We start from the raw sequence: 72,089 nt of genomic DNA on the forward strand, positions 1-72,089 counted from the left end.
TCCCCTAAACTTTTGCTTGCTCTGAGTTCATATTGTCAAGAGGCAAAGACAAAACAAATGTAGGGAATTTGACCAGGGAAAATGAGAGCAAAGGAAAATAATCAAAACAGAGAATAATTGGGATATAAAGAAAGGAAGGAAAAGAGCATGGTTATAAATAGAAACCCAAAAATTATCTCATCAAGAAAAGAAGTACAGATAGTCCTTATTTAGCAACCACAACTGGGACTGGCAATTCAGTTGTTAAGCAAAGTAGTTGGTAAGTGAAACATCACTCTTTTACAATCTTACTTCAGCTTTCCTTTGTTTTACAGACCTGTGAAGGTCGTAAATGCAAGGATTTGTTGTAAAGTTACTTTTTCATCACTGTCGTAACTGCAAATGGTCACTAAATGAGGCAATCGCTAAAGTAACTGCCTGTATCAGGAGTCTGAGAAGGTATATCCACACTGAAAATCACAAACAGTAACACAGTAAAATTGATTTAGCAGACCTCAGTGCAACAGACTTTGGATGCAATGGATGTGATTCTTACTGCTTTTCGGTCATTTTACATCATTGGAGTATTGTGCTATTATGCCAACAGCACAAATTCCAGCTTGCACAATGATGACTTACTATCCAATTTAATGGACAATCAGAAATAGCAGATTCCCCCTCCCCTAATTGATCCATTAAATTGCAGTTTCACCATATAGTAATAAGACCCAGGGAGGGACCGTGCTCCCCTTCACTGAACCTATTCCAGCAGAGGCTAGACTGCCACATGTCTGGGATGCTCGAATTCGGATTCTTGCACTGAGCAGGAAGTTGGTCTTGTTGGCCTAAATGGCCCTTCCCAGTTCTGATTCTGTGAATAATGATGGCCAGGAGATGTGATGAAGAAGAAGGGCCAAGTTCATACACTGATTGAAATAACCAGCCACACATTTCACTGCAATTTTTTATAAACTGAAATACTGTGTCCCGTGTGGTACTGCTCCACCACAAGCCACTCCAGCAGGGGGATGTCTTTTAGGAAGTCAGTTTAGCCTATGACAGAGCACTGGGGACTCATGGCATTTATAGTATGTAATATTTATTAACACACTGAGTATGAAAGAGCTAGCTAGCAAGCACCCACTTTTAGTGCTTTATATGGCCAGTGCCAGGCTGTGGGTGATGGGCAATGCCCAGCTTTGTCCTTGAGCACAGTGCATCTGAGACACTTCGGCAGCCAGCCTATGAGTGGAAAGGCTGGTTTCCCACAACCATATTCATCAACCTGAGCAGCTGGTTTGCTTCTCCTCACAAGGTTTCTTTTAGCAGAACTTGTGTTTTTGTTTCTCTTCTTCCCCAATCAAAATATCTCTTCCCCATCCTGTCCTAAACATGAAGTATTTTCAGTTGCTACCAACTGAATGATAAAGGATTGATTATGCATTTTCATGGCATTCGTACAAGAGAACCTCACATTTTAAGCTTCCGTAGGCTTAGAAATGCTTTTGGTAGAACTTAATAAAAAAAAAATGATTTGGAATTTCATCATTGTATGGTACAAATTGCTAATTTGTATGGGGATGAGGACTCACAAATTTCATAATAAAGTGAACAATGATAATCATTTTATCACATTTACTGAGAAAACATGGCCACTGGCCACCAGCTTTCAAACGCCATTGGTGCTAATTTGATTTGTTGTGAGCCACCCAGAGTCATTGAGAGTTGGGCAGCCTACATGTTTAATAAATCATCATCATCATCATCATCATCATCATCATCATCATATCATCTTGTGGCTCCTTACTACAATGGCTGGCAACCTCTCTGTGCCCAGAGACTGCACTTTACTTTAGGGACATTGGAGGGGGCGGGGTGTGTGTGTGTGGCTGGCAATGCCATTACATCACTGAAATTTTTAGAATGCAGAAATTTTGTGGAGGTTCAGCATCGAACAGGTGCATTAAGCTTGTAATGGATTAACACCCCTATCTGCATTGCTATTTGGAACAAAAACAAAGAAAATGTGTTGCCAAAAATAGGTCTTTTGCCAGTGAATTTTGGCATCGGACCTTGGGAAGCTTTGAGGACTCAGGGGCACATGTGGCCCACAGTCCACAGATTGCCCTCCTCTTTGTCTTAAAGTCTGACAGATGTCATATGGCGGATGCTTTTGAAAGATCATGGAGGAGAACAGCCTTTAGTTTTTAAGGCTACACTTCTAATGGCTATAGACAAGAGAGGCTGATTTGTGAAATCAGCTGAGGAATACATAGACTCGGACAAGGTTGTTAGTATGTCTGGGTTTCCCTGTCTAGAACAGATCGTACTGATATCCGGATTCAGGCAAAATATTCCCCAGTATTTCTGTCTGAATAATAATGAAGCATCTGGATTTTGCAGAAAATACCCTGAAATGTTACTTGTCGTGAAGAACCTCAAATCTGATTTCTGGCTTCCAGTTCCTGTTTAACTGAAACGGCAGGGAAGAGTTAAATTCATGAACACAATTTAACAGACTGAAAATTGGAACTTTTTTTCCCCTCCTTCCGGAATCATCTTTCCCCCCTCCTTAACCAATCTCCTCCTCAACCAGAAAAGCGCCGTTTGTGGCTAAAGAATCCAGATGTTGCTCAGCTTCCCAGATGTGATGGTCTTTCCATTCCAGATGGGGCCAAGCATGCCTCTTAGAATGAAGCAAAAGGAGGTGGGGGATGAGTAGGACTATTTTTAAAAGCCCTCTTGGCTTATTTATAATTTGTACCCAATGTGTCTGAGTCTCGCAGCAGGACAACTGAAAAGAAGGAGGAACGACCCATTTGCCAAAGATCTAAGATATTTCAGCCACCCCGCTGGAAAAGCTGCGTTGCAGAGTGACTTAGGAGAAAGTCATTATCTATATTCTTAACTCTCCACCACAGGAAAAAAAAAGAGTTATTTATTTTCCTGTCCAGGATTTCGTGATAGCTCCTGGCAGACAAAGGTGATACACTGCTTATTTTCAAGACTTAGTGATGCTTCTCTATTTCTAGTTCTATTTTTCTTCTGCTTCTCCAGTTCTATTTTACCGCCTGGGTGACTCGTTTGCCCCTTGGCATGGAGGGGCCAGGGAGATTCAGTTTTTCCATGGTAATATTTCTGGAAGCATAAAACAAGGGTTTGATACCCAAACACCCAACTACTCTAGATAAGTCTGCTTGGCACTCTGAGTTTTTCAACCTCTGAGTCACAAGGAAGGCAGAATTGTTTTGCATTTTCTATATACTATATTCTACCACCACTACTATTATGTGGATTCCAGTCACCTGGTTTCTCTTCAATTTACAGTCTTTAAAACTTTACTATATATGTTATCCATAAAAATACTAGAGGGTCTGAACTGGAAAGGTTTAGAGTCCTTACCACGTCTCCAAACACACCTAGAGGATTGATGAAAAATAGAGTAACCCACTAACTAGAAAAATAAAACCCCAAGCTGGCCTGTTCTTTTATAGTTTCCATTGCAGAAATCAGCCAGAAAAACTTCTGAGGTTCTATCACTTGTTAATGTCTGAAGGCCAGCTTAAGCCATTAAATAGGAATATTATTGGAAATGGAAAAAGCAACATAAATTCAAGCCCAAAATGTTCTTAATCAAATATTGCAAACTTTGAAATATTCCTGGGTTGAAAATAAAAGGATTCTTGTCTGTTTGTAATACTCTTATCCCCTCACTAAAGACCCCTGCCAAACACCTGTCTCTTCTTTCATTAGCACTGATGTTGAACAATTTTTGTTTCCCTTCCATTTTTTCCTGATCTTGAGGTGACTTCCACAGTAGAGCCATTTACAGCTATTGAGGTATTGCTTTAGTAATCCGTTAAAATGGAATTAAGAGAGTGATTCCACAAGGTATTATGTCAAGGGCAATATTTTTAACTGCTCCAATGGCCAAATTTCTGCTGTTTTTTTTTCTTCAGCAAAGTTAAATACATTTAGTTAGAAGCTTTCTCTCTGTGAATTCTGCTCCCATTTGCTTCTTTAGCATGGGCGATGCATTGATTCTTAATTATTTAGTTCTTCCTCTGTATGAACCAAGGGTTTCCTCTCATTTAAAGCCCCCATTTGTTTATTGATTGATTGATTGATTGATGCAAAAGAAGAGGAAAGTAAAACAGTAATTAAACTTTCTAGCAGAATCAAATAATTAGGAAAAAGGCATCACTAACACCATCATGTTGAATCTGAACCAATTTGAGGCAGAAGCTGTGAGACAGAAGCTTGTAATAAAAGAAAAAAATAGTTTCGAATAGCACTAATACTGCGTTCTCTGTCGATTTTGAAGAGATTGGAAGTGCAGCTCCCTTTTGTGAGAATAAAATCAGAACAATCAATTCAAAAAGAACAGATTGATCATTATTGATTATGCGCCATCAAGTTGTTTTTGACTTGTAGCAACCACCTAGTTAGATTTTCTCCATGACAATCTGTCCTTTACCTGGTATGTCACATCTCCCAACAGTGCACCCGTTGCCACTGTAGCTGAATCCATCCACCTTGTTGTCGGTGGTCCTTCTCTTCCCTTCCCTTCCCACCTTTCCCAACATTAGAGCCTTCTCTACAGAGCTACAGTGTCAGGCTCTGCCTGCGATCCAGTAAAGACACAGATGCTAGCGTAGGCTTAGGTTCTGGCTTTATTGAGGAACAGAGTGCATGCCTTTAAAAAGCTGAGAGTGAGGGGAGCGCGCCGGAACGGGATTTAAATAGCCTGCGCCGGTCAGTGCTCCACCCCACCTTATTCCAGGTGCGTCCCACGAGCCCCACCGGTTTCGTCCCTGTCAGGTGAGAGGTCGTTCAGCCCTCCTGTGCCCCGGGCGTCACCTCGATCGCCTTCCTGAACGGTAATGATTCATTGCCGGGCGATCAGGCTCTTAATCCTTTGACAGCTCGGGCGCACCTCTCCTGTTGTTAGTCAATTGCTTGTTGGCAACTTTGTATCGCTGTCTTCCGCGCTGCTGGTCTCGGTTGTTACTTAGTTTCCTGCACCTGTTGCTTTCCTTTGTGTTTCATAGTTGCCTTTACCTTAATCCGCCAGGGACCCATTTCCCTGTATTGTCATGCAAGCCGTTGCGATGTCACAAGCATCGCAACGGTGATCATGACATACTGCCCCCTTTAGGAAATCGCCGGGGGTTTGGAGGGATAGGCGGTATGGAAGTTGCGGATCAGGTCGGAAGCCTGGATGTCACAGGCAGTGACCCACTCAGGGTGTGGGAAGTGTTTCCATTTGACTAGGTACTGGAGGGAGCCCCGCAGCTTGCAGGAGTCTAGTACCTCCTTGACCTCGAAGTGTTGCTGTCCGTCTATCATCACTGGTGGGGTGTGTGTGTGTGTGTGGGTGCCACCGGGAGGGGTCACTTGCCGGCTTAAGTAAGCTGCAGTGGAACACCGGGTGCAGCCGCTTTAAATTATGGGGCAGGTCCAAGCGCACCGTGATTGGGTTCATGATTTGTGTCACCTGGAATGGCCCAATAAATTTGGGGGCCAGTTTCTTAGATGGTTGCGGTGATTTGATGAATCTGGTGGATAGGTAGACCAGGTCCCCTACCCAAAACGTTGGTTGTTGGCGCCGGTGTTTGTCTGCTTGCAGTTTGTATGTGGTTTGCGCCTCTTTAAGCACGTCCTTGATGACCGGCCAGGAATCTGCGAGTTTCGCACCCCAATCACAGGCAGCCACTGCTGGCGACGGGGGCTGGGGTAGCTCAGGGATGGGGACGAACTCCCGACCTGACACCACCCCAAAGGGGGTTTGTCCCATGCTTTGATGTATTGCGTTGTTGTATGCGACCTCTGCAAACGGGAGTAGGTCCACCCAGTCATCCTGGTGGTAGTTAATATAGGAGCGGAGAAATTGCTCCAGTGTGGCATTGAGGATCTCTGTAGATCCGTCCATCTGGGGATGCCAGGAGGTTGACAGGGCTTGCTGGGTGCCTATCAGTTTCAAAAAAGCCTGCCAAAACCTCGAGGTAAATTGTGTGCCCCTATCGGTCACCAAGCGGGAGGGGCACCCGTGGAGGTGGTACACGTGTACCAGGAAAAGTTTCACCAGCTGTTGTGCTGACGGGATCGAGGCGCAGGGGATGAAATGGGCTTGTTTTGAGAAGTAGTCTTTGACTACCCAAATGACCATTTTCTTTTGGCTAGGCGGTAAGTCCACAATGAAATCCATTGAGATTTCATCCCAAGGGTGGGAGGGTTCAGCCATGGGTTGCAGCAGCCCCTGGGGTTTACCAGCCGGTCGCTTGGCCATCGCACACACCGGGCAGGATGGCACATACATTTTGACATCCTTCCTCATTGAGGGCCACCAAAACTGTCACCGAGTTAGGTGTAGGGTTTTTAGGAACCCGAAGTGACCAGCCTGTTTGCTGTCATGCGATCTGCTAAGGATCGTCGGTCTTTGTGAGTCAGGAACGTATAACCTTCCCTCCGCCCATGCGAGGTCCTGTTCCATGGTTACTTTGGTAGGGTTGGCGAGGAGCCAGGGGTCAGATTTTATTGCAGTTATAAAATCTGCCCGTAGCCCACCTGGCATCTGTGGTTGCCTGCGCCTTGGGCCGGGTTGCGCCGGAGTCGTTTGCAGGGGGGGCAGGCTGTCCCCAAGCGCGTCCCCGGGTGACAGCTGCCAGACCCAGCTGGGAGTCAGAGAGCACAGTCCCGACGATGTCGGAGATAGGCTCCACATCCTGGGGTAGTCGGGAGAGTGCGTCTGCCAGGAAATTCTTTTTTCCTGGGATAAACTTCAGCTGGAATTTGAACCGGCTGAAGAACTGAGCCCAGTGTATCTGTTTGGGACTGAGGCGCCGGGGCATACGGAGCACCTCGAGATTGCGGTGGTCTGTCCAGACCTCAAACGGGCAAGTCGCCCCTTCCAAAAGGTGACGCCAAGCCTCCAGTGCTGCTTTAACTGCAAAGGCTTCCTTTTCCCACACGTCCCAGCGCCTCTCTGTCTCTGAAAATTTCCTAGAGAGATAGGCGCATGGCTTCAGGATTCCAGTAGAATCCTTTTGCAGTAGGATGGCCCCAATTGAGAAGTCAGAGGCATCCGCCTGCACCACAAAAGGCCGTTCAGGGTCCGGGTGGGACAGGATTGGCTCCGCTGTGAACAGTGCTTTTAGCCTGTCAAAAGCGGTTTGACAGTTGGGAGTCCAATTAAGCATGGCCCCTGGGTTTTTGACCTTGCGCGTCTCCCCGATGCCTTTGGTCTTTAGTAAATCGGTTAAGGGCAGGGCAATTTCCGCGAACCCCCTCGCGAAGGACCTATAGAAGTTCGTGAACCCAAGGAAGCTTTGAAGCTGGCGCCTGGTGCGTGGGCGCTCCCAGCTCAAAACTGCCTGAACCTTTGCAGGGTCCATCTCTATGCCCTTGTCAGAGATTCTGTATCCTAAGTAGTCCAAGCGCGACTTGTGGAATTCACACTTGGAGAGCTTAGTGTAGAGTTTGGCTTTCTGGAGCTTAGTGAGAACTTGTCTCACTAATCTCTCGTATTCCCTCTGAGTCCTTGTGTAGATTAGGACATCGTCTAGGTAAACTAGTATGCCCTTGAACAGATGTTCATGCAGCACCTCGTTGATGAGTTGCATGAAGACCCCCGGGGCCCCCGGAAGACTGAAAGGCAGTACCTTGTACTGGAAGGAGCCCAAGGGACAGTTGAACGCCATTTTCCACTTGTCCCCCTCCCTGATGCGAATTCGGTAGTACGCTTCGTGGAGGTCGAGTTTGGAAAACACCCTTCCCTTTGACAGGTGTGCCAGCATGTCTTTTACGAGGGGAAGGGGGTATTTGTTTGATAGGGAGGCGGAATTTAATCCGCGGTAATCTGTGCATAGTCTCAGGGTGCCATCCTTCTTTTCTCGGAATAGGACGGGTGCGCCAACCAGCCAGTTTGCTGGTTCGATGAAGCCCCTGGAGAGGTTTTTGTCCAAAAATTCTCGCAGCGCCACCAATTCCCTCTGGGTCATGGGGTAGATTTTGGGCTTGGGCAATGGGACATCCGGGAGCAGTTCGATTGCACAGTCCGTCTTGCGATGGGGGGGTAATCAGTCTGCCTCCTCTTCCCCGAAGACGTTGGCGAAGTCCGAGTATTGCTCTGGCAGTCCTTCGGGGGGGGGGCATGGGTTTGGTCGATGATCTCTGCCCTCCCCACAGTCAGAGCAGAGGATTTCTCCTTTGTTGGTGCTTGGTAGACCCCGTCCTCGAACGTTATGGAGCGGGTCCTCCAATTTATGCAGGGGTTGTGGCGTGCTAGCCAGGGGATCCCCAGCACCACTATGGGCTTCCCTACTGGGGTTACCACAAAGTCTATGGACTCCCTGTGGGTGCCCATTTTCAGGGTGACCTTTCTTGTACCCTGGATGGCTGGTCCCCCCACCGCTGTAGAGCCGTCGAGTTGTTGGAACACCAGCGGTTTAGGGAGGGGGGAGCAGGGCAGTTTTAGTGCGGTGACAATGTCTGGGTGGATTAGGTTTCTGGAGCACCCAGAGTCCACCAGAGCTTCGACCGCGATGGCTCTAGAGCCGTAAGTCAGTTCGATTTTCCCTGCCAGGATGGAGCAATCTTCACTCACCCTGGGGTTGTCGCGCCCCTCCTTTACCACCTGCCCGGCGGCGCTGCTTAGGGCAGGTGGGAGGCGTTTCCTGCCAGCTGCTCCTGGGCGTCAACCACGTCCCCTGCGAGGCAGGCGTCCTCTTCCTCGTCTGGGGTCGCTAGCGCTCCTGTCAGCCATCTGGGAGGGTTGGGCGGCTTGTGCGGCGCCTTCAGTGTTGGTCTGGGCGGGCGATCCGTCATCCTGTCCTTGAAGTATTCAGCTGCCCGGAGGCCCATCTTCTCACACCTGGCACATTCCCCGCGGGCAAACCGCCGTTGTCACTCTGCATCCCAGGTTGGGCCCGACTGTGGGACTGGTCCTCTCCTGCTGGGAGGGGTTCTGTCATTCGTGGTTGCTAGCATGAAGGTGCGCTGGGCGTGCTCAGCCTTTCCGGCCAGACAAATCCACCCGTGTAGGGAGTCTGGGTCATCCCTATAGAGTGCCCATTGTAGCACCTCTCGGTTGAGGCCATCCTTGAACATGTCGATCAAGGTGGCCTCAGACCATTCCGGGATTTTACCCGCTAGGACCTTGAACTCGAGAGCGTAGTCTGCCACCGCTTTTTTCCCTTGGCAAAGACCTTTTAGGGTACTCTTGGCCCTTTCCTTTGCCAGGGGGTCTTCGAAGTAATGTTTGAGCGTGGCTAGGAAGTTGTGAAAGGTGGCCAGGGCTGGGGCTCCGGACTCCGACATCTGGACGTACCAGTCCGCAGCCCTGCCTTTGAGTTTCGTGGCCACTGCCAAGATTTTGGACGCTTCCGTCTCGAAGCAATGTCCATACTGGGCCATGTAGTTCCTGGCGTTCGTCAGGAAGAATGACAGGTTCGTGGGGTCTCCGTCAAATTTCACGGGGATGTCCTTGGCGAATCCCCCAACTTGCGAGACCCCCACCTGTGGGCTGTTAGAGATGACCCCCACCGGGCTGGGACCACGAAGCCCTGCGAAAGAGTCCTGTGCTTGGCCCCTTCCTCTTGTGGTTGTCGATGGGGTGGGTAGGGTGCCCCGATCCCCTCTTGCCCCCTGTGCAGCAGCAGTCTTTGTGAGCTCACTCACCACCAATGCCATGGACTGGAGCATGTGTTCCAGGGCTCGTACCTTGGCTTCCAGGGCGCTGACCCTGTCCGGTATGACAGGGTCGTCCGTCATTGGTGCTGCCGGTTGCTGCCCGATCGACAGTCCTGCGACTCCTTGCTCGGGCGTTTGGGGGTAGTGGAGTCTCCAGGTGGTGTAGGATGTCCCCGTCCGGGTTCCTGCTCTGCCGTCCCACGTGAAGAGTTATTGGCCCCCAACTTTGTCTTCTGTCGGGGCTCTCCAGTCCGGGCTGGAGCTCCAGGTCTGGAACTGGGGTGCGGTGTGGGCAGGGAGGGAGCCCGTGTCCCATCTCGGGTGCGCTGACTCTAGCAGCTGTCGGGTCGTTTCCCCCTCTTGCGTTGCATCCTTCGCGCCTCCGGTGTGAAGCGCCGACTCCATGGCCGTCCCCGGTTCCGTCATCGCCGGTGTTTTCTCCCGCAGAAAATTTTTTTTCCCGGTGGAGACTGGCGAGGTTCATCATTGAGACTCTCAGCTTTATGTCAGGCTATGCCTGCGATCCAGTAAAGACACAGACGCTAGCGTAGGCTTAGGTTCTGGCTTTATTGAGGAACAGAGTGCATGCCTTTAAAAAGCTGAGAGTGAGGGGAGCGCACCGGAACGGGATTTAAATAGCCCGCGCCAGTCAGCACTCCACCCCACCTTATTCCAGGTGCGTCCCACGAGTCCCACCGGTTTCGTCCCTGTCAGGTGAGAGGTCGTTCAGCCCTCCTGTGCCCCGGGTGTCACCTCGATCGCCTTCCTGAACGGTAATGATCCATTGCCGGGCGATCAGGCTCTTAATCCTTTGACAGCTCGGGCGCACCTCTCCTGTTGTTAGTCAATTGCTTGTTGGCAACTTTGTATCACTGTCTTCCGTGCCGCCGGTCTCGGTTGTTACTTAGTTTCCTGCACCTGTTGCTTTCTTTTGTGTTTCATAGTTGCCTTTGCCTTAATCCGCCAGGGACCCATTTCCCTAGCTGGGTTTTGGTTGTGAGGCTAATAAGGAGTTTATCTAGGTGTTGGCTTTATCTAGGTATTGTGTAGGGTCATGGAAAGTCTACATCCCAAAAACCAAGTTCAGAGAACTCCAATGATGCAACATACCAATCTTGAGCTTGACATATGTGATTTTCTTCCCCAACCCGTCTGGAAACATCCTTGAGTCACAGTTTCCTGTGTTTGAAGTTTTGATCAGACAATAGCAGAGCAACTCTGGTTGAACCTGCTTGAGGAGGACAACCTAGCATACTTCTTCAACCTAATTGTTGAATAAGTATGATCTCTTGTTTTCTTAATTTATTTTAAAAGTGGAATGGAGGGAGGGAGAAGAGCAACTGGACTGGGATTGCAGTTGTGAGGGAGAAGGTTTTAAACTTTTTCCCCAAGTACTCTTTTCAGAATCTAAACTGTATCTCTCTTATGTGCTCTTTGCTTTCTTTGGGAAAGCACATGTGCAGTTTAGTGGCTAAGAAACACTGTAAATCATAGAACAGAATCCTTGGTTTACATCACTCTGCTCTGAATTCACTAAACTGGATTTTTTCTATCTCAACCCCACATTTGCAATATGGAGATCATAATGATGCTTATATATTTTATAACAGAAGTTTTCTATTTTACTAGCCTGTTACGAGGATTATTGACATAATATATGTGAAGTACTTTGACTACTCTAAAGCAGGGTAGTCAACCCAACCCAACCTCTGGCTACTAATTTGCACAATCTACCAGGCTCCCCTTCCATTTACTTTTGTGTTTAGAATATTTTAATTACAAAAAGCTTAAATGGAAAACTGACATGTTTTAAAGCAGAGGGCAGCCTCTAAGATCATCTTCCTTTATATGCACATGTTTGTGTTTATCAGGAATTCTTAGAAAATAAAAATAAAAATGGAGGGTGGCTGCAGCCCAGTACGTTGTTTGGAGAGTATTCTCTGTCCTACCAAGAAGACAAAACAAAGCCCAGTACTTTGTTTGGAGAGTATTCTCTGTCCCACCAAGAAGACAAAAAATAAATTGGGGTGGTAGAGGCCATCCCATCATTTTCATTTGTAACCAGAAGCCTATTGGTAGACAGTGCAGCTCCTGAAACACGGGTGTTATTTGTGAGTAGCAGCTCTCACCCACTAACCCTTGGGTGTTGTGTTTTGCACCAGTTGCAGTTCTGAGTACTCTTTAGAGGCCTCCTCCTCCAGGAAGGGCCAAAACTGTTACACCACCCAAAGTTAGGCAAAGGCTCCTCTAGCCAGCGCCTCTACCCACCTATCTACTTATAGCCAAAAACCGCTTTCAGGGCAAGTTGCCACCCCATCCAGAGTAATCACTGGAGCAGTTGGAGTGCCAGATGGTTTCTGGACAAGTAGTAACTCAGTCTTGCTGGCATTCAACTTCAACCTGTGTGTAAGGTCAGAACTTCCACGACCTCCACTACATTGCCTGGGGTGGCAATGTATATCTGAGTATGACCAGTGAATGGTGAGTAACAGGATATACAGAGAGAGAGAAACCTTGTGGTCCCACACACTGGAGTGACTGATGCATAGGTCTCTCCATCCCATTTCCATCAGCTAGAACTGCCGGCTTAGAAAGGAGTGGAACCACTGCAAAGTAGTGCCTTCAACTACTGCTAAGCATCGTCTAGTATTAGAAATACTTAAATTGTAGATTCACTCATGAGGGAGTTAAAGTGATGGGTAAGCAAGCTGGCAACCCCCACCCCAACCCCAACCCCACGGAGACAGCATGGATACAACCAAGTGATAAAGTGGGCATGGCATGACACTTGTTTACAGAACAGTGTACTACCACATCACTTTTGCTAATGATTTTTGTAAGATATTCTTTTCACTGATGTTCCATCAGGCATGCTTTGTTTTATCCATTTCTCCTAAAACGTTTCATCCATCTGAATCTAAAATGGAAGTGATCCATACAGAGTCCCGGGGCTACTTGTGGCTCTTTTCCTGGCCTCTGAAGCCCCTTCAAGAATGCTGCTATATCTCAGCACACCATTATGGAGGATTGCACTCATGGTTCCTCACCACATGAAGGCAGGAGGGACATAAAAATTGAATAGGTTTAACACAATCTTGATAAAGACAAATAACTAGGAACTCCCTCACCCCAAATCCCAGTTCTGCCTATTTGTGTGGCACAACTTCACCCATTTTACATCACGGCTTCCTATTAGGATTCTGGCCCACCAATCACAAATAGCGTTATATGTGGGTCTGGCCGTACAATACAACCTTAAAACAATGACATAAGGTGGGCAGGAGCAGATGGATTGCCATCTGAAGAGCCATGTTTCTCTTAAAATTGTTTTACAAAGTAAAAGAAGAAAAAAATGGTTGTTTGATTGATTAGACGTATATCCAGCTTTTCAATCTGGAACTCAAGATGGCATCCATATGCATGTGTGTGTGTGTGTGTGTGCGCGCGTGCACAGGTGTGTGGGTATATGTACTGTATATACACAAAAACACATATTTTTATATACATGAATGTATACATGATCCTGAGGAGGAATCACACATCACAATGCTCATTCATTCCTAATCATTCAAACTGAATGTATGAACCCACCACAGAATCTGTGCAGCTGAGAGTCTCACAGGCATTTTTGTTCCTTAATTCAAGAGTTGATCTCTTGACTGAAGTTACCAGTTTGCATCTGTCATAGTTGGCCAGTTTGGGGATTCTAGCAAAAAATAAAATAAAAAATAAAAATAGACCTGCAGTCCTGAAGTATGTCCCTTTCTTTTTAGAGTTGGCATTCTCTTAGTTGGGGAGGGGGGGGGGGGTAGATATGTAATTTTTTTTTTTTTACAGACTGAGAGCCACAGTAGGCAGAAAGTTACAGTACTGCAAAGTGGGCAAGCCAGTTCTGACATACGTGAAGCGGAAGCTTTATGGTTCTGAGGGATTTTGTTTTAATTGTATGAAGCTTATTTAAGGAGAAGAGAAGTTTCCCAGCTTCAACGGCAGATGAACACACCCTGGTTTTAATCAATCATGTAGCTTAAATACAACTGTGTTGTTGAAGGTTTCTCTGGCTACAAAAAGGGGGTCCAGGGAGTGCTGCCTTTCCCAGCCCAGCTGTAGAGAACGCTGGACCGAAGAGAGACTGAGGCTGGATCTTCCACACAGATCTCCCTGTGGGTTGGCAGAATGACCAGCAGAGGTCAGTGTTGGGAGGCCCCGCCTGGGCATAAAGGCTGCTCGAGTCAGGGTTGTGAGCAATGTCCCAATCCACATGTCGGACTTGAGGGAGAAAGAATAGAGTCGCGACTCCTCTAGCCATGAAAAGAAATGTGGCACAGTTTGCTTTGGGAGTGAACCCTTGAGACCACCCAACTGCCTCCAGCACCATCCACACAGGCAGCAATGAACAGACACCCTTATTATTAAGAGAAGAGTGAGATTTTTTACCATTCACTTTTAAACACCACTGTCATTTGCTGAAACAGAATAATACACAGAATCTTGCCACTGTCGAGGACTAGGTTTGGACTCATGTGCACATCTCTGGCTACCGCTTTTGCACCTTGTTTGGTGGCTTTTTTTCCCCCTGAGGCATCTGGATGGCCTGGTGGTGGAAGCAGAAAAGTGATTCCCCTGGAATTTGGACCAGCCTGGCTATTCTTTTATCATCTCATCCAAGAATGTTGATCAATGGAGTGCAATTGCCAATAAGTGCAAGCCGTCCCTGAAGTTCAGGCCAGATTCTAACGCATCCTGTTTCCGTGGGGAAGGCCGTCCTGAGCCACCTAACGGTACACACTGGTTACCAAAACAGCCGTGTTCCAATAAAGCTTTTCAGTTCAATTGTCAAGGGTTGCATGGTGTTTGTGCGTGGCTATGTGCTAGCCTTCGGGCAACAAGGAAATGTTTTGGCTGTCAGATTAGAAATGTTTACACAGCTGTAGCTAACTCTGATGGAGGTTCTCCCAGGAAAACATGTTTTCTTAAAACCGCCTGTTAGAGTTGAGCCTTAATGGCAATATTAGCACATGGGCAGGTATATTCCACTTGCTCTGGCAAAATGTGAGGATTGGTGCTAGGCCTGTTAGCCACTCTCACTGAAGAATACATTGTCTTGTTATTTGTTTATTAGATTGACATCTCACCTTTCATGTAGGTGCTCAAGCCGGTGTACATAGTGTTCCCTCCTTCTTTGTGTCCCTGCAGTAGCAACCCTGTGAGGTTGGTTGGGCTGAGAGTGTAAGATGAACTTCTCTGGATGAAGGTGGACTAGAACTTGGGTATCCTCAGTCCTAGTCCAACACTTTAACCACTGGACCACATTGGCTCTTTAGTTTTCTCTCTGTAGTTTGAGTCTCAAAACCCACAGCTGTCTTGGTTGAAGGAGGAATCAGCCCTGCAGCCACTGTTTTTGGCTTTCCTCAGGCATGAAATGACCTGAGCAGCTTCCCTAGATCTGATGGGTTTGCTGCTGAGATTAATGTTTGGGCCATACCTCAAAATTCTTGAGCTGCTTCCCTCCAAGGTAGCTGCTGTTGACATTCAGACTGAGCTAAGCATGACAGGTACCAGTGAGGCAAGACTGCTCCATGGTTGCAGCAGCATGAAAAGCTTCAAATAAAGCCCTGGCTCTAGCAGTGAGATGGATGGAGACCTTATAGGTCAGATACTTTTCCTAAGATTTGAATGCCAAACTGAAAAAAAGAAAAACGATTCCTCAAAGGCAAGCCTTCCCCACCCATGGACCAAAGGCACATCCTTTTTCTGGCCTCCATAACCTACTCCTATTTGGTGAGCTGGAACAGGAGGTACTTGCTCTCTCATGCTCTCACACTCAGGGGAATGCACATGGCTCAGACCGTTGTCTTTGCTTAGCCTCAGCAGCCAAGTCCAATTACTCAATAGCCCTGAATTTGGCAGGCTCCTTCACCTCTCCTTCCGAGCTTTAGGGCAGGTCTGTGATAATGATCTTTCACGACTGTTTAAAGTTTAGACAGGAGGATGCCTTATGTGCCATTTGAAAGCATGCAACCTGCTTTTTACTGTATGAGCTAGGCTCCTTGAAAGAACTATTTGACACTGTTGAAAACTGTAGATTAGATGTAGCATTGCTTTTCACCTGACCCGGACTCAGAGATTGGCTCTATGTTTGGTCCCTGTTCCTCTCCTTTGCCATCCATCTTCAACTCTGTCAAGTTGCCTGTCTTGTGCAGCACTACAAAGAACATCTTGTTCTTTCTATGCAGCCTCTAGGCTAATTCATGCTTCTGTCCTCCAGTGTTTTGACTACTACAGCCATCTCCTCTGGGGCCAAGTCATGTCCTTGTTCCGCTTTGCAGCTGAAAGTGGGGGGGAAAGGATATGGATACTGCAGAGATCCTCAGAGTAATTGAAAGTGCCAGTAACCTGCCTCAGCTACTCAAGATACAAACATTAGGCCCAAAGCTTTTTGTTTTCAGCACCACGGATGAATGGACAGGTCCCTGCCTGGACCTTCCACCTGCTAAGGTGCATAAAGGTATAACTGTATCAGCTGTTGTTTCTCTTTGGAATATATTGCAGTGAATGCCTAAAATGGCAGTTGTGGGTTATCCCAAGTTCTATTTCTGAATGGAGCCTCCCCATAGCTTTTAAATTAAAATGTGTATTGGCATCCCTGGAACTATTTTTTACCTGTATTAATAATAAGCAAACTACAGTCCCTGATCATGTAACTATCTGTCTCTCCAACCAGCCAAATCTGGGATTTGCCTTTCCATGAGCTATAAGTTTACTTATGCAAAGTTCAATAAAACCTTCTTGCTATAAGCTGTGAATGAGCCATAATAACATGGCTTTGTTTATATGTTCTGACTATGTCACCATTCCTTGAAGAGACTGGCTTCTTAACCTAATGGACCAAATCATAACAAAGTCAAGCATTTGGAGGCTTACAGATGAACTCAAGCTGGAACTGAGATGCAGCTTTTTAATAATGCAGTAATATTGGAACAGATCAGCAAGGGATGTGGTAAATTATCTAATACTTGGAGACTTTAACTGAAGACTGGCTGAGTTCTCCAAGGATATGTTGTCATTCAGCTGCAAATAATTGGACTTAGAGCAAAGGCTGCCAGACAGAATTCCATGACCTGTGTTGAGAGGTCAAATTAGGCATCAAGTGTTCATAATTGCAGCCACCTCAACAAGTGTGCCAAACAAATCTATGCCAAATGTATGCACAGTTAAATACTAATGCAAGGTAATCCAGAATCAGGCATTTGAATTTTGGACTGCTTTGTATAATACAGCAAATACATTAAACTCAGTTTAATTGATAAAAATATATACTTTATTCTTCTCTAGAATGACGCAAAAAAGATTCAGAAACCAGTCTAGGAGCAAGAACCTTGGTTCAGGCCTAAAGGAATATGAAACAAGCAATAATAAATATTTTATTTACACACATCTGCAAAATTATTAGCAATCCCAACCACATCTTCAGTGCATATTACTTCCAGGGGTTCTCTGAGTGAGTGGATGAGAGCAAAATGAAAGGAGGGGGAAAAAGTTAGAACTGTTGAAAAAATATCAATATTTTCCAGAAGCATATTTTCTTGGCAAACTCTTCAAAAGTCAAAAGGCACACACATCTTTGTATGCATGTTCCCCCCCACACAGAGGCACACAAACTGTGAGGATAGTTGTAAACACATGGAGCAACATGTAATTAAAAGGGAGCTGTCTGTCTTCTTTGGAACTTGGCCAGTGCTTGTCTTTGAGATATCTAACCACCTACTGCCACTTTGCTAGATACAGATGCAGCACCCAGGGACAGACCCTAGCACAACCTTCCTCAGCTTGGCTATTCTTTCAATATGTGCACTGAACCTCAGAATTGTCTGTAGCGCCTTTGCTGGCACTGGTCCACACATTTAGAGGGCACCTAGGTTGGGAAAGGAACCCAAGGGTCTTTAGTACTAAACCCCATGGAAAATAATTAGCCAAGATCATTTGCTATTTATGTCCCATCTACAGAAATGAAAGCTGGACATAAGTACATCAGCAGACATTCACTTTGATGGGATTATGCATTGGAGAACCTACAGCTCAACTGTGCTTCCCCATTCATTTGGAGACCACAGCTCCTGAGGTGCTCTAATGATGTGGTTTGGGTTGCATTTCTCCTGGCACTACATTAAAAGTAGTTGGGGGGAAAAGTGGTCCTTCGAGCTTCTAATTATCATATGCAGGAACTTACACACCTGAAAATCAGTTCAGAGATGCTTGTGTGAGGTCTGTAAAATGAAAGGTGTCAAACACACAGGGAAAACACCTCCTGTGACTTGAGCATGTGGCTAGGACGAGGGAAAGCCATTCTGCCTGAAGTCAGGGGCAGTCCCCCACACCCCATTCCAGTCATCCAGCAGGTCCAGGAACAAAAAAGGAAACTAAAGATTTCAACCAATCGGAATACAGCTAATAGCCTGGAAGCTACAAACCCTAGGGTTGAAGTTTTCAGATCTAGTTTAAATTAAGCTCTACATGACAACCTCAGCAAGCAAAAACACAAAAGGAGCTCCTTGGAGACTTGGGCCTGGCAAATACATGCATAACCATTTCAATTCTCATGAATGTCTGCAGCCATTCCAGCCAGGGTTGAATCTCCCAAGACAGGGACAAGGGAGGCATTTGCAACAGCAAAGATGTCTCCTTTCTGGGCCAACAAAGGGTGCTGTGCTCCTGTGGGGAAAAAGGGAGAAGAGTGTCCGGTTGTGTGTGCGCACACATGGGAGGTGGGTGCCTTGCAGCCTGGGCCTTTTTGTTAGGTCCTCCTCTCCGATCCGGGCATTTCTGTTGGCTCGGCAGAACGTGTCCTTTGCCTCCCTCTCCCTTGCTCACAAACACTCATGCAGCACTTGCATGTTGGTGCAGTTCAAGCAGCTGACATGACAGCACCAGTGGAAGGTGCAGTTGCACCTCTCCGTGACTCGCTGTGTCCGGGTGCGGTAGCCCCTCCCACAGCACAGCAGTTCGCAGCCGTCCAGGGCAGGGGAGGTGCTGTTGCAGAAGCGGCCAGCCGTGCCGGCTGCACCTGTCTTGCCACTGTAAGTGCAGAAGTTGGGTGACTTCTCAAAATAGACCAGGTCATGAGGGGAAGGCGGCTTGTGGGCTGGGTTCTCCGGCTCCAGATGGTGCAGCTCCATACGGGAGGCTCGGTTGCTGCCTTTGTTGCCATAGATGACACGGGAAGCGCCGTCAAACCGATCCTTGAGGAAGTCCCCCACGGTCCGAAAGGTGGGCAGACGCATCCAGCAGGTCTTCACTGTGCAAGAGCCTGACATCCCATGGCACTTGCATTCCTGGCGCATTTCTGTGAAAACGGTCTGAAAAAAGAAGACAGGAACGTATATCAGGAGCAATACAGTTTTCAGCACTCTAGGAAGTCCCCCCCCCCCCAAACCAAATGCTCGGTTCCTTAGTTGAGGTACCTGTCGTGGCTATGGTGAAAATAGGAAGCCCCAGGCTCCAACACGGCCCTTGCCACAAACTCACGAGGTAGCTTCAGGCAAGCCAATCTTCCTTGCCCTCAGTTTTTCCACTGAGCAAAGAGAACTGATCTGTTATAAAAGCTGTGAGGATTACTGGTGTCAGGACTGGAGAATTAAGGCCTTCCAGAATCTGCTGAACTGCAACTCCCAGAGCCTTCATCTATGGCCATGTTGGCTAAGGCTGCTGGGAACTAGTTCTGCAATGTCTGGGCAGCCGTAGAAGCTCTCCATGGTTGAAGTGCTTTGAACCATCTAACGCAGGCTTCCTCACTCTGACATCTTTCAAAGCTTTGAAGACTCCAATTCCCAGAATTCCTAGCCTTAGTTATGTTGTCTAGAAACTCTGGGAATTGGAGGGAACACGTTTGGAAGGTAAGTCAAAATGTGACAATGACAGTGACAACAACAACAGTACAGTGGTAATGATGGTGGTTGAGAAAGCTATGTCCTAGTTTTCCTGCTTCCTGGAGTGATCAGGAGTGGCTGGGTGCCATGGCATCTCTGCTGTTCCCTGTGCACCTTCCCTCCCTTTGTTGTTCTGCTAGGAAATCTCTCTTCCGAGGTCCATCTCTCTCCCCTTTGCTTCCAAATGGGACCAGTCCCCCTGACTCACACACCATGGGCCCCCTCCCGCTCAGAAAATGTGGACGTGTTTCTCCGAGCCTGCAGTCTTCCTTTCCAAAGGGGTTTTTATTGCAATTAAAAGAACTGGAACCATTTCCTTCCAGATGTTTAGGAGCCCACATGTCAGCCTAGCTTGCGGTTCTGGGCTTGGCTAGCATGCATAAGGCTGGCCTGATTAAGGGAGGCTTGCCCCACTTTTGGAGGGGACATTCCATTACCACAGCCCACCCCACTCATGTTGCTACCACTATCCTCATAACCTACGCCCTGCAAAAGCAAACAGGCATCCACTTCCCAATCCAAGTTCACATCTAAGGGAGAAGGAATACACTGTGTGCAGCCAAGCAACATACGTAAGCAGGTATATTCTCATGCTCCAAATCTCTTGTTTCAATCTGTTCATCAACGTAAAGGCCTTTACCGTGAAGTCAGGCAAGTCTGGCCATCACTAAGGGCAGCAGATAGGGCAGATTTTGGCCAATCCACTGGGATGTTTTCCTAAATAACTCTGCTAAGAGGCTGAACATGAGGGCACCCTAGTGGGATGCTATGCAGCTCCTGCCTTGTGCCAAGGCAGAAATGCCCCACTGCATTATGTCCATGTTAATTAGTGGAAAAGAAGTGGTGGGGTCTTTTATATTTCTTGCAAACTAGACTTGTTTGCATCTATTACACAAGGCTGCAGGGCAACTTTTATACCAACTTCTGAGGAAAGATGAGCAGCTGTGGAACTCCCTGTTTAAAATGATGTGCTTCTTTGAGATCTTGCTATGCTGGAAATCCTCCCAAGAGAGGTGGACTACAATTTGACTATAGTCCTTAAATGGCCAGGATAGGAGGATCTGTATATCCTCGGGAGATGTTCATATTCTAATAATGGAATCCAAGATGCCAGAGCACAGATGTTCAATGATTATGCAGATATTATAATCATATAGAAATAATGGATATATCAGAAACCTAGTGGAACATGAGAATTGGCAGGATTGTCTTTGGAACAAATCACTACGGCCAGGATGGGAAGCCTGCAGTCTTCCTGATGTTGCTGAGCCATAATTCCCACTCCGTGCCCCAGCAAGGAGGGCTAAAAATGAATGAGGCTGAGATTTATAGGTCAGCAACAACTGGAAGGCTTCTATAGTCAGAAGTGTCTTCCAGGTGAGAGGCTACAGAAGAAAGACTGTGCAGAAGTGGATACTGCTCTATAGCCAAACGAACACAGAAGCCAGTAAACATCTTAAAAATAAGGGTGGGGCAGACGCCACCTTCCGGATGTCCTTGAACTGCAATCCTCCACATCCTTAATCACTGGTCTGGGGAGGATGGGAGCTGTACTCCAAACACATCTAGTAAGCACAAGATTCCTAGCCCTGGCTTGGACATGTATTCCTTTTAAAGCTGAAAACAATCCCAGAAGTCAGATTATCACCCCCATTTGATCAAAACTCAGTACAACTATTTGCAGCTAATACTTTGCATCTTCCAAGGCAAAGGGAAGCTGCAGTGCATTTTCAGTGAGAGACTCGTGGATCTCCTTGGCTACTCCCCCAAATATGTGGATCGGAAATACGCTCCAGTTTGGGATTCCACATCTGCTATTTTACTTGAAAATTAATGTGACTAATTAAGTATGACTGTGGAAAGGAAGCAAAGAAACATTATGTTCATTAGGACTGTGCACACTTCAAAATGAGGCAGAGAAAATGCTTGCGCCAACACAGCCCCTCTTTCATTAAAGCAGTCCACTTCTTTCTGGCTTCTGCAGCTGCTTTAGGAGTATCTTTAATTAATGGATCATCATCATCTTCTTCTTCTTCTTCTTCTTCTTCTTCTTCTTCATCATCATCATCATCATCATCATCATCATCCTTTCTTCAGGCTGGTGGAAAAGCCTGAAAAAGTCAGTCTCTTTTAATGGATAGCAGAGGTCCTGTGTTTAAGTGAGGTTCAAAACACTTCTTCCAAACGACTCTGAAGTGTGCACTGCTGTGTGCAGAATCAATAAAAAAAAGAAAAATCCATGGCTATGGATTATTAGGAAGGGGCCTGAAAATACGTTCTGGTTATGCCACATCAAAAAAGGATATCAAAGAATTAGAAAAGATGTAGCAGCAGACAACCAAAATAATCAAGAGATTAATTATTTTCTTAAATGGAGAATCTAAAACATTTGGGCCTTGGAAAAAAGCAACTGCATGAAGATCAGCTAGGAAAGGATATGATAGAAATGTATACAATTATGAATTGACAATTTTTTCCTCTCTCTCTGTTGTGATACAAGAATGGTGAAGCAGAGTGGCAGTATGTTCAAGACAGATACAGTATCTTCATGTGGTACATGATTAAATCATGGGATTTGCTATCATGGGATTTGGTCAATGGCTATGGAAAGGAAGCCTTTAAAAGGGGCTTGGATAAAATCATGGAAGGGGAGACTTCAATCAGTTTCAGTGAAATGGAACCACTCGGTCCAAGGATAATGTGTCCTTATTTTCATGCCCAGTTTGAAAGCTGTTTTTGGATTCATCTGGAAAGTCACTGCAGGAAACAGCCTGGTTTAGCCAAGCAATTCTTTTAGTCTTACAGTATTTAGGTATGACAACAGCTTGAGTTGAGTTTACCTGAAATGAATTCATCCCCGGATGCAGAGATGGATTCTTCCACTAGCTCATGCTTGTTCATAAATCATGTGAAAGGCTGGAAGTGATTGCAAGGATAATCTAGTCTAACATGAATTGTCATACAAGAACTGGCAGTCCCTTGTTTCCCTCTGTCTTATTTGTTGGGCCACAGTAAAGCAACTGAGGGTTTCTTGCAACATGCCTGCACTCATCCAGCATTGTCATACAATAACAAGGTCCTGGAACACATTGTTTAGATTGTACAATGCAACTCCATGACATGAGATAATGTCTTGGAGTACTAAACCCAATTTCATCCAGGAGAACAACATAGAGTTATATGCGCATAAGCTCAATCACACATCTGCATAAATGCATAATGATCTGAATGGGACTTTTTTTTTTGCATGCTAACATTAATAAAACATTAATTATTTTGGAAGAATTTGATGACTGGTTTTCCTGGGAATGTATCAACATAATTCAAATCATAACTGATCAGCTCTTCAAAAAACAATGTGTGCATACATGTGCTGGTATGGACAGAGTGAATCACAGTCTGAACTTACGTTGAAAACATTCATGAGACTTACTAGAGAAGTCAAATGTGGTGGGAGTTAGTTCCTGCTGACATCACCATGTCCAACATGGTGATGATGTGAAAGCTATTCTCAAGTCTCAGTGCATCCAGATCTACATAAAGCCCCATACCCTGTGGTGGTCCCCATTCTCCCTACCAGACGTCCAGCCTCGTTGTTGTGTAAATTCATCAGGAAGCGCAGGTCTCTCCCCTTCTCGTTGGAGTCCACAAATTCTCGCCCAAAGACCCGGCCAAAGTCCACATTGTCACTGCAGCCACCCCAGTGCCAATCGGGACCTCCTGGGCCCCGCCGTCGATAGTCACAAGTGCACGATTCGATGGAGCCTTCAGAGCAAGAGCGGGCCACTGAGTGGGTGACCCCAGCACTGGTGATGGCAAAAATGAAGGCGGTTTCTCTGCAACCTGGAGGCAGAAGAAGGACCATACCATTTATCAGTGTACAGCACTGACCACAGCTCAGTAGTCCCCAATGAATCCAGAATAAGGACCGCCTCATATGCTTGGAGGCCAACACTGTCATTCCTGACACAATGCAGCAGCAGCAGCAGCATTCCTTAAAGCTTTATTCCCCACACACACAAAAAAGTGGTGTTATTATCAACTTCAAGAAATAATCATGGTGGTAGTAACCGTAGCAATAAAAGTAAGGTGAAGTTTCTAGGCTACTTCGAGCAGCTGTACATTGCTCTGAACAAGCATTGGAGCTGGAGAGGAGGCACTTAATATGGGAGGATTTGTAAGTGAACTGAATTAAGAGACCCCTTTTCGGGAGTGATGGAAATTTGAAATGTAAAATAAATGAATAAAATAAAAAATAATATGCTAGGAGCATTTAAAGGTGACGGACTGTGCAGAGATGCAAGGAACTGGGCCAGATGGTTTGGTGATATGTTAAAGAATTGTGCTACTTCAAGAGATCAGTATGAGTTGGAGGCAGATGTTCAACTCCCCTCAACCATCAAGTAGGGGAACGAGTCTTCCATCTCTCAGTTTCACAGAATGAATGGGCTTGAACCTTCTTTTTCTCACCCTCTATCACCTACAGCAGCAAAGTTAAGTTGAAGTACTTACACAAAGGCCATAGGTACAATAAATATCAGCAGGGCTAAGGTCTGCTTTGGTATGATCGTGAGCATCCTATAAGGCTAGCACTTCTCTGCAGAAAAAAGGAACCCCACCAGCAGTGCAGACATGCATAGACATGCTTTGGGCAACGTGTCTCATGCTGCGTCCAAAACAATCAGGTGCTTGTGTCACCCAACAGTATATACGTGGGGGGTATTTGCATTTTTTTTTTACATAAAAGGTACATTCTCATAGGGATCATTACAACCATAATAATACTTCTGCCTTTGCCAGTTTGAGCCCAGCAGGGTTTAGAAAGAGGCAGTTCTTTCCCTCCTCATCCAACAGCCTCAAAAGTAAAAACAAAAGGATTACTCTGCCTGTAGGATTACACTCAGCTACTTTTGCACATGAATGCAAGGATTAATAACTTTGAAAGCATGTTTGAAAATGATACCTTCCCCATCTTAGAAGAGGCATTTCCTCTTGAATGGAAAAGAACCCCTCTTCCATGAGAGCCCCTTGCATGCTGTTTGTAAACATTTTGGCACTGATTTACTTTATTTATATACCACCCTTTCTCCTGAAGAGACTTTTTAAAAATTAAGAGTATCTTAAAGAAGGTTTTTCCCCATGCTGCCTGACTGAACACATATTTTTTACTTGAGGAATCTGAAAGATTAAGGGACTACATGCTGCATCCCATAAAAAAGGAGTCCATTAATAATAATTTTGTTTGCTAGATTTAAGATTAATAATTCGCCTTTCCTTGTTCTGTTGGGAAGGGAGAGAACTGGAGGGCTGGAAAAGGCATATTCAAGCAACGTTGTTTTAGTTTGTGGAAAAGGAATGCTGCAGTTCTCCATGGAGTGGGGTGGGGTGGGCTGGGGTGGAGAGAATAATAATTGCTTACTATAAAATCTAAAATAATATATGAAGTCTGATGGACGAATCCCAGCTGTGAATGCTTGGAATGGATGCTGGGCTGGGTTTAGATATCAGTCACAGAAACAGACTTCCATATTCCATTCACCTGGCTTCTCTGGACAAGGCCGATACACCAGTCACTATTCCATCACTCAGCTGGGTAAAGATGAGAACCAGTGTGGGGCATTGACTGGTAAGTCAAACTAAGGCCGGAGAAATTCAGGTTCAAACTCAGCCAACCAGGAAGCAGATTGGAAGGGAATGGAAAGAGAGGTGGACTAGCTAATATTTTTTAACCAAAATAAAACCCAAATGGACAAACATTCAGTAGCAAAAGTTAAACGGAAGAATGTTACATGCACATGTATATATCTTGAGATTAATGTGTACTTAATCATGAGGGACAGCAGTGAGTTATTCCTGAGAAATGGGTGTACATAGCAGGATCCTAATTCTTCATAGACAGCCAGGTTAGGGTAGGGGTTAAGGCATGAGGCTAGAAACTGGGAGACCGTGAGTTCTAGTCCCGCCTGAGGCACAAAGCCAGCTGGTGACTTTGGGCCAGTCGCTCTCCCTCAGCCCTAGGAAGAACACAATGGCAAACCACTTCTGAAAAGCCCTGCCAGGAAAACTGCAGGGATTATGCTAAGCAGTCGCCAGGAGTCAAAAAAAAAAAAAAAAAAGCTGTCTTGAAGGGACAAAAAAAAGAAAAAAAAATCTTCATAGCTTTAGAATGGAGGTGAGGTACCTGTGGCCTCCAGAAGACATTTGCAGCTCTAAGAGCCCTTCTAAGCAGGGCTGCAACTAGAGGGGGGCAACCGGGGCATGTGCCCCGGGCGCCGCACTGGGGGGGTGTGCCAAAATGAGTGCTGTGGGGGGGGCGCCAAAATGGGCGCGGAATCCATGTTTGCCCCGGGTGACACAGACCCTAGTTGCAGGGCTTCTAAGTCTCTCAGAGCATGTCTGGAATGGGGGTTGGGGGGGTCAATTGTTTTGGCAGGGATTGGAGGAGAAGAAGCCTCAACTCCCTTCCAAAAAACAGGTTGAAAATGTGGCCCCTGTGGCATCCTAACTGTGGCCCTCAGAGGTATATCTTTTAAAGTTGGCCTCTAGCCAGAAAGAAGTTGCCCATCTTATCATAGGTTTTCATATTCCTGCCTTCCCATTTCCTGTACATAAGGAAATTCTGGGTCAGTGGCTACAAGTCCCCCTTTTGGATAAAGGGAATTGTGGAGTCTGTTTATTGCCTGGAACATGAAAAAGCACAGTTACAGTAGGATCAATTCCTCCATCAATCGAGAACAGAGATCCTCAATTTTATCAGGCCCTGATATGATATATTTAGAATTGGGAAATAATGGGACTCTCCTAAAAGGGGTCCATGTAATGGACATGAGCAGTCAGAAAACAATTATTTTCCAGCCATGTCGGTTCCAGAACACGGAATCATTTATTTTAATTCACAACTTTAAAAGGAAATTAAAAAATGGTGGGGAGGATTAAACACCAAGACCCTGAGGTACCACACTGGAGTCTCCAGCCTTGGAGGCTCTCTGGGCCCCTTCCAGCTACTGTCTCTAACCTGACCAGTCCAAATGGCAACTTCTTCAGCCCCCTAACCCAGGTAATATATTTATTTTATTTCTATTTATTTTATTTTCTATCCCGCCTTTATTATTTTTATAAATACGTCAAGGCGGCGAACATACCTAATACTCCTCCCTCCTATTTTCCCCACAACAACAACCCTGTGAGGTGGGTTGGGCTGAGAGAGTGACTGGCCCAAGGTCGCCCAACTGGCTTTCATGCCTAAGGTGGGACTAGAACTCCCAGGCTCCTGGTTTCTAGCCCAGCAGCCTGTAACCAGCCATAAATAGTGCAAATGAAGACAGACCTTTCAGCCATCAGAACTCACTTTATTGCAAACTGATCAGACATACTCTTTAGCAAACAGTTAAGTTAGCCAAAGGATTTCCCACTACATAATAATATATTCATGGTGACCTACACACAATGTAAGAAGACTGTAATTTATTAAGATTTTATTAATAGCCACTGGTGTCCAGTTGTTGTCACTCCACTGGAGGAATGCTTGTTGATTGGTCACAGATTTTCACAGCAGAACAGGGAGGGAGGGGATTCCCAGCCATTCTTCCTCCTATACCCCCTCCCATTCTGTTCCCTTCCAATGTGTCCTTCTGGGACACATTGGAAGGGAACATGGAGGGCTCCCAGGAAAAAGGAAAGGACTGAAAATCATTTCCATCCCATTCCATCGGTGGAAGCTTCCACTGTCTAAGGAATATTCTATTCACTTATTTATTTGTTAGATTTATGTCCCTTCTTTTTGTTCAGGAGCTCAACATGGTGCTTCCTCCTCCCATTTTTCCCTATAACAACAACCTGGTGAGGTCACCTGGGCTGAGAGAGAATGACTGACCCAAAGTTACCCAGTGGGCTTCCACGGCTGAGGGCCAACTTGAACCTGCATCTCCCCAGTCCTAACAGAGCACCTTAACCATCACACCCCTCTGGTTCTGTAGTGGAATGGCACCAACAGAGCTCAAGCATTCTTAATTGCCTCCCTACTGACTGTCAAGCCAATGCACTTTGCTCCTTTCTGATTTTATTGTTATTTTACTTTGTATGTGTGCTGTTTTTTTTTTTTTACTGTGGGACTGAATCATCTGTTTTATAGTGACAATTTCTAGGATATTATTACTATCATCGTTATTTCTGATCTATGCTATTAGCAGCTCTCAGCTGCTAGGCCCAAAGTGAGATGTCATTATAAGTAACATCATCATCACGGCTGTGCAATGATCCAGATCTGAAAGAATAAAAAAGATGATTCAGAGTGTGCGTGGGTGCTCAGGTTGCACCTGCTGGCAACTCCTTTAAAAAGTTGTGTTTTCTTCTGGTGGCAGCCGTGCGTTCCCAAGAAAAGCTGTGTTTGACTTAATGTGCTGTAGAGTGCATATCCACACATGCTCCAAATCACCTTTCAATCTTCAAATCCAGATCACTGCCCAGCCTCTGTCTGCTTAAGCTGTTCAAATCCCACTGAAAGCCATCAGATTTAACCAGCCCAGATGTGTGCTAGACTGCAATGACATGAAGTTTCTATTCCAAAACAGCAAGTCCAATATTGTTCTTAATAAATGCTGAAGTTGTACAAATGCACTTCAGCCACATCCTAGTAAATGCCACACAGTTTGCTTTAACAGAAGGGGCCAGCAGGGGCACCATGAAATATCCTGAGACAACATTTTGCTTCTGAAAAAAGGGAGCGAAACAAAGACCGTGGCCTGATCTTTTACTACCTGGCTGTGCTCAGCTTCTCTAGTGCTCTTGGCTATTCCCAGAATTGACTGTCATAAGGCTCCAGTGTCATGTGACCTTTGATCATTCTACAGGGGTTACATCCTGAAGGTGAAGGGCTACAGTGGATGGGCACATCTGCTATGGTGGACATCCATCCATTAAAATCTTGCAGAGGGGCAAAATTAAAGAGAAGGAAAATTAAGAAAATGGTTCTGATTGGAGGAGAAAGAGCCCTCAAAGACCTGGAGCCTGAGGAGGGAGGAGGATTTGTTCCTTCCTTTCATGCTCCCCTTTTCAGTGGCAGCAGCGGAGAAACCCTGTGAGATGCATGTAGCACTCCTTACATGTGGCAGCAACAGACAGCGGATAATGCACTGCTTCGAGCAGCTCCTACAAGGGAAGGAAGTGGCAGTGGGACCAGCCGTTCCAGGTTGAGACACAGTGAACTGGCTGATCCAAGTGGCAGGTCAGGAGGACAGTGGGTGTGGGGTTTCTGTTGGGCCAGCTCTGCCCTTCGAAGCATCTGCTTCACGTAGGTAAACAGGAGGGCTGGCCCTGGTTCCCATCAGGGAGGAAAAACGGGCAGCAGAGGGACCTTTGTGCTCTTTGCAGAAGTGTGTTGTTCTTGGCTGATGTACTCACTTTTGCAGCACTCCCCATTAAAAACCGGGGAGCCAAGTAGCCACAGCAATGCAGCGCAATCAGTTCCATGCCCTCCCCTTGCCAAGGGGGCATCCCCTCAGTCAGCCAGATTGTACAAGCAAAAAGACCCCTCTCAGATGCATGAAGTTCACCTAGAGAACTGAACAGACTTCCACCACCACCACCACCCCCCAGACCCCTTTCCCTGTCATCTCCTTACCTCTGTTGACAATTTTGCCAAAAACGTTGGGGCCAGGGGTAGTAGGGCAGTTCCAGCGGCGGTTGCGGAACTGCCACTTGCATTCCTTGATGGCGCTCTGCAGGCCGCTGCTGATGCTATGCAAGATGCCCGGGTTCTGGCGGATAAGCTTGCGTTGCTTGCGGCTCAGGAGCTGCAAGGAAGGGTCTAGTACGAGCTGCACATTCTTGGAGTCGGTCAGCAGGTTAGTAGAAGAGGCCACGTTGATGATTCCCCTGCAAGCAGAGATTTCAAGGAGGTTACATTTGAGGCTGAGATAGGTGATTATTGGCTCTTAAGGACTCAGCCATTCAGAATGGCCTGAAGACTTTCAGCTGCACCAGGTAAATGCTGGGATGTAAACTTGCACATCCAGAATCTTAACCGGCAGTCTTGAATATGAAATACTGCATGGGCATTTGGAATGGGAGGACTTGTTGGCTTCCTTTGAGGGTTCTGAGCAGAGCCTATCAAGGGCTTTTCTTACCTGTTGCCCTGGCCTAAATTTCATTGAACTGAATGCTGCTAACATGCCAATGCATGTTCATATATACGTGTGCATATATATATATATATATATGCACATGTATATATTATAGCTCTCTGTGCCTGATGATCTATAAAAGAATGCCCCAAACTGGCTAACAAGAAAATCAGTGATGACAATACCAAATAGCAAGGTAAAAAGAGAATTACTAAAATGTATAAATGGAAAATATCAAACCCTTATCAAGTAATTCAAAGATAAAAATTAAATCTTCCTATAGTATAGCTCCATTCCCAGAAGCATCACAAGATCCATCAAAACATGCCAAAGAAATCAGGTAATAACATGAGTTGGGTCTTTCTCTTCTCATTGCTGGAAGATTATTAAAGAGGGAATCAGAAAAACCTCTCTAGGCAGGGAGTGCCAAAATCTAGCTCCCCTTGCAGAGAAGGCTCTCTCTTATGCCAGACCAAGTGCACATCTTATTATTGTCTTAAGAAGTGGGGTCACCTATCAAACATGAAAAACATGGCAATTAAATATGTCTGCAGGTGTCAAGCGCATGCGTAGCACTGAGGAACTGTTCAGCCATTCAAAGAGACACAGATCGGGACCGCCTTAACCCTTGGGGGTTATATGTCTGGGTTTTCCCACGCTTCTTCAGTTTGTTAGGATTCCTGTTAAGTACTAGCAATAAATATTAGAGACCAGTTCCATGTCTCAGTGTGTTTCCTGGTTGTTAGGACATCAATCCTAACAAACTCCTACTCCCATCGAAAGAGGGAGGAACAAGCAATTAAGGAGATACGTTTAGAAATGTCTTCAGAAAACCAAGAAATGCGGCTCGCCATGCTTACTCATGACAGCAGGTCACTTACACCATACTAGCTGGGGTGATCACACTCTGTAGATGACAGAGAAATCGTAGCAGTTTTTGAACAGGTTTTGGCAGAGGATCACGTGGATGAGGAATCAGTCTACTTACTGTATTTAATAGGAGGGGAGCAGACTGTTCCCATTTCTTGCCAGACCCACCCCAAACATGTGGAAGCAGAGCCAAAGGGAATTTCATATATGTTCTAAATCTAGTGCATCTGGCATCTTTGAATTAAGAAAACATCGACTGGGAATTTCCGTACCCAAATTGAAGTCATCGCAAGTGTAGGATGAATACAGATTTACCTGACGAAGTCTTCTAGAAAGAACTAGCTGCACATGACTTCTGCAAAGCAGATGAGGTCCTTGCAGGATCAATAAAGAGAGCAGAACTTAAGATGCAGAACTCCTATTCCTCAGGCCTTCCCCAGCTGGATAGGCTCAAGATCTGTTGGAACTGCAACTCCCAGAATTCCCAGTCAATTTCCTCCTTTCTCTCTTAACACCACAAGCACTAACAATGTTATAAACTCCAGCCATTTGCCACAGAAATGCTTTAATGCCCGATAATAATAACAACAGTGGCAGTCCACTGAAATAAATATAAGCCTAGTTACATTTATTTTGTTAACCAAGTTAGCAAATTGATTGTTATCAATATACAGAATATAGCTGTTATTATAATGTAGCTATTATTACTCTCATTATTATTAGATTGGATCAAAAGTCTGAAACCTGTATTTATTTATAAAATGCCTATGCCTCGCTTTTATTCCAGAAAGGATTTCAGAGTAACGTATGATAGCCAGTTAGTTCTTTTTGTCTACACAGACACACACATGCATACACAACCATGCACACACACAGCGCACAAATATGTCTGGCACAAAATGTAAACCCCAATTTTACTGCAAGACTTAAAAGAAATTCAACCACCATTATGCATTAACACTGCAATTCAATGCTTTTTAAAATATTGAAATATTTATTTGAAAATACTTTGCAAAGAAGGTTTTTAACTTATTCCACAAAGAATGTAGAAGTGGTGCCCGGCATACATCCTGGAACGTAGATATGGACCTGCAGGGACATTCTTAGTTCATATAACAATGACCACAACTATCTCAAGAGGAGGGAGAAACAATGGCAGCAAAATAAGAGAACATCTATCCTGTATGTTGAAAGGGGTGAACTACACACCAGGCACCACCCAGTGGAAGAAACTGCAAACAACACCTGTATATTTCCTTCAAGCAACTGCCGTTCGTCTTGCCCTCCGCCACCACCCCCGTCCTGCAAAGGTGGACAGTCCCCACGGGAGCCTTAGATGCTCTAGGCAGCAGCTTGGGTTGCTATTAGCATTGATACCACTATTGCCTCTAGGATGCCCCAATGTCATGCCAATGCAAGTTGGCAGTAGCAGACTTCATCACTGGAGGTAATATTGAAGAAAAGAGGAATCCGTAGGGTATCATAAGCCAACTTTCTCAACAGGGCACCCTCCAGCCATACTCAACCAACTCCCAAAATTTTCAGCTAAGGGAGATTATGGGGGAAGGGTTAGAGTTCATCTAGAGGGCAAGAGTTTGGGGAAGATTGCATGAACTGCCTTACTCAGAAAATGATTGGTGTCAAACTGTTAATTTGTGGCTGCTGCTAATTGTGGTTTACTTTGCTTTACAGTAGTGATGGTTCTAAGCCTTTTTTTTTTTAATGTAGCTGTTTCAACTTAAAAAACAACAATAATCAGATAATTATTAACAATAACAATAATCTGATAATTATTGTCAGCTGCCTTTTGATGGGGGCTACCTTTGATCCTGAAAGGCAGGATAAAAGCAACGTAAAATTTTTAAAAACCCAAAACACCTATTTTCCCATAGCGAAAAGCACTTTGCTCAGTGCCTGGGCAAAAATAAACTGCTTAGCAATCTGACATGCCGGACACTTGATTTTATAAATTATCACTGAGCTCTATTATTCATTTGGTTTAGTTTCTACTGCCTAGTTGTTGTTTTATGATGAATTATGACACAGGGAAGAGCTCTATCCTTCTAGTCTGAGAGCTCAAATAAGGAAGAGATATATAGATTATCTTTGATAAACAGACAAATAGAAAAATGGATGACTGATGGATGGATAGATGATAGATGGAATACAAAATAGTGAAAGTACTTCCTGATGAGTTATGGAAATAAAATGCGGTGCACGTGTGTTCTAAGAGCCTCTGATAGCTAGAAGGACTTCTTCCCAATAAAGTATCTGCCCATCTCCTCCTCAAAACATTGTTGAATACAATATTCAAAGTACTTCCCAGAAACCAAACTCTAAATGTGAAAGAGGGTCAAGACAAACACTTCTAAGCCACACAGTACAACCAGAACAGCCGAATTTGTCTCACTTAACTCCTTATTCCAACAATCTGAAAATTAGGCAAATAACACACCTTTCATTCACTTGATTTTGCAGCAGAGGCCAGTCTGCCAAAGCCAAGTTCGCTCTCACCACATCTTGGGCAGAACATTGGGCTTCAGGAGTTCCAGTCCATTTCCAGATTTGGATGGTGGCGAGCTGAAACAAACAGCCTCCAGCTCTGAGAAGCACGGAAATGCTTCTTTGTACCAGTACTACCAACGACCCTTGGGCCTCACTGACTCACTCACTGACTCACTTCACTTGGAGTATTGAAATTGTTAGGTCAATTTTCCAAAGCACTACAGCCCTGAAATTTGGTACCATACATATGTCATCTGAGACATTTTAATAGCTAGAACCATCGGAAAATTGTAGAGTTCCCCCTCAAACGATGGGATTGGGCGATTGTGTTGCCTCCAAAGAGTTAAAGCAGGGTTTCTCAAACTGTACGTCAGGACCCTCCCTCCAGGGAATCTCAACCAACTTGTAAGAGTGTGTATGTGTGTGTGTGTGTGATCATTTTCTTTAAAACCTGATCAGGTTTGTGCTGGCAAAGTGGAACCAAATGCAATCTAGGCTTTGTTCCTAACTTTCCCTGCACAAAACCACTGTGGGCAGTTCCTGTACTACAAAGTTTGAGAACCTCTATAATATATAGATTACATTTTAACTTTTAAACATGTTATATTTCTTTTTTGCCCAATTCAAACACAAATGAAAGAATTAGTTTAATCATAGGAGGCTGACACAAATTAATGTTTATTCATAGAGGGCTGACCCCATGGGAGGTGATGGTACTGCAAAGTTGGAGGCTACTATTTCAGGTCCTCACAGAAAATTAAGCATTGCTTACGCATGTTGTCCAAGATACACCAGTTACTTGACAGAGGATCTGGAGTATGCTCCTTCAAAACAGGAAGCAAGAAATGTATCCCCTTCACATGTGCCATACAAATGCATACTGAGTCATTACTGTATCACCATGCTATCACCAGAAGCAGATGTTTAGTAGTTATGCAGCCCAAAACATGCTGATTACTAGCAGCATCTGAAAAACAGGCATTCTTTCCCTCTTTCAGTCACAACCTAGAACATGACCTTAACTTTGTTCCAGAAAAGGCCATGCAACACTGCAGTGTGGGAATTCTCCATACATTTCTCCATAGATTTGGAGAAAGGGACACTTCCATTAACTGCAGCTCCTTTTTAATTTCTACAGTGATAGACCTATAACCCAGCCCACCCACCCCCTTTTTTTTTGCACTGAGCAGGTGCATCTGGCGATCTCAGATTTTGTGCACCTGCCCTGGCCCCAGCACCTCTTCCTGGGATCTCAGGGCCACCCTTCCCAGATCCCATGCTGCTGCTTCAGTCCTGCATCTAGAATGCCAGTGCTCAGGCAAGGGACTGGGTGAGTTATGTAGCTGGGTGAGTGGCCAGATCCAAGTCACTGATGCCTGGCAGAAAAAATTATACTGGAGGGTATCACACCCACAAGGCGCGCAGCCATTGAGTTTGGATGTGAAACCTCCATTTGGCCAGGATGCTTACTGGCACGGCCAAGGCCCTTCCTCTACTGATTTTTCCACTGGACCAATGATCAGGCGTAAATTGCAGGAGAGGGGCTAAAACTTGAAATGCGATTCCTTTGCTTTCTCAAGGTTTCATTGAGGGCTTTCAGCAGGATCTCCAGGAATAAAAATGAAAATGAGAGCCATATCTTTTTTTAATTTTGGAAGCTGCCCTGAGTCACTGTGTGGGAGCTGGGCTGCCATATAAATTGATTAAACAAATAAGATAAATAGACAGACAGACAAATCTCGCTTCTCTGAGCTATGATTGGAAGAACTACCTGCAGAACTATTTTTACTTGACTTGTCCCCTGCTCCTGAGAAGGGGCATGCAAACAAAATGGAAAGAGAGAATACAGATATAAAAGAAGTGAATAACAAAATTAGTAGTGGTGGAAATAATGTAACAACAAATAACATATCATTATAAATAACTATAGCAAGAGTGCAACCTATACTTTAGTTATAGGGAAAACATATCTGTATTAACAAGCAGCCTTACAGATGCAGGAGTAGAAGTAGTAATCACTATGCGTAGCTCTTTGGTAGAAAACGTGTACAGTCCAATTCCACCTACAGATTTGACACACACACACACACACACACCGGTGCGGACCGAGTCAAGGACCCCTTCCAAGGCTTTGGACTCCATCCTTGTCTCTCGCAGACGACAGCCGGACGCTCAGGTCTTCTAACACGTCGGGGAACACGTCGGGGACACCAAGCGAGCTTCAGGTCGCCGGGCGAGAACCAGCGCCCGCGCCTACTCCGCTCCTCCGCTTGACCAGGCGTCGCTGCTTCCAACGCTGAGCTACGGGTGGCGCAAGGTTACCACCTCGGGAGCCGCGAAGCGGCAGCAGCCCCAGCAGCAGGTTTGCTTCCCCTCCCCGTCCCGTCCCGTCCCGTCCGCGACCCAGGCGATCCGGCTCCGCCAAAGGCGCAGCCGCGCGTCAAGCGCACTTACCACCATCGGCCGCTGTTATTCACCGCGAGAGTGTTGGAAAGAGAGGAAAAAGCCAAAACCCACAAGGTCTTCAAGCCTAGCATTAATGCCACGGGGCTCATCGCTTCGCCTGCCCTGCCTGCCTGCTCTTCGGAACCGCAGGAGGGGGGTGGGAAGCGGCGCTTGAGAGATGGGTGGGTGGAGAGGGGGATGGCGGCGCGGTCTCCAAAGCCTGCGCTGGCGAGGCGCGCACCGTGCGCCTGGGAAGCGGCCGTCGCTTGTCAAGAAGACGTGAGCCCAAGTTGAAGTTTTCAGGGGAAAAAAGAAAAAGGGAGAGAAAAGGGGAGAAGCTGCAGGAGAGAAGTCCCCTCAGGCCTCCCTTTCTGGCAATCCCGCCTGCTGATGCTTCCCCGGGAGAGCAATTAAGGCGCTAGAGGGGGAGAAGCGCCGCGCGTCCTGCTAGCTGAGGGCTCCTTGCAGCATGTCTGCGATCCCCTCGCCAGGGCCGGCTTCTTATAGAGGCTGCGAGGAGGGTCGCCATGGAGTGAGCCATCCAGTCAGGAAGACCCGGCGCGGTGCGCGCCCGCGAATAATGCGCCCTTGCGCAAAAGAGACGCATCACAGCTTGGCATGCGCGGGGGGGGGGGTGAGAAAGGGAAACGCGAGGAGGCTTTTGACGGGCCGCTCCCCTTCGCTTCAGATTAAGTTCCAGGAGCCCCGAGAGGCCGAAATCCGCTCATTCGGGAGGAGGGGAGGCCACCTCACGCTCGTCACTCACCCCACCCCAGTTCCTCACCCCACCCCAGCCCAGAACGGGGCCACGACCAGTCATTCGCTCCGAGGAATAGGTCGCCAGTCGCTTCGCTCTGTCCTTCCTGACCCACGTGAAGGAGGATCCAGACAGCGCGGAGGCACCGAAAGGAAGCCGTCCCGGGCACAGGCACGGAAGAGCCGGAGAGCTGAGCCCGTCACGGTGTCGCCCCCGACCGCGATCTTCAGCGGCCGCCTCTGCTCGTGCAGTTCCATCCCGCGGGGATCGCCTCTCGCCGAGGGACTCGCACAGCTCGCCGCACTTGGCTGGCGAGGCTTTGCGGTGGTTTCGTTCCTCCTCTCCGGAGTCTTTTGGCTGCCGCTAGCCAGACGTCATCCCCCCGCTTGGGCTTGGCCTGCGGAGCCCTCAGCGCCTCCTTTCATCCCGCGGTGGCGGGGAGAGAGCGAGAGCGAGCGAGAGCGAGAGCCAGAGAGAGAGAGGGTCAGCAGCAGATGGAGCGAATTAAGGCGGCTGCCGCCGCCGCCACTCGCGCGCTCAGCCCCGACGGCGCACTTCCAGCCTGGGAAACAGCAGCCGCCCGGGACGGAGGGGTCCTCCGGAGCTGCCTTTAATGCGGACGCGTCCTGCGTCCTGCGTCCTGCGCTGCCCTGGTTTGCGTCATCCGAAAGGGCTCCTGTTCTCTCTGTTGTCGTTATTTTTATTTTTATTATTAGTTGTAGACAAAATACCGGTCGGTGAGATGCGACTGCCCTCTTTGCCGTCCTCTGCCGCGTTATCCATAAACCTTCTTGGGCAACTTTCTGTGGGCTAATTCTTGGGTCGCTAAATTCCTTTAAGGGGAAGGGGGCTATAGGCTTCCGGGACAGCGCTGCCTAAATCTGCCAGTGTAGATTAGTTGAATGAGAAGCTGAAGACTAATACCTTCAGAGGCTTTGGCTTATGGCTTCCCCTGCCCCTTGCTGCTGGCCATGCTGGCGAGTATTAGCTTTCTATGGGTGACCTCTCCAGGGCCACTTTTGGCTCTCCAAAGCCTCACGGAATTGATTTAGAGTAATTTTAAAATTTAATTTTACATTCAGTTAAGTGCAGTTTAGTTTTTGTCAGGGCCATGCCCATCTTCTGGAGTGCAGCCCTGAATGTGCCATTCATGGGCCAAATGTGGCTGTGCATCCTTTCTGGACCAGGACAGTGGGCAATCTCCTTCCTGACCTGATGGTCATCATTACATCTCTGATGGCCTCTTCAGACACTTCTCATGCCTTGAGATGGCAGCCATCAAGAGATGAGCAGTTACGTATGAACAAAACCAGAATACACGCCCCCCCCATCCCCACAAACACTTCCCACACTGCTAATCCGTGCATAACGCTGGGCCAGCCCTGCCATAGCTCTTTTCTAGCCCACAGTTTTAGCTGGTTTCAGACTTGCTTGGTTCATAGTTCTGCACATTAACTTGCCTCCTTCTGGAACACCTGGCTTGACGTGGGTGGGTTCTGCCTCTCTGGAATAATTTTTGGCTGGTGGAAATCAGTCTCCCTTTCACTCTCAGGTCCCAGCTCTCCTTCAATTAAATGAAAACGGATGGAATCCCAGCATTTCACTGCTTCATTACTTCTTCTAAGTCATTTTCTGCAGTTGATTCAGAAATTAATTCTCACACCAGACTGTGAAGCAGGCCTCTTGTACTCCAATTCACAGAAGGAAAATGGGGACCAAGAAATTGAAGCTCCCATATCCCATAAAGATGTCCACCTGCACTCCAAAAGCAATCCAGGGGATTGTACAATGAAGAAATGAAACCCTGATAGCTACATATATGATCCACTGAAAAATTCTATTTTTTTTAAAGGGTGGGTTTGCTCAGACAATGTTCTGATTGACTGTATGGTATTTTACCTTAAAGAAAACATGAGGCCAAAGTGTATAATGAAGTCTTGGCAGATATATATATATATATATATATATATATATATTTATATTTATATTTATATTTATATATATATATATATATATATATATAAAAAGCTTGGAGGAGGATTATTTGATCCATGAACCTGTAGCTTGTGGACTGCATCCCAGACCCCTATCCACTTTCAATCAGCTGATCAGCCATCAGGTAGCACTTTTTCTTTCCTGTTAGTTTTAATCACATCCTTTCACATCCCACCAATTTTCCATTTCAGTTCTCTCCAGCCGTTTCCTCACACACCCTCATCCAGGAGTGCTCCAGTTGCGTGCCTATTTTTGCCAGGTTCTTCCCAGGGGATTTTGTAGGCCTTATCTATGGAACAGATATATTATTATAGAGTCACTCTCTGAGTGAGATGGGCGGGGAATAAATTTGATATATAAATAAATAACTAGAATTATGGCTGCCACTAATATCACTGGTGGCCTGCTAGGTGGCAGCACTTAGCTGACAGCAGCTGATTTTGGAAAGCTAAGCAGTGTCAGATTTGGTCACTACTTGGATGGGAGACCATCAGGGAATTGGAGAGTTCTATAAATAAAAAATGGACAAAAACACAGAAGAGAGCCACATCGAGCCACTTCAGTATCTATGTTCCCAAATGAACACGGGTGTGATAACGTAGTCACTGGAATTTGAACTCAAATTAAAGAGACTTTAACTTGTTAATATCACTGGCAAGAATTATCTTGGAATATGCATTAAGTAATTGTTCAATTTTGTCTCATTAAAATGGACACAACTGTTCCAAACCAAGCTTTTAAATGTAATTTGTTAACTGGCAGGGTCAGAAGGTATCTACAGGCACACTCAATCAAAAACGTATTGCCTGTTTAAAATGTTCAAAAGATATTCATAAATGCTTTTCAGACATGTAAAGAATATACAAGTATTCAGCCATTCCAGAAGGACTGTGATTTAGAAACTTATTTCCATACAAGCTTATTTTCTCTCCTCCCCCTTCAAAATTTCATACATGTTTCCTTTCTCCCCATATTTAACCCTTTTTAATTAAGAGAAACAAAAATCATCCAAGTCATTTTTAACCATTTTCAGCAAAAAGTCCATCAAGGGTTTTCAATCTTTTATGAAAGTACTTATTATTTTACCCCCGATCAAAAAGTCTATTTTGTATTCTTTCCTTGTAGGCAACCTTCTAACAGATGCTTCTTTGGGCAAAATGAACTTGGTGTTGAATTCTTTCCGTATAACTTAACCTCTTGTAGTCTTCCCAACACAGAGCACAGGTATATCTCTTAAGACATTTTTTACCTTTACATGTTTTGTGTTAATTCTGTGCACCCTGTCTGCTTCTGTACCCCCATCTCCTGTTCCATAAACTCTGTTAAAACTTCAACAGCTCTCTCCTTAATGCCTTCCCCAGGTTGTTCCAAAATTGCTCTCTATCTCAGACAAATTTCTTCCTCCCTTTCTTCTGGTAATGCCACACTGAGATTTTCATTTCTCTGGTTGTTATTTCTGTCTTATTTTCTGGGATCTCCATTTTCCCCTCGATTTGTAGAACTCCTCCAATCATTTGTATTGCAGATTCTTTCAATTTTTCATTCAGTTCTCCTCCATATTTGCAAATCTTTCAGCCAGTAAAGTTGTCACTGACTTCATAACATTCTTCCCACATTCCTCAAACTTCCTTTGTAACATCCCTGGTGTAATGCCTTTTCCTAGTGTCTGCTGTGTTGGTGATCCTCCCCTCCCTTCTTTCACAGCTTCCCTGATAATAGCCATCTCTCGCTTTTTAAAAAATTTGTCCAACAAGGGAAAGCAACAGCCAAAGGGAGCCTTTCTCTTCCCCCACCCTTTCTCTGTATTCTTAATTCATTAGTTCCATTTGACACATTCTACAGTCTATGAGCTTTAACAACAATCCCTTGACTTTTTGTTTAGAAAAAATGACCAATCATTTCTCCAATCCAAACAGTCCTCTTTCCCACAAAGGTCTGTACTATTTTTTATTTAATTAAATTAGAAAATACTTTAAAATAAATAAAATCCAAATTCAACCAAACCCTTTATCCATTTTGAATTTTCATAGTCCAAACTGTTAGCAAACGTTTTGCTGTAGATTATTTTTAAATCCTTGTACTTATTTTTTTTCATTTCCCTTTATTCATACCCCAGGTTGTAGGAATACTCACCAGGCAGTCTCATTACTCTGCTGCTCTGAAGATCTCTGTAGCTTTTCAATAATTATAATGCAAATGTATTTTAGAAAGTAGAGTTAGGTCAGACTCAGTACCCCTTACAGGCTCTGCTGAGGTTGCAAGCACAATCTTTCTTCCTTGGCTTCTGGCACTCTTACTCATGAGTCGCCTGCAGGGTCTCTGCAGGCTTCCTCGTGAGGAGCTGCTCACTGCCCAGTCACAATTAACCACTTCAGTGTCATCCCCACGCTTTGGAGATGCGTCGTTCTGCCATTTTCTGTAGCTGGAAGCTGAGAAACTCATAATATTTCTATTTGATGGAATGGGAGGTAGGGGATGAAACTAAAGCCCAACTTATGTCTGGTGTAAGACAAAGACAAAGTACTCAAATAAGCTCTGAGCTGTAAATGTGCAGATTTAGTATACAAGCAACACATTAAAGGATCAGCATTTTTTATACAGTATGCACATTTAAATGCAGCATGGACAACTTACTTGAGCACACATTTAAATCAAGCCCAATGACCCTTCTCATTTTAGCATGGCTGGATTTAGTTTATTTATGGTCAGAAAGGTGCAGGTGTTCCACAGACAGTCCTGTAGGAGACCTTTGACGTTAATTCAAAGAGTTAGGCTGACTGTATACATAACTATAGCCTCACAGCCTGGTTCAGATGGAATAGACAGAAAAGGACTGGTATCAATCCAGACAGAGAGGCACACAACTGTCAGGTAGAATCGATTTAAAGGTGGAGTAAGGCAGTGAGAAGAGAACCAGTTTGGTGGCATCAGGCTTGAAACCGGGAGACCGGGAGTTCTAGCCCCACCTGAGGCACAAAGCCAGCTGAGTGACCTCTCTCTCAGCCCTAGGAAGAAGGCAAGGGCAAACCACTTCCGAAATCTTGCCAAGAAAACCACAGGGACTAGTTCAAGCAGTCATCAGGAGTCAAGACTGACTCAAAGGCACCAAAGGGAATTAAAAAAGGGCAGTGAGAAATCTGTAGTGACCCTCTTTTTGTTGGGGATGGTGGAGGTACTAGAAAATCTTCTCTAAGCACTTCTCCCACCCATAAGTGCAGAGAAAATGTACCTGAGCTGTTTTACTTGCCTACTGCTCAGTTGCTATATTTGAATTATTGCCAGCCAGTTCCAGAATAGGTGTCAGGGCTCAGACAATCTGTCCCAGATATTTACATTAGACTATATGGCTTATTCCAGAATGTTACCTTCCTCTCCAGCAACATAGGAGGTGGGTGAATGTGGCCCAGAGACCAGTCTTGAAGACTTTTAGTTTAGTTCTGCAGGCAAAACCAAACGCAACCTGCCAGATTGGGTGGGAGATCAATTGTGAAGTATCTGAATGCTTCCCTAAACTCCTAGGACCGATGGGATAATAATTGATTAGTAAGTAGCAAACTTTAAAAACAAGGTAAGGATTCTATGGCTCTCTAGACATTGCTGAACTACATCTCCCATCATTTTTAATTGTTGACCCTTCTGGCTCTTCCTGTGAAGTTCAGTAGCTGGAGAACTATAGACTATCCACTCTTGCTTTAAAACATGAAGAATAATGAAATTCAGATTTGCTCCATACGGACTTCTGTGCAGCATTTTGGATTGAAATTTCTTGTGTTTCAAGTAGCTGTTTGAAATAAACAAGGCTTAAAGTAACCTGCATCCCATTGACTTCTATCAGTGGCTGAAAGGCTGAGTGTGTCTGGCTCCAAGGGAAGGCCTTTTCCTCATCCTTCCTATGTCACATCCTTGACCCATTTCAGCCAAAATGCCATTTTGTCTTTTGTTCCAACTTTTGTTCTAACTTTAATAGCTCCCTCCTCCCCATCTTGTTGCTGGGCATATTTTATGACAGCTCCTTTGTGAGGGGCAATGGGATCTTAATTTGTTCCGCCTCATTCCACATTCTTAGAAGAATTGCTGGAGAAAAGCTTCATCTTACAGACCAGGGTGACTGAGTGTCTGGCCTCTTTGCTACTTGTTGTATACGACCTCCTTGGATAAGAATGTTTAGGAGGGGTCTCTGATACAACGAGGGTAGCCTACCCATAATAAATCCCTGAAGATCCTAACCAAGGCTTGAGTGTGTCAACATAACTCTGCTCACATTCACCTTTTGCTACTCATGTCCTTTCTCCTCCTTGGGCCTTCTGTTTCCTAGGATTGATTTCAGATTGTTAACTCCTTGAGGGCAGCTTGGCTTCCAATCTTTTCCTCATGCAAATATAAAATACTGCGGAAACTGATATTGCCTGTGTAATCTAGATTAACATTAACCATCTCAAAATGAAGATCGTATAAATTCAAGTTCCAAATACTGTGTGTGTGTGTGTTAGTCTTGTGACAAGACTCTTGTTATTTCAGAATGGTAAGTCCTCTTCCATCCACTAAGCACTAGGCGCTTAACCTCTTGAAGCTTGTTGGATGGAAAGAGATACAAGATAAAATCTTTGCCTGGCATTATACTTTCTCCCATCTGGAATATGGAACCCTGAACTCAATGCCAGATTTGGCCAGCAGGGGCTGTTACAGGATTGGCTATTGCTATTATTATTGTTGTTGTCATTCTCTTTTATATCATCATCATCATCACCATCATCATTCAAGGCTGGGGAGAATCCATTAGTTTGACAAAACCTCATGCTGCATGTTGGAACTCTGTAGATGCGCCTCTGAACACATCTCTCCCTTTGCATGAAAGGATCTTTGGGGGATGAGGTGGCATTGAGAGAGGCAGTGTCCCCATCACTATCTGCAGTTCTCCCCTCCAGACTCAACATTTCCCAAAAAGTTTCTTTCCCATTTCTTAAGAGTCCATTGTTCACTTCCAATGGATTCTCTCTCCCAAATACCACTCCACAGCTTTTCCTTTCTCCTTGGAGAAGAATTAGCAACAGCAATGAGTGAAAACAGCAGCCAGACAGATGTTTCTTCCTCCGCCTACCCAATAGCTCTTTGCAACCTCTGAGATGAAGATGAAATGTTGGGAGCCATGGTGCTTTCCACACATACCACCCTTTCTCTTCTTTTCACTGATCATTGGACATATTTATCCACCCATCCATCCCATTTTGCAGCCAGGAAATGGTGCTTATAAACCCTAGTATTACAAACAAAAGAAATTTAATTAAAAAACAATGAAACATGTAATTTAAAGACTTCTAGAAACAGAATCACAACAACAGAACCAGCCCCCCACTGACCCCCCCTTCCTGCAAGAAGTCATGCACAAAGAGTAAGTCACTTTGGAGCTGAACTTGACCCCTTGTAAATTCATGGACCCCTCTGTATAATTTTCTTGGCAATAATAGGGAAGTGGTTTGCCACTTCCATGTTATGGCCAAGAAAATTACACAGAGGGGTCCATGAATTCTGTCATTCATACATATATACATATATATACATACATATATATATATATATATATATACACACACACACACACACACATATACATACATACAGTATATATACACACACACACATATATAAATATAAATATATATATACACATATAAAATCTTCTGTCATATATACATATACAGTATAGATACATCAACATATACTGTACATACACATATAGACACACACACACACATTAGTCTAACAGACAACCCTGGGATTTCCTGGTTTTCCATCCAAGTATCAACACAGCACAATCATGTTTTTTTCAAGGTCAAGGTCAGTTAAGCTGGCTGGGGGGCACATTTGCCTAAGTAAAAATATGTGTGCTTGATGGCAGAAGAGGATGCTAGCCTGAGTGGAATTCTCTGGCTTGGGTGACACCACATAGAAAGCACCCTCACATTATCAAGAAAAATGCTTCCGATGGATAAACCAAGAGAATGGCATTTCTTGAAAACATTAAACCCTAAAGCAGCTTTTAAGGGACAGGTAACTATACATATATGTGTATCTGTCCATATTCATATACACAACTCTTCCCTTGTTTTTCACATTTTTTTTCCCTAAATAAATAAATTTTTAACTTAAAATACAATAGAAGAAGCTTTCTCTCTTGATCTCAGTCTAGTACTACCAACAGCTGAAGAGTGCTTTGAAGCTTTTATTGATCTGTAGCTACAGGGTGTTCTCTTAGAGGAGAAAACAAAAATGACATGTGAACAAGCACTTTTATCAACCTGGTTACATACGTCATCTTCCTGCTTACTGTATCAGGAACAAACAATATCAATTTAGGGTAAAAATAGCCTAGTCTTTGATCATGCGTAGTTATTCTAATGTGCTTCTTTCTCTGGAACTTCGAACAAAGAGGTTGTTTTTAATTCTTGGATAGTTGTTCTGTGCAAATTATCTGTTATTGTAATGGCTTCTAGCTTATTCTATTGCGCACCCTAAATATCAGTATAGTTATGCCTATTGTTTACTGATTTTGGGGTCCCCCAGTCCCCCCTTTTGTTCTTATAGGTATAATAGCCATATAGTAAAAGTTGCTTACATTGTATAATTTACTGCTGGGAGTTATTTACTTAGTGTCTGTCTCATTGCTTCTAAGGGTGGCATATATGCATGGATCAATGAATGGCCTGCATCAGCTGTTGAGGCTAGATGCACAACCTCTTCTATCACCTTGCCCAATGCATGCATGCATGCATTCAGCATGAGAGTGTTGCAGCCCAAGCAAAGGATAATTCCAACTCATTTCCATGTATTAGATGATAGACAGACAGGCAGACAGACAGACACACTAGACAGATCCAGGCCATCTTTTTTTTTAGCCCATTTATGTCTCAGTGAGTGGTGGTTACCCAACAAAGGAGGGAAGGTGTGGTTCAGAAATACAGAAAGAAAACCACAATGTGAGATGGGAATATTCCTCATGGCATGAAAACATTACTGAATGAAATGCAACAGAGGCTTTGATATACAGGTTATACCAAGGCTCTGATTGTTATTCTAACAAGCAGTCCCTGAACCTTACAGCAGGATGGGAGACAAGAAAATTCCTTAAATCTTCTGCTTTCCCTCGAGACATAAATTCTTTATCTGATTAATCACGATCAGGCACAGTCTAAGGATGTTACATAAAAGGTAGAGAAAAGAGCATGTGAAGAAACATATGTAAGGTAAGTTAGCTCAAGTATCCCCCTCAAGTCTAGGCTATGTGCCTCATCAGGCAAGGGGGTGTTCCTGAGAGGGATGAGTGAAGAATATCAGGAGTGGATTCTAAGAATATATACTCCCAGCAGGGAGACCCAAGGCATGAAAACCACGGCACCTGTACCAGACAGCAGCATTACTGGCAGATGCTGGAAGCAGATGATCACTTCCCTGACAACAGTACAGGCACCATTTCATACTGCATGGGAGAAGGCCATGGTCAACCACTCCTCTATTTTACCGGGAAAACCACATGGATAGAAAATGTAAAGTGACTGACGATATAGCACTGAATGATGGGTCCATTAGGTTGGATGGCATTCAACATATTACTGAGGAAGAGCTGAGGATTTTTCAGTGCACTAATGGTGTTTGTTTGAAATAAGAATTTTATTAAGTTTGAAAAGAAAGATTAAAAACTACAAAATAAACAAAAAACTACAAAAAGAAAAAAAAGAAAAACTAAAAAAGTGCAAAATGCAAGAAAAAAGAATTTTGGAGATTACATAAAGTGACTTCCGACTTTCGACAAGAATATGCAGCAATTTCCATATTCAGTCCCTTGTTGTTGTTGTTTATTCGTTTAGTCGCTTCCGACTCTTCGTGACTTCATGGACCAGCCCACGCCAGAGCTTCCTGTTGGTCGTCAGCACCCCCAGCTCCCCCAGGGACGAGTCCGTCACCTCTAGAGTATCATCCATCCACCTTGCCCTTGGTCGGCCCCTCTTCCTTTTGCCCTCCACTCTCCCTAGCAGCAGCATCTTCTCCAGGGTGTCCTGTCTTCTCAGTATGTGGCCAAAGTATTTCAGTTTGGCCTTTAATATCGTTCCCTCCAGTGAGCAGTCTGGCTTGATTTCCTGGAGGATGGACTGGTTTGATCTTCTTGCAGTCCAAGGCACTCTCAGAATTTTCCTCCAACACCACAGTTCAAAAGCATCGATCTTCCTTCTCTCAGCCTTCCTTATGGTCCAGCTCTCGCAGTCCCTTACTCTATATCAAACCAAGATCACTTTATTTCTATAAATCCTTCCATTAGCACATATACAAATCACAATTGCAATAATGCAATTGCTCCTTCCCCTTATAGAAAAAAAGAAATATATAGATCTCTAAATCAACTTCCCTCCCCCGAGAAAAGCAACATTTATTTAATTATTTCCTTCCTACCACTATTCTATATATTTCTGTCCACTATAACAAAAATCAAATTATAAAAACATATAAATTGTCTACTTTTATAATTAATAATACTACAACAAACTTAACCCTATTAAACCTAAAAACCAAGCAATTATTATTGTACCTTACAAATACCTTATAAACAAACCTTTTAAAAAATCCAGTCAAATCATTAAAGAAAAATGGAATCATATAAGCCTTAATATCAAACCAAATACATCTTCTTAATTTTTTTATCCCACATCAAAATATACCAGAACATTTACTTGTCTCCATATTACACATAAGGCATTTTTCATAAAACAATCAAACAGCCCAACTGCCCCCCTTAAGAGATCAGACTTCTCAGCAGAAAGCCTCCCACAGAACAGAGCCATTTCATTCCCAAAACAATCCCTGAGAAAAACAAGCCAGTCAGTATCTTGCAAGTCGAACTGCCTTAACCCCTTCATCACCAAAGTGTGTTCATCACCTGGCATTTCTTCAGATAGTCCAATCTCACTGTTGGTAATGAACTCTTTTTCTTCCTCCAGAACATCCACAGATTGTTGACAGATTTTAAAACTGATATTTTCTGCAATATCCCAAATATCTTGCAGAATAACTTGAAGGGTGTCATGGAAAATCTGTCTGAAATCATAACAAAGCTCAGAACAAAGCTCTGAGAAAATCTTGAAATCCTCCATATTTCAGGCAGTAGATTATGGCGCCCCCTGGATACTTGGCTCACGAATATAGGAGCTAATGGGTTAATGAAAGGTTTCAGAGAGTAACTGACAAAAAGGAAAGTATGCTAAGCAGCACCTAGGGCTCCCGAGGAAATTGAACAGAAAACTCAAAACTCAAAACAGCTTCAAGGTGCAGGAAAATATTAAATCCTTCAAATTAGATACAGAAATAATAGTGGGGAGATTATTATTTATTCTCAGTCCTCCTTAATGTTTAAATGGGAAATAAGCCAAAGTTTAAAAAAAGTTTTTGAAATTAATCCAGAAATAATGATAAGCACCAAGAGATTTCGATTCTTCTTGCTGTAGAAAGCCTCTACAGTACATAAGCTTTAAAAATATATATAAATTGGGTGATTTAGAAATGGGGTGGCTTGACCTAGTGTCCCTTTAAGGCTGCAGCAGAGCTTGGAAATGATGACGTCCCCGCCACCCTTACCGGATCCTCATGAACGCTGTTTGCAATTCTCTGGCTACGAGACTGCGTCCTGGAGAACAAATGGGATGATTCTGAGTGTTTTCTTTGTCATGAAAATGCTCTTGGGCTTCAGGAAGAAACCTACCCATGCCCCACCCCCAAAAGCCTCCACTGTCAATTCTGTCCGCAGAGCTCGCAGACAGCTGTTCAGTTGGCCATATTCCCACCAGAAGTCAGCCGCACTAATGGTGTTTGTGATGTGGCTAGATTAAAGCCTTCAGGATGTCTTGTTGCTGATGTTGTCATGCAGGAAAAGGAAATTTCAACTGCAAAGAAAGAATTATGGTTGAAATATGAAATGTAAGAAGTGTGGACATGCGAAAACTCAACACAGTGAAAGATTAAATGAATCAACTACATGTTGATATCTTAGGCATCAGTTAACTGAAATGAACTGGAATTTACCGCTTTCAGTCAGAAGATCATATTGGCAATGCTTTCATGGTCAGAAAAGTTACAGCAAGAAAATACATAGGTACAATTTTATTCATTTATTTATTTATTTAACAGATTTATAAGGCTGTCCAACTCACACACAGTGACTCTGGGCAGCTTAGAGAATTAAAAACCATAAAAACACAATAAAAACACAATAGATAACCACACACACACACACCTGGCATCAGCAAACACATTCACATTGTCATGAGTAAGGATGGCGAGCAGGGGCCTCCCATCCAGACTGTTAAGCGCATGCGTAGCACTGAGGAATTAGGTAGCCATTCAAAGAGACACAGATCAAAACCGCCTTAACCTTTGGGGTTTATATGGCTGGGGTTTTCCCACGCTTCTTCAGTTTGTTAGGATTCCTGTTATGTACAAGCAATAAAACATTAGAGAACAGTTCCTTGTCTCAGCGTGTTTCCTGGCAGTTAGGACACACATCAGCCACTTGATTGGCTCCGAAGCAGCCTGAGGCCCCCAGGCCCGTTGACAGAACCACGTCTTCAGGGCCTTCCGGAACAGGAGCAAGGTGGGGGCCAATCTTATATCTGGGGGAATGATGTTCCAAAGGGAGGGAGCCACCATGGAGAAGGCCCTTTTCCTCGGCCCCACTAGATGTACTTCCCTAACTGAAGGGACCGGCAACATGCCCTGCCTCCCCGCTCTGGTGGGCCGGGTGGATGTAACTGGGGAAGGCGGTCCTGCAAATAACCTGGCCCTGAGCCATGTAGGGCTTTAAAGGAGATAACCAGCACCTTGAATTGGACCCGGAAGCAAATCAGCAATCAATGCAGCTCCTGCAAAAGAGGTGACACATGGGCAAGTCTAGGCTTGCACAGAACTATGCAGGCTGCTGCATTTTGACCAACTGAAGCTTCCAGATACTTTTCAAGGGCAGCCCCATGTAGAGCACATTACAATAGTCCAAATGGGAGGTGACCAGGGCATGGGTGACTGTGAGAAGGGCCTGTTGGTCCAGGAATGGGTGTAGCTGGTGCACAACATGCAGTTGTGCAAAGGCTCTCCTGGCCATGACTGCCACCTGCTCTTCCAGCAGGAGTTGTGAGTCCAGGAGAACCCCCAGGTTACCCACAGGGTCTGTCTGGGGCAATGCAACCCCATCCAAGACCAAAGATGGCAATTCTCTGGAAACCACAGCCCTGAACCCACAGCCATTCTGTCTTGCTGTTCAACTTCAACCTGTTGCTCCCCTTCCAGATCTCAACAGCCTCCAGGCATCGGGAGAGGGCGGTTGTGGCATCGCTTAACTCACCATGGGCAGAGATGCACAACTGAGTATCATCAGCATACTGATGATATCTCACCCCGTGGTGATGGAGTGATCTCACCCAGCGGCTTCATGTAGATGTTAAACAGGAGTTGAGAGAGCACCGACCCTTGTGGCACCCCGCAAAGCAGGGGCCGAGGGCGGGACCTCTCGCCCCCGATCAACACCAACTGGAAATGGCCCGGAGGAAGGAGGTAAACCAGGACAAAACAGTGCCCACCCCCACCCCCAAAGCTGCTCCAGAAGGATAACATGGTCAAGGGTATCAAAAGCTGCTGAGAGGTCAAGTGTCAGGGTCAGTCTCGCTTCGCAATAAGACACAGACTCACTTAATGGGTATTAAGGATTTCTGGTTTATTGGAATGATAGCTGACAGAACGAAAAACGGGGTGGTGGACAGAACGAAAAACGGGGGTGGTGGTGCGGAGGTGCCCCTTTTATACCCTCTTGTATTGCCCCGGGCTCCCCCACCCTGCATTGTCCCGATCCCTCTTGATGGGACCCTTGATGGCTGCCTGGGCGTTTTCCCGGTGTCTTCCTTTGTCTCCCGGCGTCGGTTGTGTCCTCTGGGGCACCAGGTGCGGCTTATCTCTGTTCCTCCGATGCCCTTCTTTTCAGCTGCCTATGGGTCCATGGGTGTGGGTGCTTTTGGGTGCTTGTGTTAATCCCTAGTTTGATTATCTCCTTCCTCTATTTCTTAATGATCATGATCTACATTGTGAGGCTCTTTGTGCCTTGCAACGAGGTCATGACATCAAGTAGAGCCAGGATGGTCACACACCCTCTATCCCGCTCCTGCCAGAGACAATTGAAAAGCACAACCAATGCCTTTTCTGTCCTATATCCAGGCCTGAATCCTGACTGAAAGGGGTCCAGATAATCCGTTTCATCCAGGATCCTCTGGAGCTGCAGCACGACTACCTTCTCAACAACCTTCCTCAAAAAGGGGAGGTTGGAGACAGGATGAAAACTGTCCGTCAGGGTGGGATCCAGCGATGGCTCCTTAAGGAGGGGGTGAACCACAGCCTCTTTAAAAGGCTGGGGCACAACCCCCTCCTCCAGAGATGCCTTCGTCACCGCCAGTACCCACCCACATGTCACCTCCCGGGAGGCTTTTACTAGCCAGGAGGGACATGGACCCAACACACAGGTGGCTGAGCTCACAGTCCCTAGGATCCTGTCCACTTCCTCAGGAGTAACAGGGTCAAAGTATTCCCAGATAATTGGTCAAGAACCTACCCCAGGCATCTCCACCAGACCATTATCCACACTGGCATCCAGCTGGGAATGAATCTGAGTGATTGTATCTGTCAGAAAATCTGCAAATTCCTCAGCACGCCCCTGCAGTACACCCCTGACTCCTCCTTAACCAGAAGGAGACAGGTCACCTTAAAAAGAGCCGCTGGGCAATTATCTGCAGATGCAATTTGTGCAGAGAAGTATTGCCTCTTGGCCTCACAAATTGCCACGAAGTGGGCTTTAATAGCAGCTCTTACCCGTGTTTGGTCACATCGACAATCCTGTCAATGACCAAATATTATAAATTTATCTTTGCAGATAACACTTTAATTATAAAGCATTATTTGATTTGATTATCTAAGTTTATGCTCCAACCTCTGATGCTGAAAAGGAGGCTGACCAGTTATATGGTCAAGTTCAATCTGAAACTGACAAAAAATGCAATCAGTGATTTCTTCATTGCTAATAATATTCAGACAACCAAAGCGACACTGATATACAGGGATATCCCAAGATGGAGTGCGCAGAAATCAAACTGACTATATTATTAGTACTAGTACAAGGAAGTGCAAGAGCTCAGTTATAACAGCAACAATGACCAGGAGCTGTGGAACAGATCACAAACTACTCATGTGCAACTTTCAAGTCAAACTAAAGTTTGGTTTTAAACAAAACCAAACAATTTCCATGATATTATCTTAAGCATATAGCCATCATTTTCAAGAACATGAGGAATCACTCTAAAGTCTTTAACCTCATTGATAGGGAACCAGAGGAACTGTGGAATGAAATCAGAGAAGCTGTTAAAAATGAGTGTGAAAAGAGATTGGCAAAGACTATGAGAGAGAAGAAAGCAGACTGGATGTCAGAACAAGCCGTAGAAATTGCAAAGAAGAAAGAGAAAAGAAGCCAAAGCGAAGAAAGGAACTTAAAGAATTTCAAAGAGACAAATAGCAGTATTACGACAACATCTGTAAAGACATCAAAGATGGAACAGACAGGGAAAGCAAAGTTTTTCAAAAGATCTGGAACCTCAGAAGGAGTTTCCAATCTCAAATTGGTAGACTAAAGAACACTAGTGGAAAAGATCAAACAAAGATGAAAGGAGTATACTGGATGTCTACAGTATAGTGGAAAATATTTCTTACTTACAAGAACCTCTAGTACTAGAAAATGAAATCAGATCAGCACTCTGGCCATTACCAAGTCAGAAGGCTTACAGTAACTGATGAAGTATCTACAGAAATACGGCAAAGACAGAAGAAGAATCAGTAAAGTTTCTAACCAAATTATGCCAGCATTCTGAAGAACAATACAATGGCCAATAGACTGGAAGAAATCAGTGTATCAGAGAAAGGAGACTTAGTGTGCAAACTATTGTACAATACCCTTACTTTTACATGCAAAGAAAATAATATTATCCAACATAGATTAGCGCCTTCCATGGAAAGGGAAATGTCAGCTATTAAAGCTGGTTTTAGAAAAAGCCAAGAAACAAGAAATATTATTGCTGATGCATGCTAGATAATTGAGAAAACCAAAGAATACCAAAAAGAAGTAGTATATACTTCACCGATTATAGAAATATCTTTGTGTTGACCATGTCAAGCAATGGAATGTTTTAGGAAAAGAGGAATCACGGACCATGTCACTGTCCTCATGTGAAACCTCTATACAGGACAGAAAGCCACAGTCCAGATGTGGCAAAACATACTGGCTCCAGGTTTGCAAAGAAGTGAGACAAGGCTGCATACTTTTTCCTTATTTATTCAGTGTTTATGCTTAGCCTTAGACTTGACAATGAAGATACTGAAGTGGTGGACAGCTTCTGTCTTTTACGGTTCACTCTCAACAATAAAGGAAACAGCAGTCAAGAAGCACACTGTAGAGTGGCACTTGGAGAAGGCCTTGGAAAAGATATTCCAAAGTCACAACATGTTTATGTTGCAAAGATCAGAAGAGTGCAGGCAGTGGTTTTCCTTGTAACACTATATGGAAGCAAAAGCTGAAGAAGCAAGACAGAAGAGTACTGATGCTTCTGAACTTCAGTGTTGGAGAAGACTCTTGAAAGTACCACGGACAGCCAGGAAAGCAAGCACATGGATCATAGAACAAATTGATCCAGAGTTCTCCCTCAAGGCACAAATGACTAGACTCAAATGATTAAATTTTGGACACATTATGCAAAGACCCAGCTCTCTCAGGAAGTCTATAATGCTGAGAAAGGTGGAAGGAAAGAGAAGAGGATGACCAGCATTAAGATGGATGGACTTGATTACAACAATCATAGGTGCGCCATAGGAAGAGCGGAAGGACCAGGTTGGAGACATATTGTTCTGGAGAACATCTACCTATGTGATCACTAACAGTCAACACTGACTTGACGGCACATAATCAATCAAGCTCAGATATGGTTATAAAAGGACAAACAACAGATAAAGCAGAAGTAGAGGAATAAAAGGAATAAAAAGAAAGGTAAGTACCTTTTTAAACAACAAAGAAAGCCAGGATAATTTCAGAATTCAAAAAGTCTGCAACAGTTGCATCCTCAACTATGTATGAAAAGGGTAGCTTGCTGATGAACAGAGCCAATGTCAGTTTCTAATCTGCTATATTATACACCGGGAGGAGTTAATCAAGTTACAAACACCTCCTTAGGAGGTAACTCAAGGAAATGTGGTTACCTGGGTTGGTATGGACTTTGAGGTATAGGACAAGGTAGCAAGAGAGACATAGGGACTCTTGCTGAAACAAAGAGAGCCAGAACCTTGAAGGTTTTCTGCCCCAGCACAGAGGGAGATTTTACAAGATAGTAGCATTCACATACACATACACTATGGCCAAGCCCTTTGCACAGGCCCCATTTCACTTGGGAATGGAGAAATAAATAATTTCCTTTTGCAGCTTGTACATCCTCAATGGACTTAGCAAATAAAGGTCTACATAACTGAAGCTACAGAAAGGTTTAGAAGTTAATCAAAACTTGATAGAAGAGCTGATATCTATTACTCTAAATGGCCTAGGATGGGTGCACCATTCTAGACACAGTTCCCTAGATCAGGGGTCCCCAATCCCCAGGCCGCGGACTGGTACCGGTCCGTGGCCTGTTAGGAACCGGGCTGCACAGCAGGAGGTGAGCGGTGGGCGAGCGAGCAAATATACAGCCTGTGTATTTACAGCTGCTCCCCATCACTCGTATTACTGCCTGAGCTCCACCTCCTGTCAGAGAAAGCAAGCCCATTGGCTGCTATCTCCAAACGGTGCGAAGAAAAAAGAATAAAAGGTCGGGAAAAAGAGGAAGCACTTGAATCATCCCAAAACCATCTCCCCCCCTCCCCTCCGGTCCGTGGAAAAATTGTCTTCCACGAAACCGGTCCCTGGTGCCAAAAAGGCTGGGATCCGCTGCCTTAGATAACTATCGTTTGCTACATCAGTTACTGTTTTACAAGAGCCAGCAGTCAGTAATGTAAAAGGGAAATGTTGAGAGGCATCTTTGTTTGTAAAGGTCAGCCTTGGGTCCTTTCTAAAATCATGTTTCTTCCTCATTGCTGCTTGAATTACCATAACCAGCTTGTCACTGAAGGAATCCTGCTTTCCTGCAAACTTGGGTGCTCTTCCCAACCAAACACGGCTGCTAGATGTCTTCTAAGGCAGAAGGCTATTAGGTTGAATAAGGAAGAAAACTGTCCTGTGTGCTAAGTGCTTCTGACATGCTGGCTTGACCACAGCATTGAGTTTGCACCAACTTTGAGCCCAATGGAGGGTACATTTTAGAGGATGGGGGAGCAAATCATGTGACAATTCCACCCCACTCCCCTTGAACCGGAAGTAATCTGATTGCTTCCTGCATCAAAATGTCAAATCAGAGAGAATCCTGTGGATTCATGAGTAAAACAAGGAGTCCAAAATAGCTTCAGAAATCAAACGGATTACAATGGGATGCACTGTTGCTCCCATCCACATCGCACTCTCACCGGCAGCATGGTGGCTGATTTCTTTAATCTCAACTACTATTTGCCTGTTCTTTACTTAAAATACAACAGTTTACCTAAAATGTGAGGAACTTTGAACTTCTTCTACAGATCTGGGGACAAAGGCATGCTGTATAAACAGCCTAACCATGGAATGATGAAACAATAGGAAGGTTTCAAGAAAGGGAAGAGTAAAAAGTAAGGAGTTGTCTATTTGACAGGGAATCCAAGATAGAGAAACTGCAAACATATATAGACAACTATTTGCAGAACAACTAACAAAATGTTAGGGAGCAATAAAGCACCCAAGATTTGGAAGTTTGCAATCCAAAGGACACAATGATAAAAATATTTTACACGGTACCATTGGATATCACAATGACTTCTAAAATGACATATTTAGGAATCATCATTTGTCAGCAGTACTGCCAATCACTGTCAAGCAGGAGACACAAGTGTTTCTTATAGATTCCAATTTCCAGGTTTCAGCATGACTTAACTTTTTCTTTCTTCTGTAACTAAATGTTGCAATATTGGTCAAGTCCAGGACCATCCAGGTGTAAGAACAAGAATCAATTGTTGGGGAAACAGGAAGCCTTGAGTATGACAGCTCAGGACATTCTCCAAAGAGCCAGTAGCAACCGAACTCTAAGGTTTCCAACAGAGGGCAGATTTTTCCAGGACTATCCACAAGGGGGGAACCTGCAGAGCATCCTGCACAGTTAGAAAGAGAGAAAAAAAAGTGGGGCAGAGAAAGGGAACAATAAATAGAACATCCTGCACATACGTTCTGGAGAAAAATCTAAAATCCAGCACCATTTACTTCAATCTTATTTTAGTCTGGAGCTGGGAACAGGTTCTTCCACTTCTTCAGCTTGACACTTGTGAAAATATTTCTTCTGTGGCTCATGCCGTTTCTTGATTTCTTATGGAAAATCATGAAATTGGGACTTCTTCCTCTAATTTACACTTAAAAGGAAAAAGGAAAAAAGTTGTTAGTTTTCATTTGTTGTCCCGTCTTTCCCAGGTTTCTGTTGCACTCCCCAAAGGATAGGCTAATAGGGTAGGCAGGTATTTGGCCCAATTCTGCTTGTCATCGTAGCAGAGCTTTTATGCAATCTTTATAAACCCGTTCATTCACTCAATAAGGTTTTTTGGGGTGGGGGGGACGTTCAAGTCAGTGTTGACTGCTGGCGACTGCCTGGACAAGTCCCTACAGTTATTCTTGGCAAGATTTTGGGAGATGGCTTGCCATTGTCTTCTTCCTAGGGCTGAGAGAGTGACTGGCCCAAAGTCACCCAATTGGCTGTGTGGGACTAGAACTTACAGTCCCAGGCTTCTAGCCCAGTGCCTTAACCACTACACCAAACTGGCGCTCCACTCAAGAAGTAGGGGTCTCATAAACCTCTTTCCTTACCTATTTGAAGTATGCCCTTCTGTTACTGTTCATACTTAAACACTGGTTTTCCAGCCACGTGGCACATTTACAAGATACACTTCCTTTTCTACTAAGATGTGCCTCTCCAGATCTCCTCTGAGAAAACATAACAAAATCATAACCATATCAATAGAAAAATGTGAAGCAACCTATTCAGTGGTCAATTTTTGCTTGAGATACTGCGGACAGTCAAGTGTTAAAAATGAGCAAAGTTTAGAAGGAAGAGTGGTGGGATCGTAGAAGAAGAAGACTGTAAACTAAATGAAGAACCCCCTACAATCCAGCAGATCAGAAATAAAATACTGTAAGACCAAAATAAAATAAAAATGCTGTAACTGAGGACTTAAGTGTGAAGATCCATATTTACAATCAATAGTATTTTAGTGTATGTAAAAAAATATTGCAAAACACGTTTAGTTTTCATGAGTTTCTAGTTCTCAGAAATAAAATTCATAGCTGACAACTTCACATATGGACCAGCCCTGTCTGCATCCAGAGTGTGTGATGTTGCTCCTAATGCTGCAACTCAAAACCTGGCTTTTCTTAGCTAGAATTGTTTTACTGTACCCAAATGTGAAAAAATTCAGTCCAGTTTAGTTCAAAGTAAAGAAAAATACTGTTCAAGTCACTATGATCTCCTTTTGTGAAACTCCTACTGATAATAAACACATTACTATTTGAAAACATTCCTTCCTTAGAGGAATTTAAAATAAAACATTTCATCAGTCTTTTGAAGTACCTGAAATAAAAATTGACTTAGCAGTGGGTATCCAATGGAATCTTAAAGAATCTTTGCTAAGTTTGTGCAAGGACGACACACTGTATTCCAGTTTAGTCATTTCAGTTGCAAGAATCCTGATACTTATTGGTTCCCTATACTTTCTCAAAAGTAGTACTTGTAAGACTGGAAGGAAAAGGTCTGTGTACAGTATTTGCATATGACTTTTTTCCACAACTTGTTCAGAAGCACTATTTGGACATTCAAACACACACAAACACATGTTTTTTAAATAGATCGTATCTGCTCATAGAGGCATATTACATTTTTCCTAAAGTACCATTTCCCCTTTGCTCATTATGCGGCATGTTATGGGACAAAGGAACAACCCAGCAAAGTCCCCCCCCACCCCACCGCCACCCCTGAGACCACACTATATAAAATTAAAGAGCCTCCCCCCTCCTTTCCTCAATACATTATCTCCCAACTCTGTTTTTTGTTTTTGTTTATTTGTTTAGTCGCTTCTGACTCTTCGTGACTTCATGGACCAGCCCACGCCAGAGCTTCCTGTCGGTCGTCAACACCCCCAGCTTCCCCAGGGACGAGTCCGTCACCTCTAGAATATCATCCATCCACCTTGCCCTTGGTCGGCCCCTCTTCCTTTTGCCCTCCACTCTCCCTAGCATCAGCATCTTCTCCAGGGTGTCCTGTCTTCTCATTATGTGGCCAAAGTATTTCAGTTTTGCCTTTAATATCATTCCCGCAAATGAGCAGTCTGGCTTTATTTCCTGGAGGATGGACTGGTTGGATCTTCTTGCAGTCCAAGACACTCTCAGAATTTTCCTCCAACACCACAGTTCAAAAGCATCGATCTTCCTTCGCTCAGCCTTCCTTATGGACCAGCTCTCACAGCCATATGTTACTATGGGGAACACCATTGCTTTAACTATGCGGGCCTTTGTTGTCAGTGTGATGTCTCTGCTCTTAACTATTTTATCAAGATTTGTCATTGCTCTTCTCCCAAGGTCCCAACTCTGAGCCAACATCAAATACAGCTGATTATTTTTTCCTTTTGGTATGTCTGCCTTCTACCACTTCTACCTCATCACATCCTATTTTTCTAGAAAAGATGTCACAAATATACATACATAAGAAATGAAGACAGCAACGTATTTAACAGGAACTATAGCAGATAGATCCAAAGGAACAGGAATTAAAGTAACAATAATCCCAACGAATCAATAATCAATAAATCCATTTACCAACCAATATTTCCAAGTTCTTAACAATTAAACCAAAAAAAAGCCCCAAGCTACCAGTTGGTTCACAGAACCGCATGTGACGATTTTCTTGTGCTGAGTGAAAGTCGAGGGATGGCAGGAGTCTTTCAAATCCTGCTCTCAGCGCTAGTTGTAAAGAAGCAAGAGAAGCGCTTTAGACCGCGTAGCACACATAGCACTTGGTGGGTGAAATCTGTCAGTCTATGGGATGTGCACGCTTGCTCTCCACTGTGCCCTCAACAAAGAGGAGAACGTGAACAACGCATTGTGCTGCAGGAGACAATTCAACAATCCACACATTTTTCCCCTTCCATGTGCCAGCACTCTCTCCATTTCTCACTTCTCCTCCTTAATTTCCTTCCTAAGCATGCCAATCTGTCTTTCTCAAAATGTCCCTGTGATAAGAAATGGCAGCTTCAAAGTGCCTTTCTGATATTTTCTCCCCCACCCCAGACTTGCAGCCACTGCAGAGTCTCCCCTACTGAACTGCAAGACTCTTAACGGAGCACTCTGCCTCCTTGCCCCTTTTTCACCTGTAGCTGCCCTACCACTGACAGGGAAATTACACCTAGTACACATGGGGAAAATGTACTTTGGTGCTGGTGAAGGCTCTTGAAAGTACCATGGACAGCCAAGAAAGCAAGCACATGGATCACAGAATAAATCCAATTCTCAAGGTACAAATGACCAGGCTCAAATGTTCATATTTGGGCATATTTATGCAAGTACCCAGCTCCCTCGAGAAGTCCAAAATGCTAGGAAAGGTGGAAGGAAGGAAGGAGACCAGCAGCAAGGTGGATGGACTCAATTACAGTGGTGATGGGTGTGCCACTGGAAGACCTGAAGAGCCGTATCATCCTGGAAAAGGTCTATCAAAGATTCAGCACTAACTTGATGGCACATAATCAGTCAATCAATCAACTGTCCAATCAAAATGGTTAGAGCTGTGGAATGGCTTTGATAACGGAGAAAAGCTAAAGGTCTGCACTGATGGTCTGTGCTTTGAAGGAAATGACTTAAATTCCCTGATTTCTTTCACATTTAGAAAGACATTGTGTTTGGATAGAATTTCTGTTTGTTTGCTCTGCCCGCTTCCTGATCCAAATCTACAATGCGACATTCACCCTGGCAAAGTCCCCTTTGTGTAAGCAGGATGATGCCAGAAGGCCACACAAAGGCGGTGTGGCCATGTGCAGGAACAGGCTACCTGATGCATCCAGATGTTTTTATCTTCAGCTTCCATCAGCCCCAGCCTGCTGAACCCTGGAAGAGTAGGTGCTCCACCTGGCCAACAATCATCCTTCACACTCAGAATACAGGAAGAGGAGAAACCTGCTAAGGGTAGGATGAAAATGTGTAAGAAATACTATAAAAGAATATCTTCCTATCCAACCACAAAACTGCTTGTGGGAACTTTCTGATCTGAACAGCTGCAGTTTCTGGGACAAAATGAAAGATCGGAAGGTAACTGTGGGCAGACAAGAGACAATTTACACTCTATAGAGCAGCATGTTTTCTTCTGGCAGACAGGATGCTTGAAACTGCTGCAGTTGACTAAAGATGCTTGTCATGTGCCCATTACTGTACATGTAACACACTCTCCATGTTATGCTGTTCATGCAAGAATCAACACAAATGGCAAGAATTCTGAAAATTTCACTAACCATTTTCAAAAGGAAAACTGTTCTTGCTTCAGGTTTGCAGAGACGTATCTGAAAATGTGAAAACAAAATGAGAAACTAGTAAAGGGGATTTTTCTTTTCATGTGCCATCAAGTTAGTGTTGACTCTTAGCAAATACATAGATAGGCCTTCTCCAGGATGATCTGCCCCCAGCCCAACCCTTCAGGTCTCCAAGCCATGCACCCATCACTACTGTGCACTGTTGAGAGTTTTGAATGGCCGGTTGGGGACAGATCATCCTGGAGAAGGTCTACCTATGAAGTCACTAAGCATTTCCTTAAACATCCAGGAATCCTAGCAGTGTCTCAAATTGCACAGCACCTCCTACAACCTGGGGTGGTAAATAATCTTTTGCATACCGAAAATATGCACCACCCCCACTTCAAAACCCTGCAGCTACACACTGCAAAGTCTTATTCTTACTAAGGTCATCAAACATTAATTCCTCCCAAGGAAGATTCTGCATCTCTGGAACATGTTAAGGCATATCTGTTCCAGCTGCTGATCCACATGGAATCTGGGAGACTGGGGCAGGGTTCCATTTGGGAGAGCATCCAGACCTATCAAACCTGCTGGGTGGTTGCAGTACAACTTTAGGGACAACTATCCAACTGAGCAGTAGGTATGCACAAAGCTGCACAGGAAGAACGCACAGCTTCCCCATGGATTGGATCTCCTACCACCACTCCCCAATAGTCATTGAGGGAAGAGATGCTGTTTGGCATGTTGCTGGTTTTTATGCTGTTTACTGCTTTACTGGTATTTGTAAGCCACCCAGGGTTATGACACATAAGATGGGCAGCTGTATAAATCTAATAAATACACAAACAAATAAACAAACAGAACTTTTGGATAATAAAAAAGCGCCCCCAAAGTCTTCTGATTACAGTTATGGGCTTCCTCAGATGTTATTCTAGGGATAGCAGGGCCAGTAGATTATACAGCAGTAGATTATACAGCTGATCATTATGACATCAATTTTGATTTATTTAATTCAATTCAGATACCACCCGACTCCAACTGACTCTAGGCGGTCCACAAATAACAACACCGAACCCAGTAACAAGATGGAATCTGGGTACAATATACTGATAAAAAACAAAAAGTAATAGACATGGCCAACAAGGAGCCCCATCTGCCTCACCCAAAGCCTGGGAGAACCACAGGGTGGGAGCCACAAAGATTTCAGGGGGGACCTCATTCCAAAAGGCAGGTGCTGCAACAGAGAAGGTGCGCCTCCTGGGTCCTGTTACATGCCATTGTTTCATTGAGGGGACCCAGAGCACCGCAACTCCGCCAGCATGTCTTTGGCCAGGCAGACACCATGGGAGATAGGCAGTCTCAGATAACCTGGCCCAATGCCATGTAGGGCTTTATAGGTCATGACCAGCACCTACAATGTAACCAGTACATTTTTTTTAATGAACCTAGAGTTGGTTAAGAGCCAAAGAAAATAAAGCTGCCACATTAAATTCACTTGTGTGGAAGCAGGCTAGAGGCATTCAGCGATGACTGAAAACATGCTTGATGTGGGCTTAAATGATCCTTTCCATTTATTAGCGAGCATGCCTTTGGGAAGAGCTTATATTAAATGTGTATGAAGTAACTATGATATTATAAATGCAATGCTTTCAAATAATTTAAAGACACCCATACCTGATCTTGCAGGTTATATATATATATATTAATGTAGCTAATGACATCCCTGTGGGGCTGCAACTATGCAATTATAATCTAGAGAGGTCACACAAACAGATTGGCTCAAACACATGTACTTCTGCAATTATGCTGACACTTTAGAAAAAAAGGAAAACATACAGTACCTGAAAGTTTCATCGGACAATGAAATGGTTAAGTTTAAAAGCCAACCTTAGACTCAACTTACCGGGCTGGCTATTCTGCCATGGGACTGATGCTTCTAAAAAATAAGGCCAGCGTCTTTGAATAGAAGAGTCTGAGGGAACATGCAATGTCAGATCTTGTGTACTCTGAGCAAAAACCCCAAATATTATGCAAAAGGATTTCAAGACAGGATTCTGTTCTGGCTGAGAGTAATACATGTCCTTTGAAGCAGGACATATGTTTGTATGTAAGTACAAGCGCACATTAAATGAAGGAAAAAAATGCAGTTTTCAGGTGATCGCACTGGTGCAGTAATTAAAGCTTCTGTCTGTGATTTTTTTCCCTGGATTAATATGGGGAAGCCTAGCAATCTCTTGTAGAACCTGTCTATCTATTAGAGATAGTAGACAAGATGGGACAGAAACCTGAACTCTGTCGCTTCCATCTGTTTAAAACAACAATATTACACTATTGCATGTAATAAACCACATTCACTTACCACTTCTTTTCACATAACCTGCCTAAACATAAACATGAAGAAGAAGGAGAACTCAGTGGAGCCAAGGAAGTGTATTTCTTCAGTCTGAAGGGGGATGCCATTTTTTAAAAAAATATCCTATCAAAAAATAGAAACAAGCATGAGGATGGGGCATCTGGGACTAGGACCTTGTCTTCTAAAGTGCCAAATCTTTACTTCTAGAAATGCAAAAGGGTTTTATCCTCTGAGGAATAAACTCTTCCACTTGAATGTATAATCTCAGGATTCCATCATCTCTCCTGCAATGAGTACGCACTGCTCTCAAACTAATCTCTGGATCTTTAAAACTGTAGGATTAAAATCCAAAAGACTCACACTATAAGATGCCTAAACAAGACCCTAACTTTGGCTTCTTTCACTTCACCTGCCGCACCCCGATATTATCTGATTAATGTAGATTGCTGGAACTCATTTCAACATTGCACACAGTGCTTTGCATACTGACATTTTTGAAAATATGCTTAGCTACAGCAAGAACAGTAACGATGGCCAGAGACAATGACAACTTCCCCCGCTTCCCTCTGGTTTTCACAGTTCTCCTCTCTCAACCTTTATGTTGGACACCAAACTCTACCAACTTCTCACTATCCAAAGAGAGAGGATTATTTTGCTCCTAGATGCATCAATCTTTCTACAAACTGCATTTGCTTGATAGGGGATCAGCAGAGGTCCCATTTACACCCAAACCCATCTCTTTTAGGTTGCCAGTGCTGCTGCCTGGTGGGCAGGAAGAGAAAGAAGGTGACACCATAGCAGGAGGGGAAGATGGAAGGCTGGAGCACTCAGGAGTGTATGGGAGGGCCCAGCAGACCTCTCGTCCAGTGTCCTGTAACCACTCCCTGCAAACCAATGGCAAGAGTTTCTTCTGGCCAGAAGACGACAAAGGAAGAAACTACAGACTGTTCGGGTTGTTTGTAGCTTCTGTCTCTTTCTCAGCAGACACACCCCATGTGTGAGAAAAGCTAGTGGGCATGAACCAGCTTGTTTTGTTCCAGCTAAGCCATGAACTGACCTGCTGCATTGACTGAAGGTGCCCATTGTACACCACTACTCTAAAGCCCTCTAAATGCTGCACAACGCGTTCTGCATCTTGATCTAAAGCAGCAGAGGGTCCGACAGTAACGGCAAGGCCATCAAATGAATCGGGACCTCATGACAGCCACTGATAAATGTCCTTGGGCCACCACATTGCTCTTTGGAATGATCTCCAAGGAATGGTAAAAATAGCAAAGAAGCATCTGGTGGCTCAAATACGTTCATGTGTGGCTTTCACAATGGCTGCTAACGTACAAGCTTGTGCAAGTCAAGGGGACACCTTCAGCCATCTCTTCCCCATCAAGTCAGCCTGCCTCCGTGTTGATCCGGTGGTGGTATTTCATCATTTCCAGCTGTGTGAGGTATTTCATCATTCCCAGCCCGAGTTTTCCTGGAAATTGCACACCTCCAGTCTTGTTCCACATCTGTGGTGGCTGTTAAGAGAGCCACATTTTTTCCCACTCAGTCTCCACAGCAGGAGAGGCTTCCTGTGATGGAAATTCTCTGTTACAGAATTTAGAAAAAGGGCATCATATATACAGATGGTGCCATGTTATGTTACAAGCCCCAGAGATCCCTCTAACACAGCAACCTTTGCCACAGAGGGCATCAAGAGGATGCTCGGAAAGTAATAAGCAGCAGTTCTCCTCTGCAAGAGAAGCTTTGGGGGTCTTACACATTACCTCTGAGAGCCAGTTTGGTGTACAGGTAGTCCTCGCTTAACGGCCACTTGTTCAGCAACTGTTTGAAGTTAAAACAGCAGTGAACAAGGAGACTTATGACTGGTCCTCATAGTTGTGGCCGTTGCACTGTCCTTGCAGTCACATGATCGCAATTTGGGCACTTGGCAACTGGCTTGCAATTACAAAGGTCACAGTGTCCTGCAGTCATGTGATCACTTTTTGCAATCTTCACTGCTGGCTTCCAACAAGCAAAGTCAATGGGGAAGCCAGCAGGAGGTCACAAATGACAATCATGTGATATTGCGCTTAACCACTGTGCAGGATTTGCTTAACAATATCAACCGGAACTGCCACAACTACCATCGCAAGTTGGCATCATCACGTGACGTTGCACTTTATGACCATGTTGCGTAGTGATGGAGTGCCGGTTAAGAGACGACTACTTATAGTAGTTAAGGCACCAGGCTAGAAAGCCGGAGACCAGGAGTTCTAGTCCCATCTTAGGCACAAAGCCAGCTGGGTGACTTTGGGCCAGTCACTCTCCCTCAGCCCTGGGAAGGAGGCAAGGGCAAACCACTTCTGAAAATCTTGCCAGGAGAACTTGTCCAGGCAGTCTCCAGCAGTCAACACTGACTTGAAGGGGCATGCGCACACACAGGCACACACACAACTACCTCTGAATAAAAAAATCCCACAAAACATCACGCTCAGTAGTCACAGATCCACCAGTTACACGGAGACTTTCTCTCGTCCCTTTTTTAAAGCCATCAGAGGACACAACTGGCTGTCCCTTGCCAGCTTCATGTTTAAAGCCAACAGGTAGCATGAGGAGGGACAACCAATTCAGGACTGGAGGAAAAGAGGATTTAAATCTTCCCTCTGTAATCCTGACAGGAAATATATCCCCTCCTTCTTGCCTTCTATACAGAATTGACAAAGAGAGCAAATGCAGCTGGATCTTGATTAGGACCACAGAGATGAAAGAAGTTTAAAGTTCTCTGCATCTGCCCCATTTCCAGCATGAACGTCCTTGGCTTGGCAGCTGCTTGTGAAAGAAAAATCAGCCATGCCAGGCTGACTGACAGGGCAGGTTTAGTTTGGTTTCCTATTAGTTGCTGGATCGTATCAGTTACAAACCAAACAGCTGGATTTGCACGATGTTCCAAGCCAAACTGGTTTACATCTGGAGAAGGGGATGGGGCTTCTGAGCAAACTGAGGATTCTGGGCCTGTCTCTGCATCACACAGACCCTGGAAATGGGCCAATCCAGAATGGTTAAGGCTGTTGGCCAAAGTGGCCCATGCAGGTGTCTGAACAGGGGAGATATAAATTCAGCAAGAGTTTATTTTATTGTTTTGATGATGGGAGACCCTCTGCATGTTCTTAAGGCACTACTGACCCACCTGTGAAATATTCGGAACATGTTCCTCGGTCAAGTCCTGGCAAAACTCCACCCCGGAGTGCTCTGCTCTAAAACTCAGTTATCTCTTTTCCCGAGCCCAGGCGAAACACTCAAGCGTTGGCTCTTCCCCCGTCCGGAATGTTTAACCCCTCGTTCGGCTTTCCTTGTAGGGAGGAACCGAGTCTAGGCCCGGCGCCCAAGCCCTAGAGGTCACCCACTCCCGGGCAGAGGGCGAGCCCGTCCCGTCCGTCCATCAAGTAATCCCACCCTCCGCGCCTCACCTTTCCTCCGACTGACTCAGACATAATCGTCCCCCGCAGCCAAGATAAACGGGTGGGGAAAAGGGAGGACGGAGGAAGGAACCGCTGCGAGCGGCGCAATCGCAACTAACTGCTCGCGCGCCGTTAAAGCATCCCGCTCCGCCCCTGCTTCAAATCTCAATCCGGGAAGGCCCCGGCTTGCGGGGAACCGGCACGGGCAAAGCCCACCAGCACGCCTGTAGCTTAGTCGACCCCGCCCTGGAAAGTCCCCGTCTTGCAGATGAAGCGGGCTGGGCGGGCGGCTCCCCTCCACGCCAGCTCTCCTGTTACGGAGCCTGGCTGAGCCCTGCACGAGACCGAGGCGAAAACGGGGAGGGCGGAGGGCGGTCAGCAGCTCCAGTGGCCGGGGCGCACCCGGCCTCCAGCGGCCTGGAAACTTGAAGAGTGTCCCGTGGTGAAAGCAAACAGTCAAGTTGCCAAACGCGGAAAGCATCCGCCCGCTGGTGGCGGCGCAACGCTTTTCATGCTGTAAAACTGAGCCAGCTGGCCTCTGCTTAGGTGGGGTGGTGGCTTCCTTGCTTCAGTCATCTGCAATGGTTTAAAATTAGTTGTTACGCAGAGATGCATCCCGTGGGCACCGGTACCACGCGGTAGTTTGCGCCGTGTGGGAATCTATGGTGCTCCCGAGAGTCGCTGTGGGACGGTTATACCCGGAGGGGGAAAAGAAGGGGATTAATCGGCTTCGACTTCCACATTCTCGTTGCACGTGTACTTTCTGGCAGTGCACACTTAAGCCTCCAACTGCAAAGCTGACCGTGATGAAACGGCGTTGCCTTTGTAAAAGGGTTATACTGGCTTGGAGTCGCTTAATACTTGCCCGGCGCTTTTAAACCCAGTGCTCGAGGGTAAATGCACGAAAAAGCGCGCAAAAGCAGGCAATGCCTGGGCACCACCAGCCGAGGAACCTTTCTTTGCAAGCCAGTCGCGCCCGCACTCTAGAAGGCAAGGACTCGGCCGCGCAGCTGGATCGCCGGTCCGAGGCGCCAGCGCTGAACGTGCGAGCTGTTCTGTTCTACGTTGTCGGAGCCAGGCCATATTTCTGGCACCTACTTGTTCTAAGGCGATTCCTCGCTTGCAAGCTATAGTCTCGGTGCCCACGTGCCAGTCGAGTTAATATATATTTAGGAGGCCACTGCCCTTCCCCCGCCCTCTGAACGCTCCTCCTTTCATCTTGACGACTGCATAATAGTCCTGAGGAGAAACGCGTTCCTCTGGGTAAAATTCTTGCAATTCTATACAATGGATATAACACTGGGAGCGCCGGGGATGATGTTTTTAAGTGCTCGGACACTCGGGTAGTATTTCCAGCGGTGCGGAAGAGGAAGGACGTAAAAAGACTTTCGCTTCGACATTTTTGTAAAGCAGAAAGGTGTAATGAATGCCTATTCTAAAACACGAGGTACAAGGTTTCACAGCAGCTCCCTCCCAAACAGAAACGCGCGTCAGCGCCATGGCATGTGAAACGCTACGATGTACAGTGCACATTGAAACAGTGAACATGACAAAAGGAGAAAAGCGACTTGGCAGTTACCGGACCCTCTCTGCTTGTAAAGCGAGAGAGGAGACTGCTCTTTTCAAGTTTTGCTATTGTTTCTGCCAGCAGAGGACGAGGAAAATGCTCAGGAACAAGCAGGTCCTTCTTAGCCTTTTCCCTGGAAAGACAGCACTTATTTGCAAGATTGCATTTCTTACGGAAAGCTAAAGGTTGCATATTCCACCTGGCTGAAGTTCAACACATTTTAAAAGCTGAAGCTCTGCAGTCCGCAGTAAACAGCTCCGATACAGTAACAGGGAACTGTAATTAGGGAACTGCAGACGGGCTGCAGTTATACCCATACACTTCATTATGAGGTTTTATCCACAGCTTTTCGTGTGGTGTGGAATGACTAGGATTCATAAGGAAGGTTTTTAACCAGAGTTAGCACAGCATATGTGTAGGATATATTGTATATGTGTGTGTCCCGGGAAGGTTGGCTATATATTCCTGGGGGCCTGGATGGCAATTGGAAGCTTGTGACGCAATGAGCTCCCGCGGTTCAGAATGTCGTATCACCCTTCTGTATTTCAGGCTGTCTGCAAACGGTGGGTGTAATGAGACAGCGAGGGAGCAGTTAAGCACCTTCCCTGAACCCCCCCCCCCACGGGACGCGAGAGGCAAAATTCCTGCGAGAACGATGCCCATCCTCGGCTGCCCTTCGAAGGAGACCCACCGCCGAAGCTGTTCGCTGCGGACGAACAGGGTTCTTTCGGCGGAAAGCCCCCTCGCTTTCTTAACGGCCCGCTTTGAGGGGAGGGCGTGGTGGCTCCCTCGGGGCTTTTGGGGGGGAAGGGGGTAGACTAGATGGCCTTTTGATCTCGCCTTCCTCCTCTGACTCTGAGCGACTCCCCCTGTCAGGAGGGAGGGGAAAACCAGGGTGACCCACGCGTGCACGGGGCTGGGACCGACGCCTGAGGCACGAGGAACTGCGAAGCAACTTCGGATAAGGGGAGCGGAGACGGGAAGAAGAGGATGAGCGTGCAAGAGCGTCGAGGAGAAGCGTTTGGATTCGGAACGTAAAAGGTAATCGGGCGAGTTGAGACGTGAGAGGTGAGGGACGAGAAAGCCCAGGTAAAGCCTGCGGAGGAAGCGCGCAGAGCTCTCCGCCGCGGAAAGGAGGAAGGAGGCGAGCTGATGAGGACGAATGGATCCGAGGAAAGTGACCTCAAAGGGATCCCGACTCGGGACAAGGGGCAGAGAGGTCGTTGGCAGGAAGTCTGGGGTTCCGCGCCCGGCTTTGTGCGTGGGGAGGATAGAAGTGCCGGACGCTGCCCGTGGGACCACGGCGGGACAGCGTTCCCGCCCGCGGGTGTGAGCACTGCGCTGGGACCGCACCCGAAGGAATTGAACAGCTGCTTCCCTGCTTCGGCTGCCCCCGGATGGGGAGGGAAAAACCTCGCCCAGGCGAGGCTTTAGTGGCTGCGGAGCGAGCGAGCGAGCGAGAGACGGGGCAGGTAGACGAGGAGGAGAAGAAAGTGATCGGCCGGGCGCGGGCCAGCGGGGAGGGCGTCCTGCTGGCTGCTGCTGCGACGGTAAGCCTGGCGGGGCAGGGGCGCGCTTGTGCGTGGACAGCCCTGCAGCAGGAAGGGAAGACGAGCGCGAGGGCCGTTCGGTTAAAGGTGGCATTCTGGGTTCTGGAAGGGAGATCTGCCCTGCGGGGTCTCGGGGTGCTTGGAGGAAAGCGGCGATCCCGGGAGCCTTAAAGAAGAAATCAGACAGCGCTCCTGCCTGGGTTCACTGTTGCACTCCCATTCCCCCTCTCTCCTCCTCTTCTGGCAGGTCGCCTGTGTCTGTAATAAGGCTTGAACAGGCAGATATGCAACCGGTAAAACTTTCCTCCACTGTTGCACCTCCATGTAGGGATATTGGTACCTACCGAATTTCTGACTGTCACCCCAAGTTCGTTCAAGAAAAAAGTTCGGTAGCCTTGACTCAGGAACACATGGTGTGCATGTCATTAGGGCTATCGTTCTGGGGTGCAAGGTTAGATTGGGGGCAGCAGGCCTCCAAAGTCTTCTTCATCTTCTGCTGGTGAACATCTCAGTGGCCTCTGGTTGGCCGTTGTGAGAAGCAAAGTGCTGGACTGAGATGGGCCTTGGCTGGGCTCTTCTGGATCTTGGGTTCTTAAGGTCCTGTGTTTTCAGCTGTTGGGAAGGGCTCTATCTGGCATGTTCTTTTTCCTTCCTCCTAAATCTATATCCAGTCTAGTTTATGAAGCAGACATGGCTTGAGTTGCATGAAGGAAGGGAGCTTCTGTCAATAACAATAATAATAGCAATAATAATGATTCACTATTGCTTGTAGAAAGCTGCGTAGAAGCCATGATTTGGCTTGAACTGGAAGGAATCCAATCCAGGAGGGTGAGGCTGAACTATTTCCTTAAGGGCCCTCTTATTATTTGTTTTCATGTTTATGAAAAGTTGCCATTTACAGCAAATGTCCTGAAAAGAAGCCTCCATAAGATATTCAGATACAATTATATAACAGTCCCCCACTCCAATAATCCAAGAATAATCTATATGAGGATGCCACTGTCAGGAAAGGTTAATTTTTTATTGCTACATGTATATCCCCCTTTTTCTGGAAGTTCAAAGAAGTGCCCATGAAGGTCTCCCTTTGTTTTATCCTCATAACGCTCTCCAAAGTAGACTGGGGTGAGCTTCATGATTGACTGTAGACATGAACTTCACCCATTCTCCATTGCTTTACACAAGCTGCATTTATATACAATTACACCCTTAACTGAATTAACTTTTTACTGGTTTGCACAAAGTAAACTGAACTAACCCAACACACCACATGCCAAGCCACAAGAAAACATATGGAAAGTTAAAACTAACCCAGCCTAGTGTGTTGGGTGCATGTGGCCATCAGGTCTCTCACTGGCCTAGTTTAACACATTGGACGTGAACTCACTCACTGACTCCAGGCCACCTGCTTTCCACCTGGTTACGAGCTTTCCTTTTTGCAGGTTCTTCCCCCACATCCCTCCCTGGCAGGGACATGAGGGAGAGGGCACCATCCAACCACACTAGAGGACAAACCCAACGCCTGCAGGCAGAGTTCAGCATGGCCCCAAGGAACCCCCATGTGAATACTTGCCTTTTGGCTGCTTGCCTCTGCCTTTGGAGAGGGTAAGTAATATGGCTGTTGGGAGTGGAGGACAGAGAGGCTTATCCTGGAACAGGTAGCCCCAAGAGGATGCAGGTCTTTGAGGCCACTTTGAGGAACTTTGGAGTCAGGGCAAGATCCGTGTGGCCAGGGAGTAGCAAAGGAGAGCTGTCTCCCTCAGCACACTTCCCCACTTCACCCTCCCCCTCTCCAACAGAGAGCCAATAATGGGGTGAGAACAGCTCCTGCAGCTACAGTCTCAGCCCAGTTGTGCCCCTTTGCCCTCCCCCCACCCACCCCGATTAAGTATGAGCACAATTCCCAACTGCCAGAGAGCTCTTTAGAGTTTAAGCTGGGGGATGCAGGAAGCAGGGCTCCCAGAATGTGATCCTGAAAATTACTCCTGGAATGAGGTGATAGCCTCTGACCATGCTATAGATGTCCCTCTCTACTCAAGTCAAGGTGGCTAAAGAGAGGGGAATGGTGGGGGCGGTTTCTGATTATCTACGGGAGCCAAGGATGGTTGACATTGGTGCTGAATGTAGGGCAGCAGTTGGATGTCATGTTGCGTCATCTTCTTTATCAGCAAGGAAATGCTACAGCCATCGTTAGGCGATTTTCACGTTGGCTAAAATAGATGCTGTCATAGTCTTGTGTATGAGAACTGTGTGTGTGTGGGGGGGGGTGTATTTCTGTCACCTGATTTACATGTCCTTTCCCTGGCTTCTGTCTAAAGCCAAAAATTAGGACGAAGCTGAAATGGGCGGCTGTGGATAGCAGTACTCCACCACCAAGGCAGGTTTTTTTTGTGACTCTTTCCATTCTGCCTGTGTTTAAGCATCAGCAGAGCCTTCCTCACTCTCGTTCCCCCCTCCCCCCATGTACGGGACTCAAACTCCTTCATCCTGACAAGCCCAGTCATTGTGCTGGCCCAACACCCGTCTAGCTAAATATTGCAGATGGCCAGGCTGGGGACTGGAGAAGGTCCCTGCCTGAGACCCTGGAATGCTGGTCCTGGTGACCACACTACACTAGAAGGCTCAATGGCCTGAGGTAATGCTCAGTAACTCAAGGTGCAAGCACCACACCTTCCGTCTCGCAGACCAAGGACTTCTGCCTCTGAGAGTGAAGCAGACACCAAGACATTCCCTGTTTTAAACCATGTTGAGGTTTGGAAATGGTGCGGCATGGGAGTTTGTCTTTCTGCTGCCTTTCTAACCTTGAAAACAAAGCGTTGTTTAAGATACCCTTTCCCAGCCTGTTGACCAGGCTGACTGCAAGTGAGAGGAGTGCAGCCTAAACCTTGCACATTTGGAAGACATTGGTTTGAGAAAGAATGCTTTAAAATTAGCAGGGAGAAAGAGGCACAAGGCAACGACGTGTGCACCAACCATCTGCTTGCTGCAGATGACTGACTAGGCAAGTGGCTCAGTGCGGTGGCATCTGGGAGGTTCTCTACTGGCCTGGCTGCACGAGTGGGCATTGGAGAGAGAGGAATTTGCATGATTTCTTTCTGCTGTTTCAGGCTGTACAGCGACTCAGGGGTCACCCTTGGCCTTTCTGTGGCATGTCAAGGGCTGCACTCCAAAAAGTGGGTAGATCTGGGACAAAAT

The 72,089-nt window shown here is 45.4% G+C and overlaps 2 protein-coding genes and 1 long non-coding RNA gene across 3 annotated transcripts in view; 1 reads left to right on the forward strand and 2 right to left on the reverse strand.

The window, feature by feature from the left end:
• Positions 1–18,536: 18,536 nt before the first annotated feature.
• On the reverse strand, positions 18,537–35,646 carry WNT1 (Wnt family member 1). Its single transcript, XM_063296573.1, has 4 exons — positions 35,546–35,646; positions 29,215–29,468; positions 23,173–23,438; positions 18,537–19,025 (listed from the first exon to the last, which is right to left on the reverse strand). Exons 1-4 carry the CDS (start codon positions 35,644–35,646, stop codon positions 18,537–18,539), a joined length of 1,110 nt encoding a protein of 369 aa, XP_063152643.1.
• A 19,608-nt stretch (positions 35,647–55,254) lies between these two features.
• Positions 55,255–55,806, reverse strand: LOC134492403 (uncharacterized). Its single transcript, XR_010067438.1, has 2 exons — positions 55,714–55,806; positions 55,255–55,604 (listed from the first exon to the last, which is right to left on the reverse strand). It is a non-coding gene; the product is annotated as an uncharacterized LOC134492403 (long non-coding RNA).
• A 14,447-nt stretch (positions 55,807–70,253) lies between these two features.
• WNT10B (Wnt family member 10B) overlaps positions 70,254–72,089 on the forward strand; it is a 13,539-nt gene continuing 11,703 nt past the window's right edge. The window contains exon 1 of the mRNA XM_063296575.1: positions 70,254–70,499. Coding sequence (XP_063152645.1) covers positions 70,369–70,499 — 131 coding nt within the window. The 5' untranslated portion in view covers positions 70,254–70,368. The remainder of the gene's footprint in view (positions 70,500–72,089) is intronic.

Source organism: Candoia aspera, chromosome 2 (assembly GCF_035149785.1).
Source record: "Candoia aspera isolate rCanAsp1 chromosome 2, rCanAsp1.hap2, whole genome shotgun sequence".
Lineage (NCBI taxonomy): Eukaryota > Metazoa > Chordata > Lepidosauria > Squamata > Boidae > Candoia > Candoia aspera.

Coding starts and splice junctions, on each gene's coding strand:
- WNT1 (XM_063296573.1), bottom strand. CDS start 35,646: ATGAGCCCCGTGGCATTAATGCTAGGCTTGAAGACCTTGTGGGTTTTG. Junction 29,469..35,545: donor AATAACAGCGGCCGATGGTG/GTAAGTGCGCTT, acceptor CTCTGCTTGCAG/GGGAATCATCAACGTGGCCT. Junction 23,439..29,214: donor TGGCAAAATTGTCAACAGAG/GTAAGGAGATGA, acceptor TTCTGCCTCCAG/GTTGCAGAGAAACCGCCTTC.